This window comes from Delphinapterus leucas, chromosome 19 (genome assembly GCF_059928025.1).
Source record: "Delphinapterus leucas isolate spDelLeu-1000000601 "Yukka" chromosome 19, BTC_Dleu_Yukka2, whole genome shotgun sequence".
Classification (NCBI taxonomy): Eukaryota; Metazoa; Chordata; class Mammalia; order Artiodactyla; family Monodontidae; genus Delphinapterus; species Delphinapterus leucas.
The window spans coordinates 9475072-9547160 of record NC_143147.1 but is presented as its reverse complement, the minus strand read 5'-3'; the positions used below and the strand labels follow the sequence as shown (position 1 = coordinate 9547160).

General features: G+C 46.1%; 1 protein-coding gene across 1 annotated transcript; it reads right to left on the bottom strand.

Moving 5' to 3' along the window:
• Window positions 1-41223: 41223 nt before the first annotated feature.
• Window positions 41224-67955, bottom strand: PMP22 (peripheral myelin protein 22). The gene is made up of 5 exons (XM_022560894.3): window positions 67870-67955; window positions 66225-66336; window positions 64887-64986; window positions 51200-51340; window positions 41224-43273 (listed from the first exon to the last, which is right to left on the bottom strand). The coding sequence occupies exons 2-5, from the start codon at window positions 66300-66302 to the stop codon at window positions 43110-43112; spliced, it is 483 nt and encodes a 160-aa protein (XP_022416602.1). The 5' UTR covers window positions 66303-66336; window positions 67870-67955; the 3' UTR covers window positions 41224-43109.
• Window positions 67956-72089: the final 4134 nt, after the last annotated feature.

Here is a 72089-nt window from a genome sequence, read left to right as displayed (position 1 = left end):
TATATCAGATTCTTTTCTATAGTAGGCGGTCATTAAGCCTGAAATTCCTCATTAATAAAATTGTTATAATAATAGTGCTCACCATACAAGGTTGAGAGATAATGTAAATTTCTAAGTCCGGATCCTGGCTCAGAGTAAATACATCATATATGTTAACTATTATTATTACTCGTTACCATTCCTATCATTATTTTATTCCTGGCCATAAACTTCTTCCTTGGTTTCATTTTTCTTGTTTTTTGTCTTTGGCTGCATATCTTCATTATATACTGTTTTTAATTCTAATGGTAGTTAGCATTATATTTGGCAAAATTATGTTTAACTTCTTTTACTTCAACTACAAATTCAAAAATGAAATGGTGTTCTTGAGCCTTTCATATTTCAGAAGCACTTTTTAATAAATTTAGCCCTTTAAAAAGAATTCTACATCTCTCTATTGTCCAGTTCCTCTTCTTACTTGCTATATTGAGTTGGTTAAGTCTAGAATTTTAGGTCCATATTATTATAATTAAGTACTGTTTTTCTCTTAAATATCTTCTCCTTTAAGAATAATTCTTGATTATAATTTTAATTTTGTTTGGAAACCAGATTAAGCAATATATTCAAATTTTAATTCACCTTAACTTGATGTAAAAGTTGGTCACCACTCATTCTTTTCCATCAAGATTTTATACAATCTCAAGGCTTCTTTCTGTTTCTTCTCTCAGATGGCTGCCGTATATTATAAATATTCTTCTCAAGAAAGATACATACTATTGATAAGTCTCTTGCAGAGAATGTCTTGTTGTTCCCTTCATGTGAAAAAAAAAAAAAAAGAATAAAATTCTTGAATCGCAATAAGGAAGGAAAAAGCAGAAGATAAGATCAGAGAAATAATGCTGGAAAGGGGATGGGTCCTGATTTCCTAAGGGCCTCTAGAGCCTTTGCAAAGATTTGGGCCTTTACCGTGAATACCCAGGGGAGTGACGGAAGGGTTCTGAGCTGAGAAATGGAAGGTTCTAACTTCCATTATTAAATGACCATTCTGGCTACTGTGATTAAAATGGGCCAGAGACTATTATAATGATCCAGGCAAGGGATGAAGGTGCTGGCACCAGGGTGGTACCAGTAAAGTTCCAGATCTACTTTGATGGTAGAGGCAACAGAGTTTCCTAATGGATTTGATGTCACAGATGAGAGAGGAGATGAGATGTGGGGCCTGAACAACTAAAAGATGGACCTTCCATCAACTGAGGTGAGGAAGATGTTAAGTAGGGATGATTTTAGGGAAGGGGGGCATTAGGAGTTGGGTTTAGACATGATAAGTTTGAGATGTCTATTAGGTATTTAAGTGGAGACACTGAGTCGGGGGTTGGATATATAAGCCTTTCTCCCTGGAGTTTGGGAGAAAGACCTGCACTGGAGATACACATTGGGAGTCATCAACATCTAGATAGTATTTAAGACCATGAGGCTAGGTAGACTCCAACAGTGTTTTTTATAATAATACAAATTATAAAATGTGGAACTCTTATTTTCTTCTAATGTATATTTGAATAAGAACAGATTTCTTTTTTTCAAGATGCTGGGTGTATAAGGAGGAGTGACCTAGTTCAGAGTTCATTGACCTCTCTCTGATCTACCGCTGGAGGGCCGGCGTACCCACACAGCTCCGAGACCAATCTGGCAGGCGCACTCAACTCTCATAGTTCTAATTACCAAGATGGGAATTTGTCTCTCACAGCCCCTGCCGGGGACTCTGATATTTCCACATGACCAAGAGCTTAGCATCCACAATCCAGCACGCACTGCCGGGGGCCCTTCCTCTCACTTCACTTGGAAGATTGTCGCCTACCATGGCCAAGTCCTCCCAGCCTTCTTCTGTCCTGCTTGCTTCTGGAAATTATTTCTTCAAGAATTGCCAAAGACTAAACCTACAGAGTAACTGGATTCCTCCCCAGGCTCGGATTGTGGGGCGAAATATGAAATACATCCCTATCTCGGCTGCAGTGGTAATATTATTCATGAAGAGGTTAAGTCTGAGCAAACCAGGTGGGAGAACCCAGATGCTTTTCCTCCCCCAGGGCCTGTCTACCTTGCTCTATCTTCTGGCCTTGGGTTGTTCATCAGGCTGATTTTCAATCCCGCTCTCTCTTCAAAACTACTTGGGAGGGAAGCTGAAAGAAATTCATAAAGAGCTGCTAGTCAAGACACCATCTTAAGCCATTTCAACTACAAAATAAAGTCACTCGGCAAATAGATCATGTTAACATTCAGAAACGTAAATTTCTAAACTCTCATCACCAAGGCCAATGTGCCAAAGTCAACAGAGAAATGCCAAACAGTGGATACTAAGTTTCCTCTCTCAGATCCCTGAACATTTTATAAACTATCTCATTTATCTCTCCAACTACAAAAAAAAAAAACCCCAATGTTTTTTCCAGTCTCTTGCCATAGTCCTGGCATGGAGTAGGTACTGAATACTTGTTGAATGAAAACATGTTAGAGTCTGCAGGGATTATATAGATCATGTAGTCACATTCTGTTATCAAGGGGGGAGCTGGAACCCAGCGATGTTAAGCAAATGGTCCAAGAATTCAAAGGAAGTTAACGAGAAATGATCATTCCACCATGAGCTTTCTAAGTGGTAGGTCCTATCTAAGGGTTTCACAAGTGTAACAGGAGTGACTCTCAGTGTACAAGCGCTGACATGCAAGAAATACGCATTTCGCTGTTTTAAGTCCAATAAAATCTAAGTTGGAGCCCTGAGACTACTAGGCCGGTGGAAAATTCAGTCATTTGGGGATCCCTCTTCCAAGAATTGCAACAGAACCAAGAAGGTCTATGAAATATTGCAATGGTAGGAAGGGCTTCTGGTTCATTGTAGCCCTGCTGAAACCCTCACTCACTGTCTGAGTCTGTAGTGATTTATTAAGACTTGGAGGGCTTTCTGCTCTGTGCCGCCCGTGGGTGAAGCTTAGGAATTGGTGCCTGGGCTGGATGAAGCCTCCCTAAGCATCCTGAGAAGATTGCCCTTTGACCCCACTGTGTCTTGACACTTTAGGAGGAAGCCTGTGACTTTGTACTCTTACCCAATCCTGGCTTCTAACACTCTCCTTTTATTGTAGAAACAAACTGATAATCTCTCCCCCTCCCACTCCCTCTGTCTCCTGAGATCCCTCAAAGGAGATTCTTTGAATGGATTTCATCATTGCATCATTGCGTTCAGGATTTAGTAAAACAGAAGCTGGGAAGGGAAGAGGCTACCAGGCGACTCTGCTATCATTGAAATCCTTTTCCAAAGCAGAGACGCATGAAAGATCTGTTTCCTTTGGTGGAATGGATGTGGGGGGAAAACACCTGTATTTCTCAAAAAATATACGGCCAGACTCAGACTATTTCATTAAACCTCACAACAGGCTTGTGACGATGATTTTCAGATGAAAAAATGGAAAACTAAGAAGCCTTGAATAACTTCCCCGAGTTAAGGCAACTGGTAGGTGGCCAAGAAAAGAATCTGCCCAATCTCCAGCCTATGCACTTTCTTCTGCGCTGGCTTTGGAGAAGTGGAGAGAATGCAGCGAAGAGGTGTGGAACCATCAGGACCCGCTGGCGTGAGCCGGTGGGCCCGTCGTGAGATTGAATGGACAAGTTTGCTCACCTGGAGTCAAGCGTCTACAGTGGAATTTCCCTGGTGCCGAGCAAAAGGATGGTAGAAAGAAGTTTGTTTGAGGAGCAGAAACAACAACTCTGAATTATCAAGTGGGGACACTTAGAAAAGAAGGTGCCTCGGACCTGGTGCTCTGGGCCTTGGGCTCTCCATCCTGAGCCATTCCATGTGCTCCAAAAGACAAGACATGTTTTGCAGCATTATTTTGAGCTGGGATTTTTTTTAATGGATTCCAAATGAGAACCCTGTCCTCTTCGTGGGACAATCTCTTGTTTTAATGCCAAAGCTTTACTGTTTGATGGAGGAAATGTTGTCAAAGTATGGTTCCCATTGCTCAGTCATCAGAAAACACATGGGAGGGATATATAGACTTCCTGGACACACACAAACACACACACACACACACACGAATAGCTTTCTTAAATAATTTGATGATGACATTTGGAATTGATCTCATACATATTAAACCCTCTGCAAAGTCCTTGTCTATGAAGAGAGGCTTTAAATATTAAGCTTTCTTGCCTACAAAGATCAAATACACCCTCTTGTGGATAAATGTCATATTTTATTTCCAGATGATTTCTGTTAACAGAGCTCATGAGATGAGAGTTTGAAGAATAATGAGTATTTGAGAAGAAACAATGAAACTTACCATGCATTTTTAAAATATCAACGAGGGTTTCCCTAGTGGCACAGTGCTTAAGAATCTGTCTGCCAATGCAGGGGACACGGGTTCGAGCCCTGGTCCGGGAAGATCCCACATGCCGCGGAGCAACTAAGCCCGTGCGCCACTGAGCCTGCGCTCTAGAGCTGGCGAGCCACAGCTACTGAGCCCACGTGCCACAACTACTGAAGCCCGTGCGCCTAGAGTCCCTGCTCTGCAACAGGAGAAGCCACTGCAATGAGAAGCCCGCGCAACGCAATGAAGAGCAGCCCCCGCTCGCCGCAACTGGAGAAAGCCTGCGGACAGCAACGACGACCCAGCACAGCCTAAATAAATAAATAAATTTATTTATTTAAAAAATTATTTACAAAAAGAAACTTGGAAGCATTTTAAATTAGACAATAGTAGGATCTGATTTGTATTTTTTTTAAAGATGCTGAGTAGGAAGGGGAGAAGAGCAGAAGCCGAGAGAACAGTTAGGGGGCCCTTGTTGGGGCCAGGAAAGAGATGACCGTAGGTAAGAGCAACAGTAGAGCAGAATTTCGGAAAGTTACATTTAGGAGCTGTGATTGACAGGATTTCCTGATGGACTTAAATTCTCTGGTATGTATCATAGCTCAAAATTGAGATGTCTATCTTAATAAAAATGAATGTAACGCATCTGCAGTAAATATATTTATAGGAAGAGAGAGATGAGCCACTGAAACCTCAGCAGGAGCGAAAACAGGGGTCAGTGTCTGGGGAACTGCACTCCGAGTTAAGGAGACCCTGTCGTCAGAACTCTCCTGGTGGACATGTTGGAAGGAAGGACACTGCCCACCAGCCTCGCGTTTCCAGAGCAGAGGTTGAGGAAAGCTGGTCGACAGGTAGAGAGTCCCCACGGTTGGCAGCCTCTTTTTCTAGCCCAGGGGGACCCCAGGATCTGAACTGGCCAAGGAAATTTAAAACATAAATTCTCCCTTCCCTCTGCTCTGCTCCTGAGAGATTTCAAAAAGAATCACACTAATTCTTGCAGAATCTATGCAAAAATTTCAGTAAGGACATACACCTACTATAGGGGGTGAATGGTTCAAAAGGAGACCAGTATCAGGAATCCAAGCAAATTACTTCATTCAAAACAGACTCCGTGCAATTAGCAGAAGAAAACTTTTCCAAGAACTTTACATTCTCAAGGACATTTAATTTTTTTTAACATCTTTATTGGAGTATAATTGCTTTACAATGGTGTGTTAGTTTCTGCTGTATAACGAAGTGAATCAGCTATACGTATACATATATCCCCATATCTCTTCCCTCTTGCATCTCCCTCCCTCCCTCCCTATCCCACCCCTCTAGGTGGTCACAAAGCACCGAGCTGATCTCCCTGTGCTATGCGACTGCTTCCCACTAGCTATCTATTTTATATCTGGTAGTGTATATATGCCCATGCCACTCTCTCACTTCGTCCCAGCTTACCCTTCCTGCTCCCCGTGTCCTCAAGTCCATCCTCTACGTCTGCGTCTTTATTCCTGGATGTGACTCCATTTAAAAACAAAAACAGGTCATTGTAAAATAAAACAAGCATCCACTCGTGCCCTTCGTTACATAAAGTGTTATATATACATATAAACTTTGAACATTACACACACACATAAATGAGGAGTTTTCTATCTTTTCTACCGTCTGGAATCATTCAGATTAATATACACATTATCGGTTCCGCTATATTGATCTCGGCTGCAAGATCGTTGGAACGTCATCTCTTTTCAATGGTAGCTCTGTAATCACCATTTCTGTCTATTCTGTGATTGTTCCAGTTTTCTAACGCTTCTTGGGTCCCTTTCAGAACTTTATATTTTAAGAGGAGATTTTCTGTGTTCTCAAGATTTTATAATAAGTTGCCATTGCTGTACATAATCATTTCTAATATTTTTAATCTCTTCCACCTTTGCATCTCTTTTCTTGTTACTAACATGGTGTAATGTGGCCTTCTTTCTTTTCTTTGAATCAGAACCAGCAGGGAAATATCTATTCTATCAGTCTTTTCAGCTACCAACTTTTGGTTTCATTTATCTTTTAAACTCTTTCTCTGTTTTCTAGTGAATCCACATAAGCTTTTATCTTAATACCCACCTCCTGCTTTCATTTGATTTACTTTGTTTTTCTTTTTCTCATGTCTGAGGTATATACTTTGTTCATTTGGTTTTGGTCTTTTCTCAAGATTAAAGATAACATCGTATACAGCTATACAGTTTTCTAGAAACGTAAGTTGGATCCAGTAGGTTTTGGGACTGAAATATTTTCTTTGTTATTACATTTGAGAAAATTTGTTTTTTTTTTTTTTTTTTAGTTATGATTTCTTATTTGGTTAAGGGGTTACTTATAAGTGTTCCTGAATTTATTTAAAAAATCATTTTGGGTCCACTTTTCATTGTTGATTCTTAGTTTTATTGGATTATGATGAAAGAATGTGGTCTGTTAACTTTCTACTTTTGGTAAATTACTAAACTTTCTTTTGGTCAAGTATATCATTATAAGTTTTCCACAGATATTAAAAAAATCACATTTTCTCCTCAAAGATAGTCATGTTCTCCTTCTATCAATCTGTGTGTGTGTGTGTGTGTGTGTGTGTGTGCGCGCGCACATGCACGGGTGTGTGTGTGTATACCAAATAGCCAAGTTTTGATTGTACGTTAATTTATAGATTGTGTTATCAAATACCATGGATACCTGTTTATAGCTTGCTATTTGATTTGCCAAATTTTGAAATTTCCCACTATAATTGCATTTTTTTATAAATCTCTCCTTGTATCTTCAATTCTTCAGACATTATAATGTTTAATAAGTGGTGCTAACATGATCTGATCTCCACCTGGACAAAAACAAAGCCAGACTCATCCCAAATGTAGTCATTCACTGCACATGAATTAAACATTTAAATGTAAAAATTAAAAACCACTAGAAGAAAAGTCAGGAGAATATATAGCTCTAGAGAATATAGCTTTCCAAAGAAGGCTAAGAAGTCCAGAACCCATACAGACATTTTTGGCTACATAAAATGTCTAAACTTTTACATTAAAAACAAAACAAAACAACAACAACAAAAAACACTGTACACAAAGGGAAAAGGCAGATGAAGACTAATGTAATGGCAAAGGTTCCCAGGAAACTCCCCTTGGGCCCTGGGACCATCCTGCAGAACTCACACCACAGTATGGCTTTCCCTCTTTGGTTACTGAATTGTCTCAAATTAGTTGAAGCCTATAGGCCTTAACTATAGAACAGCATTGTGCATCTTGATTAGCAAGAGTTTAAATTTATGTATCCACACCGTGTTTGAAATTAAAGCAGGTGTTGACCTATACCAGAGTCATTTCAAGGAACTGGTGGGTTACCTGTGCCTGGGTGGTCCAGCCTCTGAACACCTAGTGGCCTCAACATAACCACATACCACTTACCCCACAGAGGTGAGGGTCCTGGGGCCCATTGTCAAGAACAGGCATAGACAATCCCATACACTGAGTTCCCACTTATGACTTTTGTACCCGCTGAGAACTCCTGGCAGAACCCATGAGGGAAAAAAACCCATTGCTTGGGATATGCAAAAGTCCGAGTCCTTCTCCTCTGCTGGCATGGTGAGAAGTCGGAAACTTTACTCCTGTTGAGTTAGGGATCGTCCACTTTCTGCCCCAGTGGGATGGGAAGAAATAAGACGTCACTGAAACCTGCTACTTTTGCGCTCATACTTCTGAGTCTAGTTTCTCTGTGTAAGAGTCACTCACAGGAAAGACAGGATCTGCTTTCAGACACTGGAACTAGACAGTGCATCTCCAATCAAACTAACAAACTAGTAAAACATGTTGACAACTCAAATGACAGACCAAGTGTTAATATCCCCAAGATCAAAAGAGCACCTATAAATCGAAAAGGAGGAGATAATCAAGTATATAGAAAGATGTGCAAAGACTATGACAAGCAAGCCACGGGGGAGGAAATGCAAATGGCCAGGAAGTATATAAAAGATGCTCAACTATTATATATAGAATGGGTAAACAATTCCTGCTGTACAGCACAGAAAACTCTATTCAATATCTAGTAATAAACCATAATGAAAAAGAATATATATGTGTGTATATATGTATGTATAACTGCATCACTTTTCTGTACAGCAGAAATTAACACAGCATTATAAATCAACAATACTTCAATAAAATAAATTAAAAAAAAATAAAAGATACTCCAGGTCGCTCATCATCAAGGAAATATAAACAAACCAACGATCTGATACCATTTTTCCCCTCAAAATTGACAAAGACTAAATAAATCATAGTATCCAGGGCTGGAGAAAATGTGAATAAATGGTGCTCTCATACACTGGTATGAGTGTAAGTGACTAGAATAGCTTTGCAAAATATTCTGGCAATACCTATGGAAAGTTAGGATACATAGACGTATGTCTCCACAAGATCACCTCGGGAAATGTAATCTATAAAATTAAAAGCACCAGTGAGATGAGAGGTACAATGTCATTCGTTGTAGCAGCATCTTCTATGAACATTCTGGAAACAACCTGTGTTATTAATTAGGGGAATGCTTAAATCAAACTTGATTCCATTGTATTGAGGAATATTATTCAGACATTGGAAAGAGGGAACCAGATCTGTACCCCACACGGTTTTCCAAGAATAGTTATTTAATAATACTAATTACGGAAAAAAAGAAACTACTCAAATACAAAAGAGAAAGAAAAAGCAAATCTATAACATTAAGAAAAAGAATATAAATATTGTTATATATTGCATATAACAATATACAAGAAGAAGAAATTTATGAGAATACTATATACACATATGTGTACACATACGTACAATAGTATATATACATACATACTCTTGGAAAAGCTGATTTCTACAAAAGCATAAATTACACAGATTCACTCTTTTCAGTGGAGGAAAACCTGAATAGACCATTATATATGCAAGTATCTTTTAAGAAGTTATTTGATACTATCCCAAAGAGTGCTGGGTCAGATGGAACAGAGGCAGAATTTTCACAGACTTTGAAGAACAGACTATATCTCTGCTATGTAAATTGTCGTGGAGCAGAGGGGAGAAATCTCGTTTGGGGAAGCTAGCATGACTGATACAAAAATCTGGCAAAAACACAAAATATGAGAACTAGGTAACCTGCCTGGATGCCGATAAGGCAAAATTATAAAAGCCTCACGGCTACAAAATTTGGTTAAGTAACATAAAATTAAAATATGCATAAATCATAACTTTGTGTATGAAGGGAATCCTGTAAATATTTTAATTCACAAATAACCTCACAAAGTTAATGTAATGCCAGTTAAAAAAAATCCAAGATTGTGGGGGGGGGTTGTTTGTTTGTTTATTTGGTGGTGGTTGATGTGTGGTTGCTTTTTTCACAGGGAAGGGGGAGAGAGGGAGGGATTGTCACTAAAATTCCGAAGTTCATCGAAGAATAAACATATAGAAGAGATACACATGAAAAAAAATTTAAAGAATAGTAGTGAAGGAGAATTACTTCACCAGAAAGCAAACTATATTTAAAATTATGGAGACCAATGTGGTATTGGTACAAAATAGACAGACAGATAAAGAAGAAAATCTAGAATAGCACAAGATGAACAAATTAAATGACACATGTAAGTTTTCTGTTCAGAATAGAAAAAAATAAATTTTTCAAAAATGCGATTTAAAAACTTGATTAACAATTTGGAAAAAGATTTTGTTCAACCCAGACCTCGAAGTTAATTCACTGGTAACCAAAGAGATGCAAAGAAAAACAAGGTATTATACTTTCTTTGCCAGTCAGATGAGGAAGGATACAGATATCGTGGTCCAAAGGATTCTCCCTCTGTTGGTGGGGTTAGAAATGGGCAAAATTTTCTGCTGTGCCCCTTCATCATACGTTTCAATGTTTAAAAACTGACACAGTAATCCCACTTTGACGAACTTATTAAGGAATAGATAAGTGTGTTCAACCTGTAACATCGTGTAAAAACTAGAGAAAATAGATTTTCCCACTGAAATAAAAACTTATGAAATGAACCCAAGAAGGCTGAGAAAACCAGAACAGGCCCTGTACCAGAGAACAAATTGGACCGGCCACCATGGAGTTACTACTGTAAGGAAGGAACTGGTTTCCGATCATTTACAGCTCAGTTTAATATATCCTTAAGGAACAGATAATGCCTGTGAATATTTGAACCATTCCAGACTAAAGAAAAGAGAGAAAGTCCCTCCATGAATCGGGTGGATGTTACCAAACTCAGGTTCTTGTGCCCAACGCACAGTGAGGCCAAAGAAACCAAGACATCTGCGTTTGGAGCAGAGGAAGGTTTATTGCAGGGGCCGCAAGGAGCACAGGTGCATCTGTTCAAAAACGCCGAACTCCCCAAAGGGTTTCAGCAAAGCATTTAATTGATTAGCTGCACGACTTGTGGGATCTTAGTTCCCCAACCAGGGATTGAACCCGGGCCCCCATCAGTGAAAGCCCAGAACCCTAACCACTGGACTGCCAGGGAATTCCTATCAGCAAAGCATTTTTGAAGGCCAGGTGAGGGAGGGGCATCACAGTGTATGGGATCAGCTCGTGCACAGTTCTCTGATTGGTTGATGGTGATCAATCCTTAGGCACCGGACGATCTGGGGGCTACGTGCTCATCATCAAGTAGTCAATTTGTTCCATTTGATGGAGGTTTTGTAGCATCTGAAAAGCTCAGGAAATCTGCATCCGATACTATTATCTGGGTACTTCAGAGAGGCCCTAAAGCAAAGGATATGAAGAGGGGTCTGTCCTGGGAAAGTCCAGAGGGTCCTGCTCGGTTTCATGGAGATGGGCAAGAGGAGAACTCCCACAATGGCAGCCTACGTGGATCTCTCTCTCCACCCCAGAGTGGGAGGCTCCCTCTGCCTTTCAATGCCTCCACCCACCCCAGGGCACGGGGCTTTGGGAACCCTTTGTTGCCTGTGGTTAATAAGGTTTCAAAGGAACTTCCACGCTCTTGGAGTAAAGTAGAGGCCACAGACCAAGAATGAAATGCAAATTATCTTGCCTTATTATCCTGCCATATTATGTATGCATAAATTTCTAAAGAATTTTTCAACAAATATTTTCAGAAGTAATCTCTAGTTTCTTGTGTTTTTGTTTTGTTTTTTACTAATTGTACCTTCTTCCTTATAGTGTTCCATACTGTTTGAAGGTCTGAACAAATAAACATGTTCTTTTATAATTAAAAAAACAGCTCTTTTCATGCCAAAAAACTATGGGAATTTATAGATAGGTCAATTGAGGGGGCAATTGACATCTTTACGGTATTAAGTCTTCCTGTGTAGGATGATGGGTAGGAATTAACTCTGTTTATTTGAAGCTCTGCTTAGGGTATTTCAGGTAAGTTTTGTAGTTTTTTCGTGTACTGACGGGTATTTCATATATTTTATTGATTTGGGGTGGTTTTTTGTTGTTGTTGTTCTTTGTTCTTTTTTTTTTTTTTTTGGCTGTACATTGCAGCATGTGGGATCTCAAGTTACCTGACCAGGGATTGAACCTATGCCCCCTGCATTGGAAGCATGGAGTCTTAACCACTGGACCAACAGGGAAGTCCCTGATTTTGTTAATTAGGTCTTTTTTTTCTATTTTAACTTCAAAGTAACTGTTGCCAGTATACAGGAAGGGATTGAGTTCAATGTATGTCTATGGACTGGCTGTCAGGAGGAAAGTTGACATCCCGGTTTTATAATCAACATTGGTGCAAATAAATGCCTTTGGTGTCTTGCCCTGAAGGGGTGTTTGTGGTTTATTTCAGAAAGCTGTTCTTTTTATTGGTTAGGAAGTATCCCGTAGTTGCCTTTTTACAGAGTTTTTTTTTCAGGAAACTTTCAAAAATATTTTAGTATATATAAGGATTTTCTTATGCTGGTTCCTCCCAAACTATTAATACAGTCATTATTATTAATCTATTTCTAAAACTGAATCATCCCTGGGTTTTGGGAGGGGAACAAAACAACCCCACCCTTCAAGGAACAGTATTCTTTTATCATCGTAATTCTATTGCTAATATTTTTCTTTGCTTTCATATATATTTATAAATGACACGAGTGTAGCTCTGTTTTCATATGCTACATTTCTCAGGCTTTCTTAGCTACACTCTGCTAACTTCATAGAACGAACTGGCAAGTTTCCCACTGTTTTCCGTGCTTTTAAGTGCTTACGTGGTATAGAAGCTGTTTCTAAAAGAGCTGATAGGGGTTAGGGATGAACAAGATTGGCCACGAGTTGGTAACTGTTGAAGCCAGATACTGCTCTGTCTACTTTTGTATATGTTTGAATTCTTCATAACAAACAGTTAAAATAATTTTTTTAAAAAAGAGCTGATAGGGCTTCCCTGGTGGCGCAGTGGTTGAGAGTCCGCCTGCCGATGCAGGGAACACGGGTTCGTGCCCCGGTCTGGGAAGATCCCACGTGAGCCATGGCCGCTGAGCCTGCGCGTCCGGAGCCTGTGCTCCGCCACGGGAGAGGCCACAACAGTGAGAGGCCCGCGTACCGCAAAAAAAATAAATAAAATAAAATAAAAAAGAGCTGATAGACCTTGTGTCTCAATATCGTCCAAACATTTTACAATGAACATTGTAGATTATTTTTATAATCTAATAGAATGAATACTTTATTATACAAAATATGTTGAAGAATACCTAGACAAGATGAAATGTAATGATAAACTAAATAAAAACTGGGTTGTAGAAATCGTCTGTGTGGAATAATCCCAAATCACTATAAACACAAGCATTGAAATAAGCTGGAAAGAAATATCACAAGGTTAACAGAGGTTATTTCTGGATGACAGAATGACCAGTGATATTTATTTTCTCCTTTGAGTTGTCCTGCATTTTGCCACTCTTTCCACCATTCACATGTAACATGTAACATGTCTGCAATTAGAAATAAATCGATGAGTGATTTGTTAAAGACGCTGTCCCCTTGAAAGTAAGAGCTGAGGGCATAATCGTGTTCATTGTCTCAGAAACCAGCATCTACTGCAGGATGATCAAGTTCTGTCCAGAAAGGCTCAACCATGCCTTTCCTCTCCGTCCATTAACAGTGTCCCACAGGAAACTGAAAAGAGGCAAGGAGTAAGGGGTAAAGGTATCACGAGCATTCTGGGCAGTCGTGGGAGGAGAAGGGTCAGCCCAGTTCCCCTGAGGATGGTCACCAGCCAGGGAAGGGTTCCAGCATCTATGATGAACTCATTTTGCAGACATTTCTAAGAAAAAGTCAACAATTTAAAAGATGGTGTCTCACTATTGCACTACAGCCGTACCATGATGTGCACTGTGTGGTGGTGGTCCCTAGATGCAGAAGTGAAATATGATTTTTCGAAGAGGCATTGAGAGCAGATTTCCTCAGGTCGGGACTTATTCTGGTCCAGCTACCCTCACACACATCAGTTTCATATCCAGTCCAGCCAAGAAGTCCCTCTGCTTTCTCTCTGTACAGAATCACGGGGCATCACAGCTCAGCTCCGTGATGGGAGGGATGCTTCCCATCCCTCCTACCCCGGCCGCCCCAGCAGAGACAGCAGCCCTCGGCTCCTGAGACAACGCAGAGGAGAGGAACTGCCCATCCATCTCTTTCAGGTTGTTTCTCCCTGATCTCCAAACATCATTAACCCGGCGAAAAATTCCATAAAACCAGCTGCGTGGCTTCATGTCAACACAAAAGTAAACTCATCGTCCTGAGAGCAGAGATGCCCTGGAGTGTTTGCACATTACACACACCCTCCCACTTGGCCCACCTCTGCTTTCGTGTAAATGGAACAATCTGGACAATGTGATGCCCAGGCGCTGAGCAACCTTAATGCAGGAACATGCAGATTAGACACACGGGTCTTCCCACAGCTGCCTGGCCACGGCAGCCTGCTGTGAGAGGAACAAATGTTCCCTTCCCATCATCTTTCTTTCTTTCTTTCTTTTTCTTTCTTTCTTTCTTTGTGGCAGTAGAGGTGTCTGACAAACTCCTAAGCTCAGTTCATGAGTCATTTCCTTTCCAAGGCTGCCCCTGATTCTGTCCCAGGTGTCCTACCGTTCTGTACCTATCTCCCCACTAGCAGTTTGTACCAACAGCCAATCATCCATTTGCCTCCCCAACTGATAGTAAGCTCTTGAAAGATTAATAATTACAACAAAGGGTAGCATTTATTGCACTAATTGCTGCACTAAGCACTTAATATTTATCACATTTATTACAATAGTTATATGAGTTATAACATTTACATCATTTATATCATCACATACCTTGGACTTAATATATCATCATATATACATTATACTTAAAATACGTATATCATTTCTCGAAATAATCTGCAGGTCGATTCTATCACTGTTCCCATTATACAGATGCATAAACTGAGGTTTAAAGAAATGAATTAACTTGCCCAAGGTCCCTAGCTACTGGGTGGTGAGCTGTAGACTGCACAGCCCAAGCACTGCCTATGGCTGTATGCTCACAGTAGCTGATACACAGAGTTACTCACCTCTACAGACCCAGGACCTCGCAGCCTACCTAAGACAGAGAAGATAACCAGGATACAGTCATTGACTGCATACCTGACACATTTAACAGCAGAGTCAACAAAGACCACCTGGATGAGGGAACAGAAAAGCTTTAGGAAACTTCAGGGTCAATGTTACGGCCTGGTTACTTCTCTGACCACCCTCTTTGATTTACAATGTTGTGTTAATTTCTATTGTACAGCAAAGAGGTTCGGGTATACATATATAAACATTCTTTTTTTTTTAATTTTTAAATTTTATTTGTTTTCTATACAGCAGGTTCTTATTAGTTATCTATTTTATACGTATTAGTGTATATATGTCAATCCCAATCTCCCAATTCATCCCACCACCACCACCTGCCCCCTGCCACTTTCCCCCCTTGGTGTCCATACGTTTGTTCTCTACATCTGTGTCTCAATTTCTGCCCTGCAAACCGGTTCATCTGTACCATTTTTCTGGGTTCCACATATACGCGTTAATATATGATTTTCTTTTTCTCTTTCTGACTTACTTCACTCTGTATGACAGTCTCTAGATCCATCCACGTCTCTACAAAAGACCCAATTTCATTCCTTTTTATGGCTGAGTAATATTCCATTGTATAGGTACCACATATTCTTTATCCATTCATCTGTCCATGGGCACTTAGGTTGCTTCCATGACCTGGCTATTGTAAATAGTGCTGCAATGAACATCGGGGTCCATGTGTCTTTTTGAATTATGTTTTTTCTGGGTATATGCCCAGTAGTGGGATTGCTGGGTCATATGGTAGTTCTATTTTTCGTTTTTTAAGGCACCTCCATACTGTTCTCCATAGTGGCTGTATCAATTTACATTCCCACCAACAGTGCAAGAGGGTTCCCTTTTCTCCACACCCTCTCCAGCATTTGCTGTTTGTAGATTTTCTGATGATGCCCATTCTAACTGGTGTGAGGTGATACCTCACTGTAGTTTTGATTTGCATTTCTCTAATGATTAGTGATGTTGAGCAGCTTTTCATGTGCTTCTTGGCCATCTGTATGTCTTCTTTGGAGAAATGTCTATTCAGGTCTTCTGCCCATTTTTTTATTCTGCATGAACTGTTTATATATTTTGGAAATTAATCCTTTGTCTGTTGATTCCTTTCCAAATATTTTCTCCCATTCTGAGGGTTGTCTTTTCATCTTGTTTATAGTTTCCTTTGCTTTGCAAAAGCTTTTAAGTTTCATTAGGTCCCATTTGTTTATTTTTGTTTTTATTTCCATTACTCTAGGAGGTGGATCAAAACAAATCTTGCTGTGATTTATGTCAAAGAGTGTTCCTCTAAGAGTTTTATAGTACCCGGTCTTACATTTAGGTCTCTAATCCACTTTGAGTTTATTTTTGTGTGTGGTGTTAGGGAGTGTTCTAATTTCATTCTTTTACATGTAGCGCTCCAGTTTTCCCAGCACCACTTATTGAAGAGACTATCTTTTCTCCAATGTATATCCTTACCTTCTTTGTCATAGATTAGTTGACCAAAGGTGCATGGGTTTATCTCTGGGCTTTCTATCCTGTTCCATTGATCTATATTTCTGTTTTTGTGCCAGTACCATATTGTCTTGACCACTATAGCTTTGTAGTATAGTCTGAAGTCAGGGAGTCTGATTCCTCCAGCTCCGTTTTTTTCCCTCAAGACTGTTTTGGCTTTTGTGTCTCCATACAAATTTTAAGATTTTTTGTTCTAGTTCTGTAAAAAATGCCATTGGTAGTTTGATAGGGATTGCATTGACTCTGTAGATTGCTTTGGGTAGTATAGTCATTTTCACTATATTGATTCTTCCAATCCAAGAACATGGTATATCTCTCCATCTGTTTGTGTCATCTTTGATTTCTTTCATCAGTGTCTTATAGTTTTCTGAGTACAGATCTTTTACCTCCTTAGGTAGGTTTATTCCTAGGTATTTTATTCTTTTTATTTTTATTTTATTTTATTTTATTATTTTTTTATTTTTTTGCGGTACACAGGCCTCTCACTGTTGTGGAGCACAGGCTCTGGACACACAGGCTCAGTGGCCATGGCTCACAGGCCCAGCCGCTCCGCGGCATGTGGGATCTTCCCGGATCGGGGCACGAACCCATGTCCCCTGCATAGGCAGGCGGACTCTCAACCACTGTGCCACCAGGGAAACCCTATTTTATTCTTTTTATTGCAATGGTGAACGGGATTACTTCCTTAATTTCTCTTTCTGAACTTTCGTTTTTAGTATATAGGAATGCAAGAGATTTCTGTGTGTTAATTTTGTATCCTGCAACTTTACCAAATTCATTGGTTAGCTCTAGTAGTTTTCTGGTAGCATTTTTAGGATTCTCTACATATAGTATCATGTCATCTACAAGCAGTGACAGTTTTACTTCTTCTTTTCCAATTGGTATTCCTTTTATTTTTTTTTCTTCTCTGATTGCCAAGGCTAGGACTTCCAAAACCATGTTGAATAATAGTGGCAAGAGTGGACATCTTTGTCTTGTTCCTGACTTTAGAGGAAATGCTTTCAGTTTTTCACCATTGAGAATGATGTTTGCTGTGGGTTTGTCATATATGGCCTTTATTATGTTGAGGTATGTTCCCTCTATGCACACTTTCTGGAGAGCTTTTACCGTAAATGGGTGTTGAATTTTGCCAAGCTTTTTCTGCATCTATTGAGATGATAATATGGTTTTTATTCTTCAATTTGTTGATATGGTGTATCACATTCATTGATTTACATATAATCCTTGCATCCCTGGGATAAATCCCACTTGATCATGGTGTATGGTCCTTTAAATGTGTTGTTGGATTCTGTTTGCTAGTATTTTGTTGAGGATTTTTGCATCTATATTCATCAGTGATATTGGTCTGTAATTTTCTGTTTTTGTAGTATCTTTGTCTGGTTTGGGTATCAGGGTGATTGTGGCCTAATAGAATGAGTTTGGGAGTGTTCCTTCCTCTGCAATTTTTTGGAAGAGTTTGAGAAGGATGGGTGTTAGCTCTTCTCTAAATGTTTGACAGAATTCTCCCGTGAAGCCATCTGGTCCTGGACTTTTGTTTGTTGGAAGATTTTTAATCACAGTTCCAATTTCGTTACTTGTGATTGGTCTGTTCATATTTTCTATTTCTTCCTCGTTCAGTCTTGGAAGGTTATACCTTTCTAAGAATTTGTCCATTTCTTCCAGGATGTCCATTTTATTGGCCTAGAGTTGCTTGTAGTAGTCTCTTATGATGCTTTGTATTTCTGTGGTGCCCGTTGTAACTTCTCCTTTTCCATTTCTAATTTTATTGATTTGAGTCCTCTCCCTCTTTTTCTTGATGAGTCTGGCTAAAGGTTTATCAATTTTGTTTATCTTCTCAAAGAACCAGCTTTTAGTTGTATTGATCTTTGCTATTGTTTTCTTTGTTTCTATTTCATTTATTTCTGCTCTGATCTTTATGATTTATTTCCTTTTACTAACTTTGGGTTTTGTTTGTTCTTCTTTCTCTAGTTCCTTTAGGTGTAAGGTTAGATTGTTTATTTGAGATTTTTCTTGTTTCTTGAGGTAGGCTTGTATTGCGATAAACTTCCGTCTTAGAACTGCTTTTGCCACATCCCATAGGTTTTGGATCATCGGGTTTTCATTGTAAGTTGTCTCTAGGTATTTTTTTATTTCCGCTTTGATTTTTTCAGTGATCTCTTGGTTATTCAGTAGTGTATTGTTTAATCTCCATGTGTTTGTGTTTTTTATGTTTTTTTCCCTGTAATTGAAATCTAATCTCATAGCGTTGTAGTCAGAAAAGATACTTGATATGATTTCAATTTTCTTAAATTTACCGAGGCTTGATTTGTGACCCAAGATGTGATCTATCCTGGAGAATGTTCCGTGCGCACTTGAGAAGAAAGTGTCATCTGCTGTTTTTGGATGGAATGTCCTATAAATATCAATTAAATCTATCTGGTGTATTGTGTCATTTAAAGCTTCTCTTTCCTTATTTATTTTCTTTTTGGATGATCTGTCCATTGGTGTAAGTGAGATGTTAAAGTCTCCCACTATTATTGTGTTACTGTCGATTTCCTTTTTTATAGCTGTTAGCAGGTGCCTTATGTATTGAGGTGCTCCTATGTTGGGTGCATATATATTTATAATTGTTATATCTTCTTCTGGGATTGATCCCTTGATCTTTATGTAGTGTCCTTCTTTGTCTCTTGTAACATTCTTTATTTTAAAGTCTCTTTTACCTGATATGAGTATTGCTACTCCAGCTTTCTTTTGATTTCCATTTACATGGAATATCTTTTTCCATCTCCCACTTTCAGTCTGTATGTGTCCCTAGGTCTGAAGTGGGTCTCTTGTAGACAGCATATATATGGGCCTTGTTTTTGTATCCATTCAGTGAGCCTGTGTCTTTTGGTCGGAGCATTTAATCCATTTTCATTTAAGGTAATTACCAATATGCGTATTCCTATTACCATTTTCTTAATTGTTATGGGTTTGTTTTTGTAGGTCCTTTCCTTCTCTTGTGTTTCCCACTTAGAGAAGTTCCTTTAGCATTTGTTGCAGAGCTGGTTTGGTGGTGCTGAATTCTCTTAGCTTTTGCTTGTCTGTAAAGCTTTTGATTTTGTTGAATCTGAATGAGATTCTTGCCGGGTAGAGTAATCTTGATTGTAGGTTCTTCCCTTTCATTACTTTAAATATATCATGCCACTCCTTTCTGACTTGTAGAGTTTCTGCTGAGAAATCAGCTGTTAACCTTATGGGAGTTCCCTTGTATGTTATTCGTCGTTTTTCCCTTGTTGCTTTCAATAATTTTTCTTTGTCTTTAATTTTTGTCAATTTGATTACTGTGTGTCTCAGCATGTTTCTCCTTGGGTTTATCCTGCCTGGGACTCTCTGTGCTTCCTGGACTTGGATGGCTATTTCCTTTCCCATGTTAGGGAAGTTTTTGACTGTACTCTCTTCAAATATTTTCTCGGGTCCTTTCTCTCTCTCTTCTCCTTCTGGGATCCCTATAATGCGAATGTTGTTGCATTTAATGTTGTCCCAGAGGTCTCTTAGGCTGTCTTCATTTCTTTTCATTGTTTTTTCTTTATTCTGTTCTGTGGCAGTGAATTCCACCATCCTGTCTTCCAGGTCACTTACCTGTTCTTCTGCCTCAGTTATTCTGCTATTGATTCCTTCTAGTGTACTTTTCATTTCAGTTATTGTATTGTTCATCTCTGCTTGTTTGTTCTTTAATTCTTCTAGGTCTTTGTTAAACATTTCTTTTTTTTTTTGTGGTACGCTGGCCTCTCACTGTTGTGGCCTCTCCCATTGCAGAGCACAGGCTCCAGACGTGCAGGCTCAGTGGCCATGGCTCACGAGCCTAGCCACTCCACGTCATGTGGGATCTTCCCGGATCGGGGCACGAACCCGTGTCCCCTGCATCAGCAGGCGGACTCCCAACCACTGCGCCACCAGGGAAGCCCTGTTAAACATTTCTTGCATCTTCTCAATCTTTGCCTCCATTCTTTTTCCAAGGTCCTGGATCATCTTCACTATCATTATTCTGAATTCCTTTTCTGAAAGGTTGCCTATCTCCACTTCATTTAGTTGTTTTTCTGGGGTTTTATCTTGTTCCTTCATCTGGTACAAAGTCCTCTGCTTTTTCATTTTGTCTGTCTTTCTGTGAATGTAGTTTTCCTTCCACAGGCTGCAGAATTGTAGTTCTTCTTGCATCTGCTGTCTGCCCTCTGGTGGATGAGGCTATCTAAGAGGCTTGTGCAAGTTTCCTGATGGGAGGGACTGGTGGTGGGTCGAGCTGGGTGTTGCTCTGGTAAAACTTTAATCCGCTTGTCTGATGATGGATGGGGCTGGGTTCCCTCCCTGTTGGTTGTTTGGCCTGAGGCGACCCAGCACTGGAGCCTACCAGGCTCTTTGGTGGGGCTAATGGCGGACTCTGGGAGGGCTCACGCCAAGGAGTACTTCCCAGAGCTTCTGCTGCCAGTGTCCTTGTCTCCGTGGTGAGCCACAGCCACCCCCACCTCTGCAGGAGACCCTCCAACACTAGTGGTAGGTCTGGCTCAGTCTCCTATGGGGTCACTGCTCCTTCCCCTGGGTCCCGATGCGCACCCCACTTTGTGTGTGCCCTCCAAGAGTGGAGTCTCTGTTTCCCCCAGTCCTGTTGAAGTCCTGCAGTCAAATCCTGCTAGGCTTAAAAGTCTCATTTTCTGGGAATTCCTCCTCCCATTGCCAGACCCCCAGGTTGGGAAGCCTGACGTGGGGCTCAGAACCAGTGGGTGGACTTCTGTGGTATAAGTGTTCTCCAGTTTGTGAGTCACCAACACAGCAGTTATGGGATTTGATTTTTTTGTGATTGCGCCCCTCCTACAGTCTCATTGTGGCTTCTCCTTTGTCTTTGGATGTGGGGTATCTTTTCTGGTGAGTTCCAGTGTCTTCCTGTCGATGATTGTTCAGCAGTTAGTTGTGATTCGGTGCTCTCGCAAGAGGGAGTGAGCGCATGTCCTTCTACTCCGCCATCTTGAACCAATCTCTAAACATTCTTTTTGATATTCTTTTCCGTTATAGTTTATCACAGGATATTGAATATAGTTCCCTGTGCTATACGGTAGGACCTTATTGTTTATCCATTCTATAGATAATAGTTTGCACCTGCTAATCCCAACCTCCCACTCCATCCTTCCCGCACCCCTCCTCCTTCTTGGCAACCACAAGTCTGTTGTCTATGTCTGTGAGTCTGTTTCTGTTTTGTAAATAAGTTCGTTTGTGTCATATTTTAGATCCCACATATAAGTGATGTCACATGGTATTTATCTTTCTCTGACTGACTTCACTTAGTATGATAATCTCTAGTTGTATCCATATTGCTGCAAATGGCGTTATTTCATTCTTTTTATGGCTGAGTAGTATTCCATTTATATACGTACCACATCTTCTTTATCCATGCATCTGTCGATGGACATTTAGGTTCTTGCCATGTCTTAGCTGTTGTGAATAGTGCTGCTGTGAACATTGGATCTGACCACCCTCTCCTTCGTGGCTTTCCTAGCAGCCCCTAGAGCGCTTACTGCACTGTGCGATCACATCTATCTGAGCGCTCATCTGTCCAGTTGCCTGTCTGCCCCTCTTGACTATAAAGTCCTCGAGGAGATCGGCACCCCTGGTGCCTGGTGTCCTCTCTCATTCAATAAAAAACGAGGGAATGAATGAATGAAATGCATCCACTTCCTTCCAAATGCAGCTCCTCCTCACTTCTCTGTATTTTTTTTTTTTTTTTTTTGCGGTACGCGGGCCTCTCACTGTTGTGGCCTCTCCCGTTGTGGAGCACAGGCTCCAGACGCGCAGGCTCAGCAGCCATGGCTCATGGGCCCAGCCGCTCCACGGCACGTGGGATCCTCCCGGACCGGGGCACGAACCCGTGTTCCCTGCATCGGCAGGCGGACTCTCAACCACTGTGCCACCAGGGAAGCCCTCTCTGTATTTTTTAAGCTAATGATGCCAAAAGCTTTCCCCATCACTCTGGCTGGACGGCATCGCCTCACCAAACACCATCAAAGCCTTTCCTCTTACTGTGTTGTGTCTCTCTCCTGCGGGGCAGTTCGACACCACCGTTGAGGAATGAACTCTGACTGCTTTTCGCAGGACGGGGGTCCTCCAGGAAAGAGGGAGCCTCCTTCAAATTCTCTCCTCCCGGGTACCTGGCCTCCTGGAGGTCTTGCTTGATTCAACTTTAGGAAAATAAAGAAATGTGACCCCGCATGTATGCTCCAATACCCGAAAGCAATCATCGTTTACAATTTTCTTGTCCTTTCCTTCCACCAGCATCCTGGTTTAGACCCTGGCCTCACGTTCAGACTGTGTAAACAACCTCCTTACCATACATCAGAGGATCTCGCATGGAAAGGGAGCTGGAAATCAGATCGATACCACACGCCCTCTCCTGGCTCCCTCCGAGTCCCCGAGCTGTAAAGTGACTTGGGCGATACCAGAGCCTCACGCAGACCCTGGGCTCCTGGGCTCTCAGAGCCCTTCGGGGGTCTTTTATTCTCAAACTCACCCTCTCATCTCTTAAGACCACTTTACAGCCTGTCTCTTTTCGATGTTAAGAAGCAGAACTAGGCTCGTTCAAGAACAGAGGAAATTGCACATTTTTAAAACATCAGATTGTGAACTGTGCTGAACTAAACGCTTCCATTTCCTATAAATCTGTTTCCACTCAGTCCAGCCAGGCCGGGCCTCCCGGGCGCAGTCGGTGGCCGCGCGTACCACCCAGTGGACACAGCCTGGTACTACACCTGTGGGGGAAAAAAGACCCTGGCCAACATCTGACTGCAATTTCCTTAAGGCTATTTTCACCGATGAATTTCGACCCACGTTCTTCTCTGTGTCAGTGAGCTGAGCAGATCAGCTAGACTTGAGCGGTGTTGCCACTGGGATATGATGGAATTTCAGGAGAAAATAGGGAAATCCTGCTAGCACTCATGACTGTTCATTTCCCTTTAAAATATGGAGCAGGGGAGGGTCTTTAGAAAAGGCAATTGAGAATTTGCTCATTATTAACCAATGGTACTTAGAACCTACTATGTAGTGACGATCTGCTTACACCTACCTCTAAGTCCCAGACTCCTAGACCTTCACGAACGGTTCACCATTTCTCCTAGCCAGATTTTTGTAATATAACCAGCATTCCTGATTCTCAGTTGGATAAACAGAGAAAAAAGAGTTCAAGAAGCCCCTCAGTGACTCACAGAATCTCAGAGGTTCACAATAATATACGCAGGCCTACCTGATGGTCTACAGTGGCTGTAGCACCTTCTAGAAATTCAAGAAATTTAATTTGTAGATGTTATGAAAATACAGAAAATGAAAATACACTTTAAATGACTGTCCTAACCCTTCTCAAGTTGTGAGCTAATAATTATAAAAAAATGAACCGTAAGTCAGACACAGGACACCTATGAATAAATTTAAAAGTCTCCTCCAAATCGTGCCAGTTAGCCTATATCTACCCATACTCTTCGTTGTGGGGATTATATCTACCCCACAACTACCAAGCTTGCACTCTAGTGCCCACGAGCCACAACTACTGAAGCCCGCACACCTAGAGCCCGTGTTCCACAACGAGAAGCCACTGCGATGAGAAACCCACGCACCGCAACAAAGAGTAGCCCCCACTCGCCGCAACTAGAGAAAGCCCGCGCGCAGCAACGAAGACCCAATGCAGCCAAAAATAAATAAATAAATAAAAATTATTTTAAAAAATCGATCATGGCAGAGCAAATTATCTTTAAAAAATAAAAGTTTTTTGTGTTAGTCAGAAATGGCCATTTGCTCACATAAGTGGCTGTAATAATCCATCAGCGAGGACACTTTCTTCCGAAAGTATGAAAAATGGCTGAAAAAACAAGATCATTTGTTATTTCAAACAACAGAACTTGAAGGCAAGACTTGTTCAAAGTAGGTTCAACTTGTCCTCAAAGACCAGGTCTTGTTATTTTTCTACCCCAGCTAGACTCATGGTCACAAAAAAGCACAGGCATCGCTTGTAGACACAAAATCCTACAGAAAGGGTGGGGCCTTTGCGCCTGCGTCTCTTTTAATACAAGAGACCCCCCCTCCCAGCAGCCTTCTCCCCTGGCCCCACCAGCCAGTCTTAGCTGCAGGGGAGGTGGGAAAAGACTCAGCGAGCTTCATGCTCAGCTCTATGCTGGGAGGGGGTCCTGCCGGGAGGAATAGGGGGATGGGTGGTTAAATGACCATTTGGTTCTCGTTCTGGTTTCTTCTTTCTTCTTTCATCCCCACGTGCTCAGCATTATACCATGAGCCCCTTCCCCATAGCGCACAAGGAGCATCTTACTCTCTATCCCACCCTACCCCCTCCCTCTCTACACAAACACAGACACACGCACATACACACACAGAGCTTCACTGCATTCATTCGGCCAACAAACGTAGGCTGTGTCTATGATGGGCCAGACACTTAGCTAGATGCTGGAGACACAGGTGAACAAGGTGGGCATGGTCTCTACCCTCTGGGAACGTCTGCTCCGGGCAGGGAGCTCCCCAGACCGTAAGGGAAGGGACCGGCAGGTACGATGGACGCTGAGGGACCAGCAGGGTGGCACCCAGAGGCTAGGTAGGCTCCCTGGGCCTCCCCCTCCACCGACCCTGGCCTGTGGCACCCCACCCTCACCCCAGGAGGCTATGAGCTCTGTGGCTCTGAGCACCCGGGCAGCCGGCCTGCCCAGGGCAGTGCAGACGAGGGCCAGGAACCTGTGGGTGACCTTCAGGGGAGCGGGACGGATGGCAGATCAACAGATAAACTTGGAGGGTGGAAGAGATGAGTGGGAAATGAGGCGTGGGGAGGGTGGGAGGGAGTACAGAGGGACGAGACTTTCTAAGAAGAACAGTGTTTCCAATCAGTGTTTCTATCAGGTTAACTTTAATTCTGTGTTGACACTGGGTTTTGGCCACAAGGAGGAGAGAAGGGCAGGAAGCAGCCCTGGGCTCTGATGGTGCGGCCTGCCCATCATCACCTGGACCCGAAGACAGAGGGCCTGGTCTTGGTCTCCCGTCCCTGCAGCCAGAGCTCTTTTCCCTTGGGATTTGCAGGAAAGAGGACCCACCTGTTGCCATGATGCCCCCTCAATCACAGACACCATACAGGGAGCACGTGAGATGTTCCAAGGACACCTGTGGCCCGGAAGGATGACTTTAGGAGTAATAAACAGGGAGGCCCTTGGCCCTAAGCACATCCTACCTCAACTTGCAGATGGAGTCACAGCGTTCATTACTTAACGAGAAGCAAGAACTAAAGACACCAGAGTCTGAACAAGATCCCACGGGAGAAGCTGGGGTGCTGGGCCTGGACACCTGGTCGGGGGAAGGGCCTAGGGCGGGGGATGGGTAGTCCCCAAGGGTGAGCTTTCGGGTACAGAAAAGTACAAACCTCAGCCATCAGTCAAAGTAACGCTGTCCTCAGCCAGTAAGGCTTTGCAGAGAGAGAGAGAGGGGTTCAGGTCTGTTCCAGGACCATAGGGCTGGAACTGGGAACCAAGGGGAGGAAGGAGGGCTTGAGTCGTATTTAAATGGGATGCTTGCAAGGCAGCGGAAATAGCCTTTTCCTCTAGGCTTTTTGGTTCTCGGCTGCGTCTCTGTAACAACAGACAGATTGACAAGAGAACAGGATCCACGTGCGTTTACCGTGAGCTGTATGGGACACAGGAACTTTCAGAAGTGAAGACCCCAGGGAGTGGTACAGCCTGAGCGTTTCTGTGCCAGTTCTGATAAAAAGTGGAGGGTCCCGGGAAGACGTGATGGGACCACGGGCATGAGCTACGAGGGATGAACTGGGGGGGTTGGCAAGGCTGTTCCTTCAGATTCCTCAGCTCCGTCCATCTTCGCAGACGAGGACCCTCCTCTCCTCCGGGTACCGGGAGGGCACCTCGCACAGGCTTCAGGGGAAGGTCGGAAAGCCCTTCCTGTACCTGCCGTTTCTCAAACGCCTTTGGTCAAAAATATTGCATACGCCCAGCGGCCATGTTTTGGGGTCGCATGTCCTGAACCTCGTCTTGTTTATCCACAGCGAGCTATTAGACACAGGTGCCAGGAACAATTCAGCATCCATTGCCCATGGCTGTCTTGGTTTCACCGAGGTTTTACCTTTGGGTAAATTATTTCACTTCTCTGCAGCTCATAGATAATCTACAAAGACCTACTGCAGAGCACAGGGAGCTCTACTCAATATTCTGCAATAACCTATACGGGAAAAGAACCTGAAAAAGAATGGATACATGTATATGTGTAAGTGAATCACTTTGCTGTACACCCGACACTAACACAACGTTGTAAATCCACTGTACTCTAATATAAAATAAAAATTAAATTAAAAATAAGTAAATAAAATAAAATAAAACGGGGCTACAGGTATTCACCTCGTGAGGTCGTGTACAAGCCCCCGCCTGGGTTACACGTGGCGCGTGCTTTGAAGGAACCCTTGCAGGCGTCGACTTTAAAAAAAATGCACAACGTGAGTGTTGTGAGTTCAGTTTTATTGGGGCAAAACGAGGACTGCAGCCCGGGAGACGGCACTTCAGAGAGCTCTGAGAAACTGCTCCAAAGAGGCAGCAGGGAAGGTCAGGATAGATGTGATTTGGGCAAAGGGGGGAGTACATGCAATCGAGCACATATTATTTTGCAGCAGGTCTCTGCCAGTCACGAGGAGCAGTCGTCACCATGAAGGATTTTAGTGTTTTTCTAGATACGAGGAGATACAAGAACTGGGCTCATAAAATCAGCTCCTGAAAATATTTAACTCTCTGAAGACCTGTTCTGCCAGTTTTTCCCAGAGCACAGAGCGCCTCATTCCTGATCTCCACCCTGAGCTCCTTTCAGGGGGTGTTGAAAGTCAGAAGCTGCAGAGCACATGGTTTAACCCTGGTAGAGGTGGATGGCAAGCGCCAATTGTAGTTGACACAGGTATGGAGGTTGGGGGCCAGTGGGATGTGATCACTGCTGCTCTGAGAGGTGTTGGGCTTTTTGCCTGAATATCCCCTTTTTTTGGCTTTTGTCTTCAGCTCTGGACCTTTCACAGGTTTCTCCTGGGTTTGAAGTCTCTCAGCTGGTTCTCTGCTAAGGATGTGACCCCAAGTGATTCTTTATGATTCCTTGTCATTAATGGCCTCACGCAGGTCAGCGTTCTCCACACCTCACTGAGCAGTTTCTCCTGTCTCTTCCTTAAGGAAGAAATAAGGTTTTCAAATTCACCTGAACATGTAAAGGGACAGATCGGACCTCTAGGGAATCCCCTAATTGGCAGCTCAGCCCAGGTCCCTCCCCTGTCACTCCCAAGGGACTGCAGCCCATCTGCCCCCGCATCCTCCAGAGGCTACTTCAGCAGCTGAGTTGGCGTCCGCACGCCCTGTACTGCTCTGAACGTACCTGTAGACAGAATGTCCATCTCAAAACGGAGATCATCAATGTTCCCCTCTGTGAGAGGCCTCCCAAACTTTCCTGATGAATGAATTCTATTGTGTGTGCATCTATATACTATACATGAACATAGAGGGCTCCCTAGTGTTTGACGAATGAATTATGCATTATATATTATAGCTTTATAAAATTGCATAATATACAAGTATATAATAGAAATGGTTAACAATGAACTATAGGTCTCCCCATAAGTTTGAGAGTTCCTTCAGGATAAAGGGTGTCTTTTCCATGTCTCTGTGCCTTATAACTAAGACTAAATAAATGCTAATTACAGGAATGAATCTATTACAAACTTGCTGTGGAAATAGACACCTATTGTTACAAACTTTTTTAATTTAAAAATATTTTTATAAAGTAGTAAAGCCATTTGTTGCCTATAATTAAGTCTTGGTTGGGTGACATGGGATTTAGCATAAGTGACTCCATTTTGGGCCTGTTGTCTTGTTTTGAACAGAATAGACAAAAATACAATCACTTATATAGGAAGAGGCGAAATATATAAATAATGTACAGTTAATATTTGCTTTGAAATTTAAAATTCATTGGTATGGAGGATGTGTCTCACTATGCAAATGACTGATGTAACTTTGCATTTGGGGACCAAAACATTGAGGCACTGGATCAACTTGGCTTTCGAGAGAGAGCTTTCAGCGACTGTGTCCTCGGAGCTCCTTTCTATCTGCCAGGTTGGATGGTGCCTGATTCGTGAACTGTTGAATAAAGTCAATGAGATCTTCAAAACTAACTCAGTTGAATTTTGTTTTTTAACATTTCCCTCCTCCTGGGTTTGAGGTGGTTAAGAAGGAAGATGGGGAAAGGGGTGAAGGACCTGACAACCAGAGTGGGCTTTTAAAGTGATCCTTCCTTTGCGCCATTTTCTGGCTGAAGCTGAATTGTGTGTCTAATGTCAATAGAAGTGAAACAGGAAAGAAAATGCACTGGAACCATTATTATTATTAGTGTTATTGTTGTTGTTATTTTTTTTTTTTTTTGGCGGTACGCGGGCCTCTCACTGTTGTGGCCTCTCCCGTTGCAGAGCGCAGGCTCCAGACGCGCAGGCTCAGCGGCCATGGCTCACGGGTGCAGCCGCTCCGCGGCACGTGGGATCTTCCTGGACCGGGGCACGAACCCGTGTCCCCTGCATCGGCAGGCGGACTCTCAACCACTGCGCCACCAGGGAAGCCCTGTTGTTATTATTATTATTACAATCTGATTTCTACTATCCTTCCAATAAGTAGGTATTGTGTAATCCCACTCGTGCTACCTACAGTGGCCATCCTCTTACGGACGTTACTGCTCACAGAATCTTCAGAGAGTGAGATAGCAGGATGCCCAGCTCCTTCTGTGTGAGCATGATGTACTGAATCGATATTTGAATTTTAAAAGTTGGCCGTTTTCGGGGCTCCGTGTTCAAGGCATCTGGTGAGAATGACTGTAAAATACACAAAAAGTCTATGACAATTTCCTCAAGTCTGATCTCGGCACCCAGACAAAATGCTCATGACAGGTCCACCTTATTTGGTAAAACGCTTGAAAACCAAGAGCTTATCGAGAACGATCCTTCAACCAGCAGTAGTTCTCTCGAGTTGTGAGCGTATCCACATTTGGGTCTTTGAAGGAGAAAAGACAGTAAGAAATGAGGTCAAGCTGGGATTTTCAAGCTAAGTTAGCAGCTCAGAATGCTTTTCTGTTGTGTGGAAAATCTGCCAGGGGCTAAACTCTGTTGTTAGATGGGCCTCAATAAGCAAGACAGGTTAGCTGGGGAGGGGAGGGAGGGAAAATGTGGCTTCCTGTGGTTTTCTGAGGGTCACATCAGTCTTAGGAATTAGGGATACTGGGGGCAGCTAAACATATGCAAATAAAATGCAACTTTTCGGAGGGAATTTATTGAGTTCCTTCATTAGCACTGAGGCCAAGGGCGGTCCAGAGCTAATGCAAAGTAGATCTGAGGGTTTCCTTTTGTTTGGTTCAAGGTCCTCCTGGCGGTGGAAGTAATGGGGTGAAAAGGAGGACAGCGCTGTCCTTGAAAGGAAGCAGGACCTGTGAGCAGTCTCAAGTCCTTTTGGCTTAAATACCAGCCTTTGTCTCCAAAGGACCATGGCTTGGGCTCCCCGAGAGTCCCGGTAATGAAGCAGTTCATTAAGACCTCATTAAAAGTTCATTGACATTCATCGCGACCCGAGCCATCACTGCAGCCCAGAGAGATGGAGCAAGAAAGGACTGGGACCAGCCAGAAGCTTAAACCCTGGGTCTGAATGCCCTCTCTGCCACCCCATGGCTCTGTGTTCTTGGGTAGACATTTTAATCTTCTGAGATGCCACTTTTCTCAGCTCCAAGTGACTCCGATTCAACGCTGCTGTGAGCAAGTACTTTGAAAGCTTTAATCGTTTTGCGCATCTGCGCTCTTACCATCACCCCTTTCCTGTCTTCATCTGGTCATGGGAGCCCCTTTAGGAACAGCCAAGACATTTATTTCTTGCATCACAGCACTGTGAAGCTTCCTGAGGCAGGAAGACCTCTGAGAAATACAGTCAGGTTATCAGAAAACAAGAGTCTCTGGTCTCTGTCAGGTGCTGACACAATCCACTCGGTCCCCAGGAAGGAGAAAGTGCAGGCAGCTTAAAGCTTCTCTGCCCAAAGGTGTCAGGTGTGCTCTTTTGCCCAAATTCAAGCTCCTGGACTCAGATCCAGGAACTAACTAAGCACAACCGCAAATCGCAAAGTGTGTTCTAGGGACCACTTGTTCTAACAGATGTCTGGCCTTCCACCAGGGGGCTGGGGCAGGGAATTCTGCCTGCTTTCCCCAAAAGAGCCCAGGAATCGGCAAGGCCACCTTCTTTTTTTTATTTTTAGTGAAATATAGTTGATTTACAATGTTGTGTTAGTTTCAGGTGAACAGCAAAGTGATTCACTTATACATATATATAAATATATATATATTCTTTTTTCACATTCTCTTCCACTATAGATTATTACAAGATATTGGGTATAGTTCCCTGTTCTATACGGTATGTCCTTGTTGGTTATCTATTTTATATATAGTAGTGTGTATCTGTTCATTCCAAACTTTTAATCTATCCCTCCCCCTACCCCAAGGCCACCTCCTAGACCGTATGGCTCCATGTCAACTTCAACCACTGGACTCAACACGGACATGTTTTGTTGTGTTTTGTTTGGACTTAGACCTGTTAAAAAATAAAATTTAACTGAGTAAAATTTAAAGATCTTATTGGCTTTACTCAATGATTCATAAATTGGTCATGATCCAATCCAGCAGAGAGAAAGGAGCTCCGAGGAACTGTACAAAGTTAAAGACTTTCACAGGCAGAAGGAGCGGGAACAGGAAGTTGTACTCGGCAAAAAGCAGGTTGGTTACTGCAAGGTCACTCACTTCCCTTTAGGGGATGCAGGGGTCCACCCGGCAGGTGACCTCACTGGCGCTGATCAGGGGATTCCCGATTCCCTGGTTTAAGATTCCATTTCTGGGAGAGGCTGAAACTGTAATTAAATCTTGGTTTCCTGACATGGGGCTCAGCATCAGTGACTCCGCTTTGGGGCGGAAATGGCCTCTTCTGCTCTGGGACCCTCCTTCAGCTCCTCTGATGATACTGTAAAAATTTCCATCCCTGACCATCACCTCCAACCTCGAGTACCCTCTCACTCTTCCTTTCTTGCCGATGGTTGAGATCTCTCCTTGTCCTGGCAGGGGAGAGAGTCTTACTTCAGCTCCAATTCTTCTCATGCTCCGAGAGACGATATATATACTTCACGTCTGATTCTTCCGCTTAGAGCCAAGTTTCTGAAAAATCAAAGCTTTATTCTCTCTACTCACAGAAGAGCAGTGGCTTTTAATTCTCTATTTGGGCTACAGATTTCTGAAGGTCTGCTTCAGAGCTCAAAAGGCAATGAATTTTTTTTTGTTGCTCTCTCTGATTCTTCCCTGCCCAGAGGGCGATTTATAGTGAGTCCCACTGGCTCTACGACTGCTTGGTGGTGATGACAGAGCAGTGTCTACAGAAAGGATTAGAGGTAAATGGTGTTGGCATTTTTTTTTTTTTTTACTTTTTTTTTTACTTTTGTAACTGAGTTATAATCGACACATAGCATTGTGTAAGTCTGATGCATTTACATTTTGCCACATGAGTACTACAGCAACATTAGCTAACACCCTTATCGTGTCATATAACTACCATTTCTTTTCTGTGTTGAGAACAATTCAGATCTAATCTCTTGGCAACTTTGAAGTTTATAATGCAGTATTTTTTACTATCATCCCTATGTTGTGCATTAAATCTCCAAAACTTATTTCTCTACCAGTTGCAATTTGTACCCTTAAATAACGTCTCCCCAAATCCTCCACCCCCAGCCCCTGGGGACCAGCAATCCAGTCTCTTGTTACAAGTTCAGTTTTTTTTTTTAAGTTTCCACATATAAGTGAGATCATATAGTATTTGCTTAAAGACTCATCTCACTGAGCATAATGCCTTCAAGGTCCATCCACGTTGTTGCAAACGGCAGGATTTCCTTCTTTCTCGTGGCTGAATACTATTCCATTTCATATATGCAGACCACGTCTTATATACGCATTCATCAGTTGACAGGCACTTAGCTTGTTTCCGTGTCTTCACTGTTTTGACTGATGCTGCAACGAACGTGGGTCTGCAGATATCTCTTCAAGATAATGATTTCGTTTCCTTGAGATATACACTCAGAAGTGGGAATGCTGGATCATATGGTAGTTCAATTTTTAATTTTTTAAGGAACTTCCATACTGTTTTCTATCATGGCTGCATGAACTTCCATTCCCGTCAACAGTGTAGGAGGGTTCCCTTTTCTCCACACCCTTGATGTTAGCACTTTTTAAAGGCCACTAAATTAACACTGTTCATTCTCCTCCAAAGTGCAGAATGAATAAAAAGATAGAGGAATCAGATGGAGATAAATGTTAGCTTGATTACTGATAAAAACTGGATTGGATGACACGGTCTAGATGCATGGCTAAATGGTCTTGCTAATTTTTTGCCCTTGAATTCAGTAAATTTCCCCCCTGGTCACTGGCCCAGCTTAAAGCCCAGAGGTCTTCCCTGTAATGCTACTCCATGGAGAAGCAGAGGAGGCTTACATTCCATGGAGAAACTCATTCCAAAAGAGACCCATCAGGCCCCGTGTCCTCTTCAACACTCATCAATTAAGTAAGTCATTTCTCCTCCCTTGGGAAGGAGAGAATAAGGAAGGAAAGAGTGGGGATTTTCCTTGAAACATGAAGAATCAAAAACAAAGTGTTCTAAAAATACACATATATGAAATTAGAATAACAGCCAACCCAACTCTAAAGCATTATTTGCTAATAATATCATTATAAAGTTCTGAATTCAATTTGCTTGTATTTCATTTCAATATTTTTGCATCTCTGTTTAGAGGCTAGGTTGTTCTCCACTTGTGTTCTTTGTGCAATGCTTCTCAGGTTGCCCTCAAGGTATTGCAGTACCATGGTGTGTGACAGGACTTCCGTTGGCCCCTCTAGGGCCACCTCCACCTTCCTCCACCTGCTGTCTGCCCTAGGAGGCTGACCAACAGGGACCACATCAATGGACTCCATTGACCTATGGCTTCCAGTTGGGTTTGGCCAATGAGGAACCAGGAAGGAAATCGGAGGGTGGGAGAAGAAGGGGGTGAGGGCATCTATTCTCCCAGGCCTTCCCTGCAAGTTCACAGGAGGCTGACTGGGTCCAAGGAGCAAAGATCACAACTGCTGCTAGGCCCTCCTAGGAGGTTCCGATAAGACCCTCTCCCCGCCCCTTCAAGCCAAGGGTGGTGAACAGGACTGCACTACCATCTGGCACTTCTGCATCCTTCCCACACCTTAACTGAGCTCTCTTCAAATTAGTCAATGTGAGTGTGAGATCTGTTTCCTGCTGGGAAGCTGATTGATACGTGTGGTTAGGCTAACTTAGTAAAACGAACTGGAAAACCTTCTATTTTTATCTATGCTCTGGAACACATTAAATAGTGCAAGAATTTTCTAGCCTTTGAAGGTCAAAAAGCTGCTTTTTAGTGCCCTCTTGGCCTCGTATTTTTGGGATGGGATAGTCCTTTAACAAATGTTTAAAAATTTTCTCACGGTGATTGCTTTATTTAGGTCTCTTCCTTGTGTCAAGTTTTGAATTTCCTAGAAAAGCACCCATTTCCGTAACAATTTGAAATGTATTCACATGGAATTGTTTCCAGAATCATCTTTTTATTGTTTTAATCCACTTAGAATCTGTGGTCACCTTCCCCGTCTCACTTCTACTGTGGTGTATTTGTTTTCCCTTATTTGGGTTACGTTTATCTGGTTGTGTGTGTGTGTGTGATTTGCCCCAGGTCACACTGGGCATCAAAAGCAGGATCCATGTTTTCTGGTATCAAGCCAAAATATTTTGCCTGCAAATGACAGTTTTTCCTGAGCCTCTGCCTGCCAGTCGTCCGGGCAAAGAATCAAAAGGAGTCCCAGGTCAACCAGGGTCAATCCCAAAGTGAAAATTTCAGGAATCGAAGGGAGAAGCAAGTGAGTTCTTTCACAGCTCTGCGTCCTTAAAGCCAATTCATACCTTGATAGAGCCTGTGCCGTAGGTGTTGACTCTCAGCCAGATCAGCAGGCACATAAGAGAGAGGGCAGGAGAACTCCCCACTCTGATCTTCTGGGTGATAATACTTTTAATTTTCATCAGCGCAAGACACTGTCCCAAACCAGAAGGGGTTTGCCTAATTCATCATGGTCCCTGGCCACACAATGGGACCCCTGACAAGCAGAACATTGGAGAGTGAGAGAAATGGACATCACGAACGCTCATGAATTGCAAATGTTTCTTCATTAGAGGATGCTCTCCTACTTGGGACCATCTGCTTGATGTAACGGGGCCCAGGTCCTCAGGCTAGAAACATCTGTCACTTTAATCATTTTACCTCTTAATTAAAGCGCAACCAAAAGGAGGCCAAACATCGCTATGACCCTGAACATGTCAGACCTTAGCCATACAGAGTGGAGAACACATCTGCCTGGATAAAGCATGAATGAGAGCACATAGGTGTGCGGTTCACCCGATGTATGTGCTCCCCTCTGAGATCAAACAAATTTGGGCAAATGAATCCCCTTTCCCCATTAACTTTGTGTTTCAAAGACATTCTGTCTTCAAATTTAATTGATCTTCCACCGGTAAGGCCACCTGACCAGTTGTCTGTGAGCTGCTCTGCCCTGCGGCATCTCTGTCAAGTAGTTAATGATCTATAAATAAACACGTTAATACGCAGGGGAGATGCTATTTAAAGGAACCCCATGCTAATACTTTTGCACCGCAAAGAATTCTTTTATAATGCAAATAGTCACCCTTTAATTGAGCTATCTTGTAAGTTCAGATTTTCATATGCATTTTCCATGCGTCATCAAAGAAACAATTCGTGGAAACACTCCAGTTCATGCCCAGTAAAGCACTTAATAAGTGGTAGGTGACACCATTATTTCTCACTTTGGGATATACCCATATTGTTTTGAGCTTAGGTCAAATTGTAAGCACGCCACCGAGATTCTGGGTATACATCTGTCTAACCCGCCTCACTAGGCTGTAGTCTCTCTAAGATTCTAGACGTTTATATCTCTTTTATTTTGTTTCTCATAGAGCTGTCTTGTGCTGAGTTCTGTACTAGTGAAATGTTGATATCAGTTGATACCAGCAAAAAAGTCATATATGCATCTTTTAATACTAAAAATCCTTTCAAAATGCTAAAAAAAAACCCCTATATATATAGTTTGGGGATTATATACTCAAAAACACTGGAAACAACCTAAGTATCCATCATTGGATGAATGGATAAAGAAGATGTGGCACATATATACAATGGAATAGTACTCAGCCATAAAAAGAAACGAAATTGAGTTATTTGTAGTGAGGTGGATGTACCTAGAGTCTGTCATACAGAGTGAAGTAAGTGAGAAAGAGAAAGATAAATACCGTATGCTAGCACATATATATGGAATCTAAGAAAAAAAAATGTCATGAAGAACCTAGGGGTAAGACGGGAATAAAGACACAGGCCTCCTGGAGAACGGACTTGAGGATATGGGGAGGGGGAAGGGTAAGCTGTGACAAAGGGAGAGAGAGGCATGGACATATATACACTACCAAACGTAAAATAGATAGCTAGTGGGAAGCAGCCGCATAGCACAGGGAGATCAGCTCGGTGCTTTGTGACCACCTAGACGGGTGGGATAGGGACGGTGGGAGGGAGGGAGATGCAAGAGGGAAGAGATATGGGAACATATGTACATGTATAACTGATTCACTTTGTTATAAAGCAGAAACTAACACACCATTGTAAAGCAATTATACTCCAATAGAGATGTTAAAAAAAAAAAAAAAAGAGAGACATGTACCACCATGTTCATTGCAGCACTACTTACAATGGCCAGGGCATGGAAGTAAGTGTCCATTGACAGGTGAATGGATAAAGAAGATGTGGCACATATATGCAATGGGATAGTACTCAGACGTAATAGAAACAGTCCTTTGGTTCATCTCTGCCAAAACAATTCTTGTGATTAGTACAGACAGAGCTGGAGTGGTGTGGAAGTATAGCCCAGGGGTAGAGCGTTTGACTGCAAATAGAGCTGCAGTGGTGTGGAAGTATAGCCCAGGGGTAGAGCGTTTGACTGCAAATAGAGCTGCAGTGGTGTGGAAGTATAGCCCAGGGGTAGAGCGTTTGACTGCAAATAGAGCTGCAGTGGTGTGGAAGTATAGCCCAGGGGTAGAGCGTTTGACTGCAAATAGAGCTGGAGTGGTGTGGAAGTATAGCCCAGGGGTAGAGCGTTTGACTGCAAATAGAGCTGCAGTGGTGTGGAAGTATAGCCCAGGGGTAGAGCGTTTGACTGCAAATAGAGCTGCAGTGGTGTGGAAGTATAGCCCAGGGGTAGAGCGTTTGACTGCAAATAGAGCTGCAGTGGTGTGGAAGTATAGCCCAGGGGTAGAGCGTTTGACTGCAAATAGAGCTGGAGTGGTGTGGAAGTATAGCCCAGGGGTAGAGCGTTTGACTGCAAATAGAGCTGCAGTGGTGTGGAAGTATAGCCCAGGGGTAGAGCGTTTGACTGCAAATAGAGCTGCAGTGGTGTGGAAGTATAGCCCAGGGGTAGAGCGTTTGACTGCAAATAGAGCTGGAGGTGGAAAAATTATGCAAATGAATTCTATTCAAAATCTTTAGTTTCTTAGTTTTAACGGAGGTAAAAGGAACATTCTATTACCCAAGCAGGGGCTCCCTCTGTGGAAATCTACTTTGGAACCCATACATTGTAACTGACTCCTTGAATTACCTACTTGGGAGTGGCATGAGAAAAGCACCCATAATTTAAACTTTCAAGACTGACATCCCCTGTCTACCTGGGTAATGAAAGCCTTTCCAGTACTTTTGAAGCTGAGTCACTGATTTCGTAACGTAAAAGAATATTCATCTCCTTTAGGCTGAATAGTGCGAATATAGTGCTCTTAGAGAATAGTTTTCTTGTTGTTCTTTTTAATTTGGCAAAGCAATAAAATTATCCTGGGAAATACCTAATGGAAACCAAAGGAGCACAAAGAGTAAAGGGAATGCTTTTTCACTCAATTAGGAAATGTTTCTTGTCTGCAATCCTTCAGAGATGTGGACTCACCGTATATTTCTCAGAGATTTAGGTCCTGATAAACAGTGTAGGAGCCTCAAGGTGGTCCCATACCTCTCCAAATCTTAAACCTCCGTGCCTGCCGCATATGGATCGGCCCATTGAAGATTTTATATTCTAAATCCGAGTGCAGTAATAAAGCTTGGGCATTTTTAAATCTTATTTTTACCTTCTTCTTGGCTCCAGCTGGAATTCCAAAAAGAAAAGGATCAATATCAATCCCAGAGACGATCCACTGGAAATTCTCAATGTGTAGAGTTAAGTTTTAGAGTCCACTGATTAGATTGTGAAGAGTCTAAACATCACGATCAATTATGTCAAATCAATAGGTCAATCGATTGTGAATTGTCTTACAATTCCCAACAGTCATTGCACAGAAGTGCACGTGACTTGAAAACTGCCAAATGTGTAGAAAATGAGTGTCCCACACAGTCCCCCAGCAAAACACACTGATGTTTTCTGTGTACTGATACGGATGGAGTTCATCCCACACTTCCATCCTCAACACACACACACAGTCCTCAAAATCAATCTCATATAAACACCAAAAATGCCTTAATAAAATACTAGCAAAAATAACCCAACAGTATGTCAAAAGAATGCTGCTTTCCAAAAAGTGGACTTTACTCCATTAACAAAATCAATGAGTCAATATTAAGAAAACTAGTGATAGGATTCACCTTTCTTTTTTAAAGGTATAAAAAAATAAAGTCTTCTTGATAAAGATTGAAAAGAATTGGTAACATTTAATATAAATTCTTGGTTAAAATTCTTATTAAGTTGAGAATCAGAATTATGTACTTACTGAAATAAATTATTGTTAAATAATTATAAGCACTAGCGTTCCTATTAAATTCAGAAAAAAATGGAATGATGTCTACTCTCACAGCTATTATTTGGCATGTTCTAGAAGTTTTAGAAAATTAATAAAATTTTAAGAACTAAGAACTGTAAATACGGAAAAGGAAGAAAAGGCACATTATCTCTCTTTTTTTCTGTTCTTGCTATGCTGTGATTATCTATGTGAAAAGCCAAGATAATTAACTAGAGAAATATTGAAAATAATGAGGCAATTCAGTAAAAGAAACAAGTATAAAACTTGAGAAAAATCAATGTTTCCAACATGCCCACAATAACTAGCAATAAAACACCATAGAATAAAAGAAATTCACAAAAGCCATAAAGCATGTAAATGCCTAGAAACAGAGTTAACGTAAAAGTATAGGACCTACATAATGAAAACAAAAAATGTTACTAAAGTGTAAACAAAGAGTGGAATCATTAGAGTTTATCCAGACTGTGTGCCTGCCCAGGACGTTATCAATGTTCCCCCCAACTGACACTTATACATTTAAATGAACTCTTTCAAAATAAATACTGAATTTTTGCTTTCAAAATAAAAGGGTCTTCTTGTAGAATAGCTCATAGCAGCTTATAGAATAGATAACTTCTTCTGGCCAAGAACTACTAGAAAATCTGGATTCTAGTTTTTTCATCTGTTTGACAGCGTCAAGAGATACCAAGACCTCCAGGACTCAGGCGGCAGATGTGAGAAGAAAACCCCAATGTCCTTTCCCAAATTTCTGTTTAAAAAATTTGCCAATTAATAAGCCACAGACCAAGCGATTGAAAAGCTGTCCTGAAAGCAGTTGCAAAGGGCAGGAAGGCTAACAGCGATCTTAGCACCTCGAAAAGTTGGGGAGACAAAATTGAAGTTCAGAGTCGCTAAGACATAAAGGGTTCAAGGTCCTGGAGAGAAGATAATTGCAAAGAAGCCAGCCTGACACCTCCCTGCATTTGCCATTTCATAAGCGGTACCCTCCTGAGTGCAAAACACAAAGCAGCTGCGAGGAGGGCAGTTTCGAACCAAAACTCCATTGCTACAAATTCCTAAGATTGCAGTATTTCTCAGAAGAGCTCAAGGACGGAAAATAAATGTCATCAAAACAACCCTCTGGGAAAACCGAAGAGTCTGTGAGTGAAGAGCTATGTTAACCGTTCATCTCTAATATCCTGTTTTGCTTTATATCGCTCAGAAGGAATAAGAATCTCATCTGAAAGCACAAAAAATAAAAGGTGACTACTTTCCAAACAGAAAGAACAGATCTAATGAGAAAATTAGCAAGGGCTAGAGCAAACAGCTGTCCCTTTTCTTTTCTTTTTTAGGAGCTTTATTGAGATATAATTCTCCTACTATCCAACTGACCCATTTAAAATATACAATTCATTGGTTTTTAGTATATTCGCCTCTGTGAAAAGAGGTGCAACCATCACCCCCATGTTAGAGCATTTCATCACTCGAAAGGAAACATCATACTTTTTAGCTATTACAGCCCTACATTCTCATCCGCCCTTTCCCAGCTCTAAACAAATCTGTCTCTATCCATTGCCCAGTTCTGGACTTTCATAGAAATTCAATCGTGTAATATGCAGTCTTTTATGACCGGATTCTTTCACTTAGCATAAGATTTCCTAGGTTCATCCATGTTGTCGCATGTAGCAGTACCTCACTACCTTTTATGGAGAAAGCATGTGGATAGGCTACATTTTGTTAATTCATTCAGCTGATGAACTTTGGGGCTGTTTCCATCTTTTGACTGTTATAAATAATGCTGCCATGAACATCCACGTACAAGTTCCTGCTCAGACACATTTGTTCATGTCTCTTGCATAAATACCTAGAAGAGGAATTGCTGGGTCATAGGGTCATAGGGTTGCTATGCTTAACCCTTTGAGGAACTGACAATATTCTCCAAAGCTGTTGCACCATTTCCATTCCCACCAGCAGTGTATCTGGGTTCCAACTTCTCCACCTCCTCTTTAACCTGTGTTATTATCAGACTTTTTGATTTGAGCTTACCTAGTGGGTATGAACTAGTATCTCACTGTGGTTTGTGTTTGCATTTCCCTGATGACCAAAGATGTTGAACATTTTTTTCAGTTGCTTGCTGGCCATTTGCATATATACCTTGGACAAAAATCTATTCATGGGCTTCCCTGGTGGCACAGTGGTTGAGAGTCCGCCTGCCGATGCAGGGGACACGGGTTCGTGCCCCGGTCCGGGAAGATCCCACATGCCGCGGAGTGGCTAGGCCCGTGAGCCATGGATGCTGAGCCTGCGCGTCCGGAGCCTGTGCTCCGCAGCGGGAGAGGCCACAACAGTGAGAGGCCCGCATACCGCAAAAAAAAAAAAAAAATCTATTCACGTCCTTTGCCCACATCTTAATTGGATTATTTGTCTTTTTAATATTGAGTGTTAGAGTTCTTTATGTATGTTCTGAATACAAGTCCTTTTCCAGATATATGATCTGCAAGTATTTTCACACTTAGAATAAACTACGGCAGACGGGTTCCCAGATCAGAAAGACTGGCCCGTGGACGGGAGATCCATCACAACCATTTGCAAAGGAACTGGTAGCAAGTACCTGTTTCTACTCAAGATTTTTTAGTTTAACATGCCTCTGTTTGGGGCAGCCCCCACGAGTTATGTGTAGAAAAAGAGCACCCTGTCAGAGTTGGTCCAATTTTTCTGGAGGCAAAGTTGGCCATACCTATTATACTTTTTAAAAATATGCATGCCCTTTATCTTGGTAATATCCTTACCAGGAATTTAGCACTTGGATGTACTCTTAAGATGCACCAATATTCATGTGTAAGAATGTTCACTGAAACATTTTGGGTAATAATAAAAACCAGGACACAATCAAAGTGTTTATCATTGAGGGACTGGTAAATAAATGTGCAGCTACACAGTGAAATGCTATGCAGATTTGGAAAGACTGAAACAGAGCTCACTAAAAATAGAATAAGGTATATGTTCCTATAGAAAGATCTCCAATTTATATCCTTAGGTGAGAAGAACAGCATGGTGCAGAATAACGTGAGTATTTTTCTCCATTTTGTGTAAATTTTACAAATACTTGAATGGATGTATCTGTGTGGGCACTGCATTTTTTCCTAGCAGAAATCATAAACTATGTCTTCTGGTTACCTTTGGCGAGAGACTATGGAAAAGAGGGGGAAAAGAGGCTTTCGCAGGTCATGATCCTGGATGTATATTACTTTTTTTAATGCCAAAAGTGTTACCTAAATGGTGAGATTTGGGCTATTTCTGTTCTTCTTTGTTCTTAATTATTAATTTTTAATTTTTAGTTAAATGCTATAAAAGAAACCTTATGAAATAAACATGTGTATTTTCAAAGTTCAAGCACGTAAAGTGAAATTCCCAGTTTTTTCAATCACCTTGTGGCCATCTGTGCCACTTTACCCAATCTATCCGAGTCAAAACAGAGAAAGCGGGTCTCTGCTGGAAACCTTGGAAGGGAGAAGCCCTTCCATCACGGATGTCCAAAGATGCCAGAGCAACCCAGATCACCTGCCCAACAGCGGCTCCGTGACCCTCTTCCCTCTGCTCCGACACGCACCTCGCACCCTCACCCACAAAAACCCACAAGAGCTCAGTGAGTTACTCTGATGTTTATTTTAATGCATCTTAGTCCACACAGTTGGTATAAAATCAGAAAAAGCTAAGCAAAAAATATATAAAAAAAAAAAAGGTCTGGAGTCTTAGCATCAGAAGGGCACCGTATATACATCTACAGTTGGTGGCCAGTACGAGTCATTGCCAGACAGTCCTTGGAGTCAGAGGACAGTCTAGACCATGCTGCATCCCAGGAACCACTGTCCCAGGGGGTCTAGAAGCTTGTCCTGATGCTCCGACCATAAGGAAAACGTGGGAGTGATAAAGGCGGTGGTTTGTTATTTATTATAGTAATAACAGCAGCCTAGCTAGGTACAAATGTGGTTATAAACCATTTATCTTACACAGAATTATTCAGGTCTCCATTCGACTTCATGCTGTAAAATTGTTAATTGAATTTCCAGTGAGGCGTTTAGATGATTAGTGATCACAAGGAATGGTAAATACATAGCACCACTTCGTAGGTTTGTTGTCACCAATTTCTCACCTAGATGCGTGACCGGGATACCCCCCTTCAAGGGCAAGTATTCCAAAGCCACAAGCCGTGATTCTCCGAGGGCTCCAGTTTGGGGGTTCTGTCCGAGTGCAGGTAAGGCTGCACACAGAGGCGTGGGCAGTGCGTGTCTGTGTGTGACGCACTGGGTCACCCACAGTAAAAGGGCTTTGGGCCATTTGGGGTTTCTATCCACACTTTGGTTTTCTAAATGAGGTGGAGTGGGAGGGAGGTATCTTCTTTCAGACAAAAGGGAAGGGGCAAGATGGACTTATTTTATTTCTGGGCAAAACAAACAAAAACAAACAAACAAAAAAACTGAGTTTGATTATACGGTTAGGATGTCAAGTTCCTTAGCTACTTTAAGGTTCAACCCAAGGCTGATGGTCAACACATAAAGCAAACAATACTATGTACATATATGTAAAAAGTGTTATAAATAGGTTTTATAAACCGTCGATATTATATACATCTTCAATCAACACTAACCACCCCCCGCACCTGCTTTCTGTTTGGTTTGGTTTGAGTTTGGGTTTTTTGGCTAGCTCCTTTTTTTTCCTGGCTTCTGGTTTACTTCCTCCCTCCCTGCGTGCGCTCAGACCCTCGGACGTCCTGTCCCGGTGCCTCATTCACGTTTCCGCAAGATCACATAGATGACGCCGCTGAGGAGGGCCAGTGGGAAGGCCACCCAAGCCAGGATGTAGGCAAAGCCGTAGGAGTTCTCCGAGTTGAGATGCCATTCCGGGTGCCTGACCGTGTAGATGGATGCCGCGCTCATCACACACAGACCTGGGAAGGAGAGGGACCAGCTGGGGGCAGGAGGGGTCATGGAGCGGGGACCCTGCACCACCCCCAAACCAGACTCCATGGGACCCGGAGCACCTGCCCCACCCACCCTGCTCTCCTCCCAGACTCGACCCCACCTCACACAAACACACACACACACACACACCAGGGCACACTTCTCTCTTTCTTAGGGAGAAGGATATGGGCTGCAGGAAGAGAGGGCACATCCATCTCAGGCAGGAATCTGCCACCAGATCCAGAACTGACAGGAGGGGCTCAAAGGTACAGGAACCCAGGAAACGATCTGCTCCCTGTGTCCAATCTATGTGACCCAGACCATGGCTTCCAAGGTCTCCCCTCCTCTTTCCTCCTCATTTCCTTTAACCGTCACCCATTGCCAGTTGACACGAGGGGCCCAGCGAGAATTGGGGTGGCAAGAGAAGCCCACCTATATCTTTGCAAGGATGGCTGGGTGTGGAAGCCCCTGGAAGTCTGTAAACCACTCCACAGATGGGGGGTGGCATTCTCTGAAATCAGGGGAAGTGACACCTCACCGTTATCTGAGTGGCACTCACGCCGAGCACAGGGGCGGAACTCCATGCTGACCTCCTTAGCAGGATCGCTACATCAGAGACCAAGCAAGCAGTGCCCATGGGCACCACTAGGCAGACAGCAGAACACGTGGAAAGGAAAGGAGGGAAGACACAGGGAGCAAGGACGCTGCAGAGAGGGGAGGTGGTCACGGGCAAGCTGCGTGGTGCCTGGAGCCTTTCAACTGTTCTTGTTCCCCCAAGGTTGGTCTAAAGCCCAAACAAAGGTGAAAGGGTATCAGATCCGCAGGCAGGTCAGGCAACCCCCTCCTTGTCTGCCACAGAGCCTTGGTAGAGGGACAAGAAAATCTTCCACCTGAGCCCCACAAAGCAGGCAAGTTCAAGCGTGACGGTCCATGCCCACGGTGACGGTCAGCATCCCTGCAGGGAGGAGTCCAGTGACGTGAGCACCCCAGCCCAGAGCAGCACAAAGCCTGCTCTGTCCGCTCCTGAACACAGGGGCTTTGACAGGCTCTGACTGACTCTATTATAAGTCCAGAACGCATGTGGGATGCCTGTGGGTCCAGAGCCCTCCAAGGCCCAGACCACCTACATCTAACCTCACTGCTATTTGGGTTATTTAACTGGACACTGCGACTCTGTTTGAACAAAGTGCAGAAGTGGGACTGTGTAACATTCACTGCCCCGATAAGATTGTCCTTCTGCAAGTCAGAGAGAGAAAACACCCACTCCATTGGCCCCCGTCGAGAGAGCCACACAACAGTCTTGGGACCACAGGGGCATCAGCTCCAGGACCTGCCACCTACAGATAGCCCGGGGGACGGGAAGACATCTGTTTCCGCGGGGAAGTCATAGCTGTCCAATGGTCACGGGAGGGAAACTGCGGTTTCGATCTGCTGGACCTCAAGGTCTATAGCTCACCTCTCCAAAGTGCTAATTCTTGCCTGTCTCTTAGGCTATATCTGACCTACCTAATGATGGCAGAGCCTCAAAGGCGAGGCAAGAGCAAGGGAGAGAGTGAGATGTAAGCAGAGCATCTGAAGGGCAAGACAGTGCCCATCATCTTCCAAATGGGGTGTGTGTCTGGCCAGCAACAGCATGAGAAATGTAGTGATAGCTGTGTGGACCAGCTGTGTCCAGATTTCCCCAGCAAAGAGAAAATAGCAAAGAAAAAACACTTTGTCTATGACCTGGAGGGAGCGAGAGAGACAGGACACACAAGTGCAGTGACTAACTCAGTGGCTTAATTATATGACATTCGCCCTGGGAGAATCTCAGAAGTAAAGGAATTTATGCTTCTCTTCAAGCCATATGCTTGTACACTTGCAAAGTCAACAAGAGGATACACACTTTATAATTATTGTTGTCGGGAGACTGATGCTTTAGGGAATATATCATTACAAGGCTGTCTGTATGCAAAGCAACAGATGTGCCCCGGAATACAGAGCAGGTAGTGCCATACAAGAGTCCCGAAAAGTCAAACACTTCTCCCAATAAAGGGACTGTGATTCGCATTCTTGGCCACCAGTAGGTGGAGATGCGTTTTTGAAGGTCTCCATGGAGAAGGTAAGTGAGGCCACCAACTACACACAGGTGTGCTGCCCTCCCCAGAGATGAGCAGGGAGGGGCCTGCGTCTGGGAGCAAAGGTCAGCTGTACGTGGAAAGGCACTGACCCTGTCCAGACAACACAGAAATGCTGGCCACTCAAGACTTCCCAAGAGTTCCCCCCTGCCTCAGCATGGCTGGGTCTGCATCACTAGAAATGCTCCCCGAAGACCAGGCCTCGAGCTCCCTTTAATGGTGACAGCAACCACAGGTGAACAATCAGAGCCTGGCATCTTTAGAAGGGAGCCACCAAGAGACCAAAGGCAGAGGAAGGAAGGGAGGGGGTTCTCTAGGCTTCCTCATCTCCATTCTGTTCGGTTCAGTCAACATGGAATGAGCACCGGGCATGTGCAGGTACCATTCTGGACACTGAGTGCACCGAGATCCACAAGACGTGGTCCCCACCTTCAAGGTGAGTGTCATCCAGAAACAGGCACGTCAGTAGAGACTTCCAGTAGAGTAGGATGTGATTCCAAGGAAAGGAGAGAGAAACACACCGGATGCCCTGAGAGCACAGATCAATCAGGGGCCTGGGGAATCCTGAAAGGGGACACGGGGCTTGACCGGGGTCTAAAGGATGTGGAAGAGGTGGCCAGATGCTGAAAGGTGTGAAGGAAATCCCAGATAGAAGGGAGACCACGAGCGCGGCAAGGAGGACGGAGGGCCCCGTAGACACCACCAGCGGGTCCCACTCAGAGTCTCTGTGATGGAGGCTGGAAGAGAGGGCCACCAGGGCACTTGACGAGGTCGTGGAGGGAAGCACAGCTTTTGTGGAGGAGAAACAGGATCAGAGGTGTGTCCAGAAAGACCGCCCCAGATTTAGAGGTGGGGACGAGATCGGGGGCAGGAAGGTTCATGAGTTGGCTTTTGCCCAGCAATGGTGCTTGCAAGTAAAAGAAAAGAAATGAGCACAATATCTAGGTGTGATGCCACACAACGGAGGAGCCGATGGTGGACTGGGGTGGGGGTGGGCGGCTCTGGCATGACTGCCTGGTGGGTTAACTTAGGGAACTTGGGGAAATGGTCTTGCAAGCTGAGGAAGTACAGCTTCAAGGAGAGAGATGGCAACAGTATGGAAAGCAGGGGAGGGAGTCAGCAAATGGCCATCAGTGTACATCCGTGACCTCTGCCAATGCAGCTCAGTTAGAGCCTGGAGCGAAGCCAGGAGCCTGGGTGGGGTTGGCTAGGGAGTGAGCATTGGGGGAGACCACCGAGATAGGCAGTGGGAGTGCCTCCCTGGAGCTCGTTTCATGAGCGACGCCCCTGTCTCTCCCCACCTCACCCTTCAGGCCACAAGGTAGAGAAGGAAGAGGCTGGAAGGTCCATTACCCGGAAAGCACTGGGCTCTCTGTCCCACCCACACCGAGCCTCCTCTGTGCCGCCAGCCCCCTTTCCATTCTCAGCCTCCGTGTGATTCCTGCAGCCTTGCAAATCGCCCACAGCATTACTAGATGCCCATCTGGGCCCAGCCAGGGCAACATCTGGGATGATTCGCCCAGAACTGGTGTTTCTTAACGTGGTCTCCGACTTAAGCTGTCTTGGAACCACTCAGAACAGGGAGGGCACTGGGCTTTTATTCCTCCCCCAGATTTTCATTCTAAGTGCTCTCTACCCACCTCAATGTGTATGAAAGAAAAGGAACAAAACAAACAGAAAAAGTAAAAGTCACTTTTAAAAGGAGTTTCCTACCATCCTTGCTGTTCCTCGTAATCACAATAAACACAAATCACAGAAACTACACAGGTGGCCTGAGCTTAATTCTGCCAAGGGAACACATGACCCAGTCACCCAACAAGTGGGACATTCAGGGCGTTCTAGGAGGTGTGCGTGGAGCTCGCCGCTGGGTGTGACTCGTGAAATAAATCAAAACATAGTCTGTATCTCCGTGAATTTCTTGATGCTTTCGCATCCTGTGCCACTCAACCCAACAGAGCCGGGGCCAGGGTAAGCACTGTCTGGGAACAGATGGCTGCAGGCCCTGAAAATAAGAATGACTCCAAAATCCAGATACAGGATCAGGACGGTCCTTCTCTAAGAAGAGGGTTTAGAAGATTTGATGGCTCGTGGATAGGATGAGCTCTGTAAATCATCCTAGAAGAACTTACAGTGGGATTAGGGCAGGTTAATGGCTGCAACAGTGGTGCCCAACTCTGGATGGACATCAGAGTCACCAGGGAGCAGCCCTGCCCAAGAACTTTTTTTTTTTTTGCGGTACGCGGGCCTCTCACTGTTGCGGCCTCTCCCGTTGCGGAGCACAGGCTCCAGACGCGCAGGCTCAGCGGCCATGGCTCACAGGCCCAGCCGCTCCGCGGCATGTGGAATCTTCCCGGACCGGGGCACGAACCCGTGTCCCCTGCATCGGCAGGCGGACTCCCAACCACTGCGCCACCAGGGACGCCCCCAAGAACTCTTAAATGAGACTCTCTGGGGATGAAGCCTGAGCACCAGCGTTTTTTAAAGGCACCCCCTTTCTCACAAAAGGTGATTCTGGTCTGCAGCTGAGATTGAGAAGCACCCAACTAGATGACGGAGCCTCTCAAAACGTCTTCAAGAAGCAGCCAACCTGGGCTTCCCTGGTGGCGCAGTGGTTGAGAGTCCGCCTGCTGATGCAGGGGACGCGGGTTCGTGCCCCGGTCCGGGAAGATCCCACATGCCGCGGAGCGGCTGGGCCCGTGAGCCACAACTACTGAGCCTGCGCGTCCGGAGCCTGTGCTCCGCAACGGGAGAGGCCCACGTACCGCAAAAAAAAAAAAAGAGAAGCAGCCAACCTAAGAAGTATGTAATCAAGGAAAGACAGTTCTTAAAGGTGAGACTCGCGGCTTATTATAAGTGGAGAAGAGATGATGCAGTGAGACAGGCAGCCCCACAAGCACAGGCAAGTCAGTCATCTAGAGCCAGGCAGAGACGGCTCCCAAGTCTGCAATCAGCCAAAGAGCCCCACACGCCTTTCACCTGCCCTTACTGCATGCTCACGCGTGTGTTTAAAAAGTCCACAGCTGGGCCCTCCAGAAGGAAGCTACGCAGAGACAATCAGGCCCTGACAGCCCCTGGGACACTCAGCATAGTTTGGAGGCTTCCACACAACAGGCTTCAGTGTTTGAAGAAGCATCTGCCCTGCGTGGATCCCAGCTACAGTGGCCACAACCCACTTGTAGATTGCACATCCCATGATGGAAGGGCTCCTCCCTTCCTTCCTTCCTTCCTTCTTTCCTCCCTCCCTCCCTCCCTCCTTTCTACTCTCCTTTTTGTTTTCTGATTGTTTTTGCTTTTCTGATTTGTTCCTTGATATTAAGGGGTAATGTCTCATCCCCAACAACCCTTCCCTAACTGTCTCTCTAGTAACTGAATCTTTCGTAGGCCGTGAGATAGGAAACACACATGAGCAGGGTTGTCACACACTGAAGTCTGGAAATCTCTAAGGGAAGTCCCCACTCTCTTAAATCCCAAGTTTAGTGGGAAGGCCCTACAGCAAGTTCAAACACAACATTCTAGAGAGCTGAGGCTTCTAGAAGACCAGCTCTCTCAGGTCCTTTTGACCGGACGGAACAAGCACAGAACATTCTTAGGACGTACAAAGTACCACCGCTACTCTGGATCAACACTTCAACCTCCAGACAACTTCCTATTCACAGATGGACCGCTAAACTGACAAACCGATAACCGAAAACTAGGTCTCGTGAGAGATAAGAAGCTAGATTTGAAGGGGAAAACGCAAGAACAAACCATGTGCTTCTATATTCGGAGGCTTTCATGGCAGAGTTCTAGAAGGCTTGGGCTGAGTTTGGAGAAGAATCCAAACAGTGAAACGAGGAGGAATGAGTAAACAAACTTTGGAAGATTAGCAAAATCTCAGTACCTAAGAGTGTTTGGGTTGAACGAAGTACTTATCTCTGGACTTTGGTTTTTGACCGAAAATGACCTTGCTAAAAAGACAATGTTAGAGAATTTTAAGCTAAAATATCTCAGTTGGAAAAATGAAGATGAGGCACTCCCTGCCCTGAGATGTCCCTTCAAAAGTAAGTTCGCTGTGTCCAATGTTTCCAGTCTGACTAGTCCTGATGGTGTAGACTCATTCATCACAGATGTTTCGGAACTTGAGAATCATAAATGGGTTAGATTTGAACTCATCTTCCACGGTCAATCAGGTTCAATGAAAGATCATATCAAAAGCAGAGTTTCTGCCTTGGATGTTGCGTTCCTTGAAAACTCGGGTGGATTCTGAATCTCTAAATATATTCAGTCCACGTGGGATGGGAAGAAATGGGGGCACCCAGTGTCCTTGCATGAGCTGCGTGTTCATTTAGCCTCTCCCAGTCTCAGTTTCTTTATCAGTAAAATAACGAGTGCGTATAGATCAAATATAAGTATTTTATATCACTTTTTCTTGAGGATATAATCATTGATACCATGGACAGGATCACCATTGATATCAAACTGCAAACAGGGAGCCTAAAAGGAAATCCCAGAATATATTCTAGTTTTCTGTGCTACTTCTGGAAATGGGGTGAATAATGATCATGGCTCCTAATGTACCCAGAAATGATATCTCACTGAAGAATTAGTAATTTAGCAAAGCTGGCAACACTCCCAGAAGCTTGGCTGATATAATAAAACCTTGATAAAATCAAGTAGCAAAGCACTGTTTGGTTTTGAAATTCCAAACTGTGCACATTGACATGTTGTATTTAGGAATTTGATGCGACATGGTTCTCTAGTTTACTTACTTTTTCCAGTAAAGCATAAGTCTCTGGCTTCTAGAAAAGGGTCATCAACAGTCAACGTCAGGTTGTGTCTTGCCATACAAACCTATGTAAGCCATGAGCTCTGCCTGCCCATCCATCCACCCGTCTATCCATCCATCCATCCAGGACTTGTGCGCTGTTTTCAACCCTCCAATGACTGCTCATGAGTCATGGTGGTGATTCAGCAACTAAACAAGAGATGCTACACCCCTGCCCACTCAGGGGCCAGAACTGAGAACATTTCACAGTCACCAGATGTACTCTGGCACATACAGATTTTATGAGTTATTAGCCTGGACTGTAGAATCCACCACATCTGCTTCCTATGTCTCTCCAGTGCTCTGCTGACTCAGTCAACTGGCCATCAGTGGACAGAAGGATAAAAGGAAACAAAGTGAGACAATGGCCGGAATCCAGAGACAAGAGCTGGAAGGCGTCACGTCTAGGACTCTGCACACGGTGCGTGTCGATAACCTGGAACCGATGGTGTGTTACACATGCCGAAAGGAAGACACCAGTAAGTCGGAGGCTGGTGGACTCCAGGGGCCAGAGTAAAGGAGAGTAAGAATTTGTCAGGTGGCTCCATCACTGCTTAGAGGTAGGCGACAGGTACCTGAGAGCAACCTCGGCAGCAGATCGGGGCCATTTCCATGCTGAAGCAGGGATGGTCCCGGGGCATAACGTGAGCTACAGAAATCCACCCTCAAGACTGTCCTGTGCTCTACTGACATCCTCAACATTTACCTCTGATGATATGTCCAAACTGTAGCTCCGCCCCAGGTTAGGGGCCCTCCTTCCAGAACCCCTAGCCCTGTTTCCTATGCACCCCGTTCCATGGAGAAGTGGAGAGTTCCCAGATTCACACACACACACACACACACACACACACACACACACCTGTGCTATATGAAATCCATCCACGGGGAGGGCTCCTGCACGCCAGTCATTCTGGAGCCACGCCCTTCTGACTGATCGTGCTGCAGTCTGGGGGTGCCCAGCCCCCTCATGGACTCAGTCATCTCCGACTTACCAGCAAGGATCTGGAAGACTCCGGTGATGTAAAACCGGCCCCCCTTGGTGAGGGTGAAGAGCTGGCAGAAGAACAGGAACAGGGACAGAACGCTGAAGACGATGGACAGGATCATGGTGGCCTGGACAGACTGCAGCCATTCTGAGGGAGGAGACACTGGGTTAGGAAAAGCCCGGGCGCGGGGCGCGGGGAGGCGGGGCTCTGCCGCGGGGGGCGGGGCCCGGGGCACCAGGACAGCTGAAAGCCACTCCCCACCCCACCCGCACCCCCCGCACCCCGCCCCGCAGCCGCATCCCTCCTGTGAACAGAAGTCGGACTATTCACCTTCCCACTCTTAAAAATCATTCTTTATTTCCTGCTTTCTTTTGGAGGGAAAAAAAAGGTATTAAAACGTGTTTAATTGTAGACGTTTTAAGAAAAGTCTCTAAGACACTACCTAGTCCCACCGCAAGGAGTTAAACTCCAGTTAAAATACATTGAATACCCTTCCAGTCTTTTAGCCAAATGTGTTACTTACACAGATGTGCGTGTGTTCAAGGGGCTCTGAGGCCCGCCCTCTGCCTCCTCCCTCCCTGCCCTCGGGGGTTCGAAGGGCTTCCTGGAGCCCCTGGATTCTGAGAATAGTTCCAAACCACTCTTCAAAATATTAGCATCCCCCAAGGAGACAGAGAGACCGTGGGGATGGCTGGGAAGACGAAAGTGCTATTGGAGCCAAGACTAATTCTGTAGAAAGTCGCAAGAAAACGCTGATGGGAAGAGCATGCTTTATTTAGCCATGAACGCCTCTGCTCTCCCTCAGCCACGCTGATCTCAGAGCAGTGGGTGCTCAGTCCGACCATCAGATAGCACCACGGATGACCCTTCCTCATCTTTGCTGAACCCCCAGCCTTAGATCAAATCTCCAGGCACCCAACTGAAATTCAGGCAAGGAAGGGAACTCTGTAGTTCACCATCTACTGCAAATGAAGGTCATTTCAGGAAGGGACGGACAAGAGGCAACAACCTGGGCTTAACACCAGAGAGGGGAACTTGCAGTGTGCCCCCAGGAGACCTTCAGGGGCCCTGCCAACCTGTCGCCTGCATCCTTCCTTCCAAGCACCTGAGAATCGCTGGGGTGGGCGCTGCTCTCAACAAGAAAGATCAATTAATTAGAGAAGACCCAGGTTTGATCCTCTCCACTCAGTAACGGATTAATGGGCCTTGGCTTAGAAAAACACCAGTGCTTCACACAGTAGAAAAAGCTGTGAAATCTCGATGGTTTATCATCAATAACTCGCGAAGATGTTCCCTTTTTTTTTTCTTTTTGGCCACACCACGCAGCATGCGGGACCTTAGCTCCCCATTCAGGGATGGAACCCAGGCCCCTGCAGTGGAAGCAAAGAGTCTTAACCACTGGGCTGCCAGGGAAGTCCAATAACTCACAGAGGTGAACCTGGTTTGAGCTGCGAGTGGCTCAAGGCAGAATTTTAAGGGTACTGGTTAGGGTAACTGTGACTCGAGTTTCACAGACACAGACATTTTTCCAGACTGAGACCAGAAGCATTTTAGAGTTGGAGGAAGGCTGAGGGATCAACTAACCCACCCCTTTGTACTGACCGAGATTTCCAGAGATGTCTGGAGGAGCCCCACTGGCACAGCCAAAGCTGGGAGGCCCCTGATTCTAGTCTAGTGTTTGTTCTTTCCACCGTGATGGACTATACGCTTCTTTTATCTTTGCAATTTCTTTGACAATTAAGGTTCGAAAAGGATGTCTAATGCGTTGTGAGCCATCCCAGCTTCATTTTTATGTCTCCAATTGAACCACTATGCCCAGCGTAGCACTTCTTCTGGAGGGGTGGTCTGCAACAAAGCCAACGCTGCCATAATATCATTTTTTTGTAATAAAGCAATCATCCAGCACTTTGGTAGGTGAAGCTGGAAACAAAGAAGTCTGAGCCCCAAATCTAGAATTAAAACAGTGATTCTATTTTGCTGCGGAGTGGCCTTCAAGGCACACCCTCAGAAGGGGCACAGCTGGTGCAGGTGACATCCTAGATTTCCTTCTCTGATTCCGAGACCTTTTCCTAAAGTCCTTACCTATCATCAACACCAGGAACTTCCGCCAGACCTCATATTTAGAGAAAACTCAAAGTCATACATGTTAAGTCTACATCAATAGGAGAAGTCCCTTAGATTTAATAACGTAATGAAATTCTTCTCGAAACTCTTTCACCAGGAACTTGAATTTTCGTGCCAAGCTCATTACAATTGAGTTAGCTTTCCGTAAGCTGTTCCTCAAATCAGATCCCAATCAGGAAGTCAAGGAAGTTTTTATTCAATGGGTCTTGGCTGAACACCTACTGTTTTGAGCCAAGCTCTCTGGTTTGTTCTGGGGATACAGAGTTGAAGAAGCAAGTTTTCAACCTTAAGCAAAATAAGTAACACACATACACGATGAGAGCAAGTCCAACTATATCAATCACAGCATGTGTGAATGGGTTCAGGTCACTCATTATAAGATGTGGAACTCCATCTTGAATTACGTCATTTGTATCTGTAGTCTGATACAAGAGATATACCTAAAACCAACCACAGTTGAAAATCAAAAGATTTTGAAAAGAGACACCAGGCAAATATTAACAAAAACGTACAGTAATAATAGCATCAGGCGGACGGGATTCAAATTGAAAAAGAGGAAAATGGCCAGTGAGGAAAGATCCAGTTTACCATGAAGAAATAAAAGTCATAAATTTCTATGCATATAATAGCATGGCCTGGAAAAAAAATAAAGCAAAAAATAACTGAAATTTGAGAAGAAATTGATAAAGCTAACAATCATAGTGGAAGATTTAAGCATAGCTCTCTCAGAATAGATAAATCAAGTAGATCAAAATACGGTAAGATATAGATTATTTGTATTACAGCGTTAACCAATTCAGTTTAATAGCTATGTAGATCATGTATGTCCCTTTAACAAAGACTACAAATTATTTTCAAACACACATGGGACAGTCTTGCAAACTGCAGTAGGCAACAACCAAAAAATCTCAGAAAAAAGCAGACATGATGTAAACACAACTAAAGGCAAACAGAAAGTAGAAACTCAAAACAAACCAGCCAACATAAATTGGGACATTTTAAAATAGTATCCCAGATAATCCCTTGGATAAAGAAATCAAGATGAGAAGTAAAGATTTCTTCAGCAAGGAATGATATTGACGTACGTGTGTTAAACCCACAGGCTGTGGTCCCAGCCGTGCTCAGGCCACGCCCTCCATCAGAACAGTCCTGGGTACCCCCGGCTTAACTGGCTACTTGCATATTTTTGCCCCCGAATCCCTCTCCTGTAACAAGTGGGATTAACTATCTCAGAGGACTGTTGTAACGATCAAATAAAAGTGTTGATATAAAAGCTCTGTACAATACAAATAACCCCATGAAAAGGCTGAGCTGAGGGGCAGGGTAAATGAGCACCTACAGACTGTTCCAGGATGGTACCTGGGGCATCTCCATCTGGGCCGCACCAAGTACATGTATAACGGGGACAACCGTGTCCACATAAGCCATATTATTATAAGGTGCCAACAGGAACACCAAGAAGTATTTTGATACAACTCTGCTATCATTTCATACGGGATCTTCAGCACAGAGGTTGGCAAATTATCTGTGACGAGTCAGATTGTAAATAGTTTAGGCTTCGCAGGCCATGTGGTCTCCATGGCAACTACTCAAGTTTGCCACCTTAGCAGAAAATCAGCCTTAGTCGATATGTAAATGAATGGGTGTGGCCTGTTCACCTAATAAAATCTTATTTACAGAATCAGGCCGTGGACCCGACTGGACCTGCAGGCTATCGTTTGCCAGCCTCTGCTACAGACAAGCACATCCGACGTACAGAAAACAATTGTTAGAGTGGAGAGACCGGGACGGAAGGGAAAGCCCTGTCCACTGCAGTCCTGTTTCATACAGATCAACCTTAATGTAAGACCACCGTGCCAAGTGGTGAGTCCGAACTTCTACCCAAGCCCCAAGGCAGTGATACTCTTTTCTCCCAAACCACAAGTTCAGGGTCGTTAGCAGAGCCCATGATCAGTGCCCGAGAACTATTCGTGGAATCCCCGGGGGCAGCGTTGTAACCTCCAACGTTGGTGCCAAGCACAGGAATTAAAAGCCTTTCGCAGACCTGCTGTTCTGCTCTCTGACGTGGGCCAGGCCGTGGCTGCCAGCACACCCACTCCCCCCGCAGAAGGGAAAGCTGGAGATGCCCAAGGACCAAAGGTCAGATTCCTGCCCCAGCGGCAGCTAAGCAATGAAGGAAATATATCTGCCCCCTCAGCTGTATTCTTAGCCCAGGGCCAACGATCTGGTGAGCTAAGAGCTCAAAAGGGATGCAGCCCTCTTCAGTGCACCAGCCCCTCTGCGTTCCTGTGCATCTTTCACTCCCAGCCTGGAGCCACGCCCCTGGCAGCCCCTCCCCACCTTGCATTCCACTCAGGCAGTTCATAAAAGCTCTCTGACTCCATAGAGAGAACAGGTTTTCCGGAAAGTGAACGGAAGGACAGTGGCAGTTGAGTCAGAGGATAAACTGGGGGAAGCCAAGCCAGGAGGAAAGAGGCCATGGGGGTGAGTCACCACTGCAGGAGTAAGTGCCACCCATTTGCATAAAGCTGTGCTGCTTCCCAAAGCACACGACCCACCAAGCCCTCGATCCCCACCGATCCCCACCCTCAAACCTCGCTCCCCTACCCACTGCCATCCCACAAACCACCACTCTCCTTCCTCCTCGAGATGAATGTCATCCCAGAGACGGCTGACTTGCCCAGCGGCCTGCCTCCTATCCAGGTGGCCTTGGCTGTTAAGCTTCGCTCACCGGTGGGAGCCTATACAGGGCCCCGCGTGGTCCTCGCCCAGGGCTCCAGCTTCTTCCCATCCAGTCCAGCTGGGAGCTTTGAAATCGGGCCCAGGGCTCAGGCTAACTTTGCCCGTGACCCACGCAGGATGCTTGCCAGAGGGGAAAGCTACACAGGGGCTTTCAGCTCCCTCTGGCCAGGAGCTCACGCGGAAGAGGAAGGCCACGGGGGAGGCTCTTTCAACTCACAATCACGAGGGCATTTCGACTCCAGCAGAAGCACTGGCTGATGACTAGTGAACAGAAGTTCAAGGCGCTCTGGCTGCACCTGACACCATCACTCAGTTAACTGCCCTCCTAACCAAGAGGCTTCCTGATGGGCACAGGAGCTAGTTTTCCAGAGTCTAATTTATATGTGTGGTTTGATACCACAAGTCTTATTCTCACTAGTCTTTAGACTTGAACAGGGAATATAATACAGCCATTGAGGTTCTGAGGTTACTGAAAATATTCAGCTATTTCAGGCTTCCTCTATTCCCTGGTTGGAAAACTCTAGTAACAGGAGGGTCAGGTTAGGCTGTGTTTCCCGAACACTTGTTGCTGATTAAACAGAAAAACAGAGGGAGTGGCTTCCATGGTCAAGTATATTAACCTCCCTCCTCGGACACTGCAATGTACAACGACATACTCAAGGCTCTGAGAAGTCTTACCATTAAAAAAATAGCCTGGGTAACTTTTAAATGGTGTTTTCCAAATTGACTTATTGGAGAACCTTTTTTGTTGGTGTTGTTAAGAACAGGCCACCTGGACATGCGGGTTTTGGCCACAGACAATGACAGTGGAAAGGAGAAAGGCATTTTAACTGCCCGATCACAAGCTGTGCTGATGGAAATGTACAGGGAAGGAGGGTATGCCTGGGGGGAGGGCGCTCACGATCTTTGGCTTTAAAAGGCATTCTCCATATAAAAATAATCAGAGGTCCCCTCTCCTTTTTAATCCTAAAATATAAAAAGGGAGCCAAGCATCATGGAAATTAAGAGCCCCCAGCCCACCAGTCATAGTAAAGCACCCACTCTTCTCTCCTCCCCATGCCTACTGAAGTTCTACCCAATTTCCAAGGCCCGGCTCAAAGGTTCCCCTCCCCGCACCCGCTGTCACAATTATATCCTGAACAGGAAGAGGCTCCAGGACATATGGGATGCGATGGGTGCCTACTCAAGGTCCCACCTCCACGCTCACCCTATTAGGCCACCGGGCACCTGCCCCAGGTAACCAGCTCGTAAGAGGCAGACCCAGTGCAGAAAAGCAGGGACTCCAGGTACCCATCCACTGGGGTGCTGAGGAGTTGAAAAGCATGTTTGAAATCTAACAAATTAAAGGATCCTGCTGCCCTTCTTTAGGTTTGGCATCCACAGAACATAGGGAGGAAGGAGGAAGAATGGGACAGCAAAGGGAGAGAGTTCCCCCTTCTCTGCTCATCCACCTGCCAAGCCAAACCACGAGCCATCTGCAGAGAAGCGGCAAGAGACGGATGCTTGCCATCCAGAGGCAACACGTTAGCCAGCTGGGACAGCCAAGGACTGTCACCAGCACCAGAAAAGCCACTGCAAGAAGAAGGCATCACAGAGAAAGGAAGACCCTGGGGAGATAAAGCCGCAGCCTCCAAATATTTGAAGTCAGTCTGGGGACACGATGGGCGTTTAAACTCCTTGAGGACAAGCTTGCAACCTATAAAACCCAGGTCCAGACCCCCAGGCATGAATGAAGACATCCAGAAACGACTGGAAATTCAGAGGACAGTCGTGGCCTCAGCTGTGTAATTTGTTAATGACAGCATCCCAGGGCATTTCCCCCGCATCACCGGCCCCTCCTCCCCAACCTCTCTGCCAACTCCCTCCTGTGCCCATCAGCTGCCAGAGTGTCATAGGACTCACTCTGGACGCCTCTGCTCCTCTGCCTCTCCTCTCATCAACTCCCCGGCACCAGGACGTCAAATACCCTCCGTAGACACGGACGACTCCAAATCTGAATTTCCAGCCCAGACCTCTGCCCTGAGCCACAGATTCCCAAATCCAAGTGCTTTGCTGACATTCTACATTCTCAGTGTTAACGGCCAGGATGAACTTTCAAAACACAAGTCAGGTCATGCCACTCTTCTGCTCCAAACCCTTCAGTGTGGCTGGGCTGTCCTTCTCAGCATCATGGCCCGAGCCGTCGGCCCGTCCTCTCCTGCCTGTAGCACACTCAGACACGCCAGCCTGGCACTGGTGAACACACCAAACTCTTCCTGCCTCAGGGTCCTGGCCCTTCCATCACCTTCTGGAATTCTCTTCCTGCAGTTCTTCACACAGCTGGTCTCTCCCATCTTTTAAGCCTCCATCCACGGGACTCTGGCAGGAAGAGGCCTGCCATGACCAGCTGCTTCCTCCCCAGTGGTGACTTGCTATTCCATCGCTCTCTCTGTCTCCTACAGAGCGCTGCCCGCTGCCCACAATGACTCATTCATTGTCTATCCTCCGTCTCCCCTGCGTAACTGTGAGCTCCATCCGCCGGGGCAGGGACTGGTCTTTCTTGTTGAGCTCTGTCTGCCCAGCACCTAGGATGCGCTCCTTATATTTGAAGAATGGATGAATGGACCACGCTGGCAGCTCTGAAAATGAAAGACGTTCTCTTGAAAGGTAGTGAGTTCCCCATCACTGGTAGGATGTGCACATGGTGGGCACATTGCAGACAGTCCGAAGCTAGTGGGATGGGAAGGGGGATGAATCTGATGACCTCCCAGGTCCCCGCCAAGGTCAGAGTCTACGTGTGTGCTGATGACCACATACTCAGAAGCCTTCATGCCAGACTTCCTCTTCTCAGGCACCAAAGACCAAATCCACACCCTCAGGCCACCCCATGGCCAATCCCTGCTCCTGAACTACAAGGGATGCTTTCTTGACTCTGGTAAAACCCTGGGAATGCAATTTAAATTTTTTTTTTTTTTTTTTTTTTTTTGCAGCACGCAGGCCTCTCACTGTTGTGGCCTCTCCCGTTGCAGAGCACAGGCTCTGGATGCACAGGCTCAGCGGCCATGGCTCATGGGCCCAGCCGCTCCGCGGCATGTGGGATCTTCCCAGACCGGGGCACGAACCTGCGTCCCCTGCATCGGCAGGCGGACTCCCAACCACTGCGCCACCAGGGAAGCCCAATTTAAATTTTTTAGAAAGCAAAGCCTGAGCTTCAAGGGCCATATGGTACAGACACAGGTCTGAACAAGCGTTCTGAATTAACTCATGGATGCTGGCATCTGATGAGAGACTCCAAGGGTTGAAACATCATCATTATGACACCACGTCCCACTCCCTGCACCTCCCTCGCCTGCCAGTACCTCCTCATCCCACAGGGGCCTGTAAAATCAAGAGTCATTGCTGGGTCAGAGCTTGCGGGTTGGCCCAGGGAGCCACAGAGATTTTAAATTGCAAAACATGAACCCATAAGTGCAGAGGGCCTCCTGTGTTTTCTAAATTCTGACCAAAAGCTGAGCCACAGATGAGGAAATGGTATGATGTCCTTGCAGAAATGACAATGCCACCAAATGGGCAAACGAGATAAATCTGGGATCACAGAAGACACAGATACAGGAGACCACCGAGGGCTCAAGTCGGGGGCTCCCGAGACTGGCAAGACTTATTTTTTTCTAATTTTCAATCCGAAGCATTGGTTTAATGCTGCCCGCAACCTAACGGCCACGAGGTCGCTGCTGCTGGAAATAGATAGGTGCATTTCTACTTTGTAAAATTTCTGATGTATTCTGCCTTATAAACGCACAAGACTGTTAGTCCATCTTGGAATAAAACAGGTGAGAAACACATATAAGACAGAGCAGGTCTAAATGAAATCATAAACATTAGAAACCCATCCATCTGCACCAAACTCCTTTCTGGGGTCTAGAAGGCTCTACAGGCTGGCCGGCTGCTCCATCTCCTGTGCTCTCTGTTCCTCAACTCTGCCAGGCTCCTTCCCGCCCCGGAGATCTTGTCCTCGGGAGGTCCCGCTGTCTAGAACCTGCCCCAGATGTCCCTGTGGCTGACTCCTTCCTGGTCATCCTCAAGCGGTCATTTCTCCAAGAGGACACCCTTCCTCACCCAAGTCCCTCATTACACATCACCCTGCTTTATTCTCTTTGTCTTTCCTACCACTGCCCCTGACTATCCACGTCGTTTATTGACTGTTCCGCCCAGTAAAACGGAAGCTCTTGTCCACTCTTGCAGCCTTGGTGTCTGCGGTGGAATCTTCTACGGGGCAGGTGTTCAGTGAATAGTCCTGCATGAAAGAACAGAGGGAGGGGGGAAAGGAGGGCAGGGGGAGTCCTGAGGTGGGAAGTTCAGGGTCAAGGAGGTGAGAGAAGGCTGAAATTCCAAGATGAAGGGGAGGAGAGATGGGAGGTGAGGCTTAATGGGAAACAGGAACAGATCATTCAGGTATGGACCTTAGCAAAGATGCTCATCTGAAGATGCAGACCAGTAAAGGACCTCTGAGAGGTTTTAAACTGACAGTAATATGATGAGGTTTGTATTTTTAAACATCATCCTTGATTCAATATGCAAAACGAGTTACAAGGAAGGAAGAAAGGTCAGGAGTTAGGAGGCTGCAGAACGGCCCTGACAGTAACTGCAGGCATGGTGACGGGCGTGGAGATGAAGAGCAACCAGTGGGACCTAGGATGCTTCTGAGAAGGGAGAGAAGGAAACACATCCAGGCAGACTCTGAGCATGAAGCTCACTGGATGGTGAAGCGGCATCCACTAAAACACTAGAGACCAACAAAGAGGGAGATTGGGTGGAGGGGGGCAAAGTCTGGCTGGTTTGGAGATGCCTCTGGACATCCCAGCCAAACTGTCAGGTAGGTAGGTGTATATGCTCATCTGGAGGTGAGAAGAGAGGTCTGGACAGGAAGGAAACAAGGATTCAAGAGACATCATGAAACAGTAAGACTTGTTAATGACTTGGGAGGTGGAAAGAAAGAGAGGCAAGTCGAAGGAATCTCCAGTTTCCAATATGGGTCAGTGTCTTGCTGATGGCGCCCAGGACACAGCAGAGATGGGCTATTTGGAGAATCCTAAAGTAATTGGGCTCTGCTCTGAAACTGCATAGGACACAGCAGAGCTCTCGTAAAAGAGTATGATTGGTATGGAGGGGGGTAGTCAAAGCCCTGAAGGGAAGAGTCTCAAGCCAGGCTTACTGGGAGGTGCTCGCTATTAAATTTCTATGAATCGAAAAGCCATGCTTCCCATGAAGCCAAATGACTCCATTCTCAGCCTCCCTTGTCACTAGGTGTGGTTCTGTGATGAACTTCCAGGAAAAGATAAAAGCAGAAGTGTGTGGTCTATCCGGGGACATTTCATTAAAAGGGAGGGGGACACATTCTTCTCCTCCTCCTTTCTCTACCCTTGCTTGAAGGGTAGAGAAATGGCTGGTGCTCTAGCAGCCTTTTGGTCCATGAGGATGAGGACCAAATCTGAGAGATGGCAAAGAAATAAGCTAGAAAGTGCCTGGGGCTCTGACAATTTCATGGAACAACCATACCTATCTCAGGCTGCCTACTTCCACACTTTTTTTTTTTTTTCCCACACTTCTTTTGAAAGAGAGAGAAATAAGCTATCTTATTTAGGCCACTACCATTTAAAGATGTCTGTTTTATGCAGTCAGTCTTAATCCCAATCGGAACGCTAGCCAACTGGTCTGATGTGTCCTTCCATTGCCTTCCCCTTGCTTTAGGTCATCATTGCCTCAGTAGGGAATTGCCTCCTCCTTGCCTGCATTTATTTAAATCCTGCCCATCCTTTGGAGGATGGATCAAATCCCCCCTCCCACATGAGACCTGCCTTCCACTTCCTCCCCTGAAGTCTGGTGCTGCCCGCCTGTCCCCACTCTTTGGGTATCTGGCCTATGCTACCTGCACAGTGATTCATCCCCCTGCACAGAGCTCAGGACTGTCAAGGCCAACGTGCACATTCTCCAAGTTCTTATAGCCCTCAGGCCGAAAGGCATTCAAAACAAAGTCATGATAAATATTCCCCCAATAGGTCTCCTTCACCTCTACCTGCAGACAGGATCAGGATGGGGCCAGAGGGTGTGTAAATACATTTAGAAAATGGAAAAGCAGACAGAGTTGAGGGCATTTAGTGAGGAATCTAAAACTACTCTAATATCAAGAAAGAGTTTGAGGGAAATAAATCTAATCTCTTTCCTTCCAACCGTATAACATAGACGTTTGACTGCCGTGCAGTTAATGTGGCAACAAGCACCTTCCATATAAGAAAAAAAAGTGAATGACGCCCTGCAGAGGTGCACTGCCCCAGCCCCGCACAGGCAAAAACAAGCCCCTTCAGCAAAAATAGCAAGTCTTGTAAACCAACGCGTTTTCACATAACATGCTTGCAACATATTCTTCACAAATTGGTATCTGTAACGAATTGCTTTCAGTTACTAAAATAAAAAGTATGTTTGAAACATTCTAAGAGCAAATACGGACCAAGGTGACTGGTTTACAACTAGCAGAGTTCATCTGTAGAGGCAGTCTAATTTTTTTTAATTCTGTATTTTTTTCACCTCTTGTTTGGCACAGAAATGGTTAAACCCAATCGAAAAGGCAAAGGAGTCCCAGAGGCTTCACCCCCATCAGAGCTGAGGTTGTAACACAAGCTGACCCGTCAGAAGATAAGAACAGAGATAGCGACCACTGGGGAAGCTTAAATGGAAAGTTCTGACTTAGAATCAGCCCAAGTGCGAACAAACCCAGCTTGTCCAGAGTTCCTCAGAACGCCCTTACTGGGAGAGCCGAGAAGGCAGATGCGGAGGAGAAGCACGATCTGGGACCCCCCCCCAGGGAAGCAACCACGCGGATTTGGATAAAGACCCGCGATGCACACCCCAAAGTCACTGTCAACGAACCCAGGAAGGTGAGCTCGTACACAAAGAGACAGCTGAGCGATAGGAATAACGCTGGTGCCTCTTTGAGAGCCGCTGCGAGGGCAGAACAGCAGCCACTCCCGACCGCAGAAGAGGCAGGTCCGCAGCAGGCAAACATCACGGTCCAGCAGGTCGGACAATTTAGATCACTGCGCCTCTGCCGACTCATCCCTCTTGAAACCCAGCCGGGTTGGAGTATGCCTGCCAAAACTGCTCCTTCCGGGACTGAGTCGAGAATCCCCTGCCAACCCCACGTGGCCAAATGCCAGCTGGGCAATGTCCAGGTGGACACCTCGGGGGGTCTCAGGGAAAGCCGGCCCTTGTGGGCGGAGTCACCAGTCGTGGCCACCAGGTGTCAGTAGCGAGCAGGGAGCCTCCCAGCCTGAGCTTCAAGGAACTCCAGCCTAAACCCTGCCCCGGAGACCGGATGCTGTGGCTTTGGGGCCAAGCAGTGCTGTGGCCACATGCGCAGACGCTCCCAAGTGTTTCAGTTATTTGATTGCCAACTCACAATGCAACCTCTAGGGTGGTTTGAATTCAATATCCTTCACAGACTCCGAGAAAAGTTTAAGGACTGCTCCCTTCAACAAAGACTGGTGTCTTTTCTTCCCCCAGGAAAGTGGAAACATAAAGCAGGGTCTTCTAGTCCTTGCCTATCCTCCCCATATAAACTACAGTAGTTCGAGCAGTTTCTCTTTATACTGAGGTTGGAGATATTTCGTTGGTGATGCTTCAGAGACAGCTTGAGTACTGCTGGGTGCAGAGCCCTGAGGGGAAAAGTCCCACAAAGAAACTGGACCGTGCACATACAGAACGAAGGGCCACTGCCCTTCCTGCTTTGTTGAGCTGCGTCTGAACTGGTTTCTCTCACTGAGCGTAACATCTTCAACAGAAATACTTGATCTAGGGGCAGCTGCAGTCTCATCAAAACGTGTACTTTGCTGGTCTTTAAACCCAAGATGTCAGGAAAGTTCTGTCACATCTATAGGTACTTCCCTCTCCAGGCTAAGGACATGTCCTTTGGAACATGACACCATGCAGAGCCTGGCCCACCGTGTCCTCAATGCCAGGCACTGTGGCCCCTGCCAGGGTGCACGCTGCCACCAGACACCTCCCAGTCACCAAAAAGAATGCATCCTGTTTATCTCTGCCTCTCCACATCCAAAGACACCAGGTCCCCGCTGAGCCCTCCTTCCCTCTGGGTGCTGGAAGTAGCTGCTGTGTGCTTCCATGGCCAATTAACCCCTTAACCTGAACCCAAGAAAGCCTGGTTTCCAACATCTCACAGAAAAGATGCTAAGGACGGAGCAGAAATACTCCCGGGCTCAGCTTGGGGTTGTGCAAATAGCGTCAATGCCCCATCTTGCAACGAGGAATCGCTCAACAGCTATGATGCTAAATGGCACCCCTGAGGCCCAAGATGCAGAGAGGAAATCCTATAACTGGAGACCAAAAGCTGGCCCGTCTATCCTCAGGACAGCCCCTCCATCACTGCACCAGGAAGACACAGGACATTCCTGGATACCCTACCACCGAACCAAAGACGCTAATTGGATTGAAACTCCCAGTGAGGTCTGCCTAAGGTTTTGCATCATCACTGCTGATGTGTGTCCACATTTCTTGGTTCACAAGAAGCCTTACACAAGTGATGGGAAGCAGGGGGTGTGGTGCTCTAGGGCTTCTCTGTAGGTAGAGAGAATGCACAAAGACTCCCCAGGATCTCAGTGTAGCCAGTGAAGCGACCGCCCCTCCCCTTTTGTCTTGGGACGTCTTGGCCATGTCCCACCCCACCCTGGCAACAACTCTCTAGCTTGTGTCTTCCAAGAACAAGTGCTTCCAGGTCTGGACAGAGAAACGTGCCGAGGACAGATCAGGACGAACCTGTGAAGCAAAAAACCATTCTCACCGTTTGCTGACGATGTGAAACAGTGCTGGACGCTGCCCAGTGAAGAGGTGCTACAGTTTTGCCAGAGGTCGGTCGCGTGTCCATTGCCCACCATCCATTGCTGGAGAGAACCAGACGTGGTAAATCAGGGGAGCCCGTGAGGAGTGACGGAAAGGGGGAGGGAGAAGACCAAGGGTAGGCAAAGAGCAACCTCATCAACCTGTCTGCGGGGCCTGCCCCTGCCCTGCCCCGGGGCTGCCTAGCCAGAGTCCAGGGTCGTGCTTGAGAAAGGGGAGATGTGGTGGTCAGGCCCAGACAGCCAGAGGGGAGGGCCGGGGCTTTGCTAGTGAAAAGCACTCTGTAAGTGTCAAAGTACCACACACACACATAAGTTGCTCTGTGCCGAGATGTGTGCCGTAGTAGAGGGAGCCGTGGACTCAACCCAGGACACCTGCATCCAAGCTCCCCCCACCCCCCATCTCCCGGGTATCATTCCCAAAGCCGCAGCCACTCTGAGCCCATTTCCTTACTTACAATTCCTATCAACCTGACAAGATCGCCTTAAGGCACACTTAAGATGTTGGCAGGATGCTGGTAAACGATGGACCAACTCACCAATCCCCAACATAATTATTTGTCAACCTTTGAACCAGGCCAGAACATCACGCCTGGGACTTGCTGTATATACAGAAGTTAAGGCCACGGTCGCATAACTGCCCGAGTCTGGGCTTAGCTTCAAGAAAATAAGTTTAAAAGCTAATGAGCTTGATGTCTGATGGTTTTGCAACACAAGTTATCCCAGTGACCTGTTTGTACTGGAGGAGGCTTTTCTAAGAAGGTGCCATGTCCACAGCGCAAAGCAGACCTGGGGCTGTGAACTCTTAGGGAAAAGCCAATTTGAACTTTCCAATTTCGAGTCCTAAAAGCTGTTTTATGAAATAAACCGCCCATCTGATGGATGCCATTTGGAGAAAAAACAAACCTTCCTAAATACTCCACTTCCTTCCTCAACGACCCTGCATTAAGGAAAATGCTACACAAGCTTATCAAATGAAGGGCCGGGGGTGGGGGAACCCCTGGATCTGTACCTAAATTCTCTGGCTTAAAGAGAGGCCTGCGTGGCTTCACCTAGTCCCGCGCTCGCTTCCTTCCTCCCGCTGAATCTGCTCTGGTTTTCGCAAAACTACTTTTGAAAAGGCGCGGATTGCCAGAAACTGCAAAGGGCCCTGGGATGTCTGAGATGCTTTGTCTGCAAACTGGAGGGGGCACAGTTGGAACCGCCATCCGGAGGCCGAGCTCGGGGTGAGCCCCGGGCGCCCCTCCCGCCCGCCGCCCGCCCGCTGCCCGCCGGAGACTCACGCTGACGATCGTGGAGACGAACAGCAGCACAAGCACCGCGACGTGGAGGACGATGATACCCAGCAGTAGGAGAAGCATTCTGGTGGCGAGTTCTGCTCAGCGGAGTCTCTGCCTGGCCGGAGAGAGGGCCGAACTGGACGTGAGGCCGAGCGAACCGGCCTGACCGAGCGAGCGAGGGAGGAAAGGAAGGAGGGAGGAAAGAAGGGAGGGAGGGACGCGGAGGGAGGGTCCTGCGCTCGGAAGGCCCGGGCCTGGCGCCGCGCCCGCCCGCCCACCCCGCCCGGCGACCGCCGAGAGAGGGCAGCAGCCGACCGCGGCATCCCCGCCCCACAGTCCGTCGAGCCCGCCTGCGACCGAACATCTGCTTTTGGAACAAAACAAGTGGTACGCACGACGCACGTCGAAGTCACCCCGGGAGGCGAGGTTTTTCCAGAGTGCCAAGCAGAGGCCGCAGAGCGCCTCCACCCACCTGGGGGTTCCGGGGCAGCCCAACGAGGAGAAGGGGGGCGGAGGGCGAGAGGTCGCGTTCCCCCGTGGGGTGGAGCTGTGGGTGAGCGGAAGGGGCCCAGATTTCTGCGAGAGGCCCGGGGACACCAGCGGCGAGCTGGGAGGGAGAGCGCGCGGCGGGAAGCCGGGTTCCCAGACCCCAGGGCGCTCCGCATTCCGCTAGGCTCCCAAGTTTCCACCCAGTTCCTCCCGCGCAGGGGAGCCGTCCCGGCCCCAGCACAGCTTGGCATCGACACCAGCGGCCCCGGAGAGAAGGCGCAGAGCTGGGTAGAGCGGAGAAGAAAGAACGGCCGGAGAGAACTGCTGGGGCCGGCGCCTCCTGCCCACCGCGCGCTCTTCCCCCGGCAGCCCTGCGGGCCGGGCCGTTGCGCTCCCGGGACAGGGGCCCAGGAGCCTGGATGGAGGGGAGCCAGTGTCCGGTGGGAAGGAGAGGCGGAGGGAATGGGTTGGGTCCCAGGAGAAGCGCAGCCGGACGGAGCCGGCAGGACATCTTCTCTCCGCCACGGCGTGGTCCTAGCCCCACATTTTGCAGACCTTAGGGACAGAGACCCGCCGACCTGTGGGAGGATTTGCACGTCTGCGAAGATGAGCTGCGTTTGGGGGGCTACTTCAGGACAGAATCTTGGTCCAGAGACATCGTTTCAATAACTCGGTTTTTAAAATACCCAATCGCAAACCTCTCCGTTCCTTCCCTTAAGCAACACGTTCAGTGAAACTCGGGAATGTGCAGGAGGAAATAAGCACGATTTTCTGATGTCTCCCAGAAGGTTTAAATTAAATCCAGTGACTCCTAATGCCGAGGGCAGGGGTGGGGGTGGGGGGCACGGGGGTCCTGTACCCCGGAGATGTCCACCGCAGGGACCGCTTTGCCAGTGAGTCCAGCGAGGCGGAAAGTGCTCCGCCCCTGCCCCATACCCGGACACCAGCACCCGCGTCCCCGGCGGTTTATAGACCACCAGGCACCCCGCAATGGGTCCCTACAAGCCCCGTAGGAAGGACGCGAGACAGGCGGTGGTCTACCCGCGATCGGGGACCGCGCCGGCCCGAGGCCCCCTGCTCCGCGCGTTCTGTCACCGTCTACGAAAGATGCCCACGTTCCTCTTCCATCTCCTCCACTTTCCCTGCCAAAAGCACTTACAGCCCAAAGGGATAGCTGTCCCCGATCCTCGGAGATCCTCAGAGTGGCCTCGGGCACAAACCGCGTGCGTCCGCTCGGCGGCTGGCGTCCGGAAAGACAGCTGCTCTGCGGGGCTGCGTGCGCCGAGCTAGGGGCCGGAGGGAGGCTCCCGGCGTTCCCCTTTAACGGGAACAACGCCCTGTCTGCGTCGCTGCAGTAGGGTGTGTCCCCGGGTCAGCGTGTGCAGGGGGGCGGGACCCGGGGAGGGGAGAGGGCAGTGAGGAGGGAGGCAGGGCAGGAGCCAGTTCCTCGGCCTTCACTGCGCCCCAGGAGAAAGTTGATGACTCCAAAAGAGCGGTGGCTTGTCCTCGAAACTAGGAGGCAGCGAGCTTTCTCACCTCCGCTTCCCTGGCTCCGCGGAGGTCACGGAGACCAAGAGTTGACCGATATACTGGCCCTTCTGCCCACGTGGGAAAGCCCGCCAGAGGTCGCCTCCGTGGGTGACCAGCGCGGGGCTCTGGGGCGCACGCAGTCGGACCGTGCCCGCGGGGAGAGCCAGCCTGGATGCCCCTGCCACGGGTAGGGGGAGATGGCACGTAAACGCTGGCAGACCTCCCTTCTCTCGGGTCCTGGCGTCCCTGGCCTGCCCTACAGTCCTACCGGGGCGCACCCGCGCCAAGCCCGCCTGCGCGATCAGCGCCGGGTGCCTCGGATTCCCGGGACCGATCTAGCGGGTCTGCTCGGGTGAGGGTTGGGGGAGGAGGGAGAGGCCTGCCCACTGCAGGACAGCGCGCCCTGGGGTCGCTGGGGAAATCCAGACCACAACCCGGAACGCTCCAGGCGACTTTGCCTGGCTTGGCGCCCGGCCTCGGCTCGCGTCCCCGGCCACAGGGTGGGGAGTTGGCCATTTGAGGTGGGGGAAGCGCAGCCAGGGAAATCAGCTGATTCACAGCCGCCTGAACGGGGTCCGCCCAGCGTCACGGGGAGAGAGGATAGCCCTTCCGGGCGCACGATAGGCGCGCCCCAATAAGACGCTCTGGGGGTCCAGCCTTGAGGCAGGAACCCGGAGCCGGAAGGTGGGTATTGAACGTCTGCCGGCTAATGCAGCAGGTCATACACAGCCAGCCAGCGTTTGTGTCACAACACATCATCGCTCTGAGCGAGTCACATACTCCCATGCTACTTATTTTACTACATGAAAGTAACTGCTTATTGCAGCTAATCGTACATTCTTCGGGTAAAAATAACTTGAAAAAAATCTTCCAACAATGGGCTTTCAAAAACCCTTAGATGAAAAAGAAGACTCCTTGTAAATTTTTCGCTCAGTGCCCATGACACCTCTGTGAGAGGTGGTGTGGTCCAATGGTTAGGCACGTTGCCACTGGGCTTAGACGGACCCGATTACCCTGCTTACTCAGGGTTGTGGATTTGGGCAGTTAGCTGAAGTTTGGGGTGCTTCGGTTTTCTCATCTGGAAACAGGACTGAGAATGGCCATTTTAAAGGGTTATGGTGTTGATTAAAAGAGTGTGTGAAGCAATTAGCATAGCGTCTGGAAAAGAATAAAGGATCAGTACCCAGTAAATTGTCACTATTATTATTATTAATTATTATTTCACATTTAATCCTCACAACAACCTTTTAAGGAAAGCCTGACCCCCTAAACGATAATTGCTTATCAATCCCATAGATTGAAAGCACATATGTAGGTAGAAGGACTACCTTCTACCTACCAATGGGAGTGACCTCTCGCCTCCTGGGTCATGGTCTAGGCCGAGTTTGCCCTGGGAATTATTGCCCCTCTTCATATGCCATTCAGACATTTTTATTTATCTAACCAATGTTCACATGATCACCATGTACCCGGGACTATTCTAAGCACTTTATAAATATTAGCATATTTAACTCAGGAGTTTCTTTCCCTTCCTTTCTTTTGTTCCAACTAAACTTTTAAATGAAGTATATACATTTAGAAAAGTGCACACGTGGTCAGATATAGCTCATCTCTTCCTTTCTTTTGAACCCAATGTTTTTATCAATAACCAGGTCACACCACACTGCAGGACACCTGAACCCACCCGTCTCTGGCGGTCACCTCACTGCCCCTCGCCTGCGTCCTGCCTACTCAGCCCCGAGGGGTGGAAGACAGGATACCACCCAGTGTGGCTGGTGTCACCAGCTCGGCCACACCCAGAGCCCAGCCAGGGCTCCGCTACAGGTGGAGCAGAGGTTAGGTTTCTCCCTAACCTGCTTACCAATCCAAGGCCACCTGCCAGCTGTGTGTGCAGAGCTGTTTCCCATCAGGGAAGGCGCATCTGGTCCCCTTTCTCCCTTCCACTCTGGGTACACTGAGGTTTCTAGATGCTCCCAGAGGGTCCTTCTCGCCTCCCCAGCCAGAGTATATATCCAGCTCTTAACCAAGGATTTTAGAAATCCTCTGACTCTCCGGTGAATTCCAACACACACGTGCCATCTCCCCTGCAATGCTTTCCATTTGTGGTTGGCAGGGCGTGGGGCTGGGCAGCTCTCTGTAAAGCATAAGCACACACCATCCAGAGGCATAGTTTGCCAAGACAACTCACCAGGCCAAACAGTGTAACCCCTTCCTCCCCGCGGCTTTCTTTGCAGTCAAACGTGACGGATGCCCAGGCAAGGCCCCCCTGGAACAGGGCAGTGGAGAGACCGGCAGCTAGCAGATCTAGCCCCGCTGCTTCCAGCCAGGCTTCTCGAGATGTGCCCTGGTGGTGCTCCCTGTAACTGAAGCCAGACCGGGCGTCCACCCAGTTTATTCAGGGGCTGGTCCAATGCTGGGATATGTCATGGTGGCCTGAGAGCCTCTCAGCCTCTACTATTTAAAGAGACAGCGCCCAGCTTTGCGTATTTGAGAGTAAACACAATGATCCCAAGAGGCCCTGGGGGGTGTGGAGAGCCTGGACTCGGCCAGGAGAGGAGCTCTGGGTGTGCCCGTTCTCACCGCAAGTGGCAGCCTGTGTGAGAACAAAGAGGTCCCCCAGTCCTCGGTCCCATCCCCCTCCCCTCCCAGTGGAGTCTGCAAAGATGAAATACACTGTGCGTATAACACGTGTGTGCAGGTAGGTTCCATCCTTTATCAACAACATAATTTTAAGGGGCTCAGACATTGCACAGGTCATCTCTTCACAGCATCTCTGCAGGGAACCAGATCACGTCCACGGTCCCAGCCCCCAACGGCAGAAGGGCCCTGCTACCTGCCCTGTCTGTCTAGACCCCTCTGTGCTCTACCACATGGGCGGGTACTGGAACACAGCTCCAAGAAATGGGTTCTTTCAGCTCTGTCTTCCATGGGCCTTTAATCGAGTCGTCATTAAATGCTGACCTTCATGAGATACTAAGCAGAGCTCTGTTGAGAACATTCTAACCTGTGGGGCAGGACAGGCTGGAAGGACAATTGAAGAGCTGTTGCGGAGAGGTAGACAAATGAAAGCAGGTGTTCCTCGGGCTCTTTGCCACTTGTCCCCCTTCGAGCTCGGAAATCTCCTCCATCTCTAGCAAGTCCTCCTGGGTGGAAGCTTCAAGGCAAGGGGACTTGGTTTCACTGAATGAGTTTCCTGGATTTCTGTCAGTTTCTCCCCACCTTATGTCGAGGGTCCCCTATCTGGAGCACCCATGCATGCGGGGACGTCCCTCTCTGCCACAGACGCTTTGCGTTCTGTTGGCCTCCGCAGTCAGGAGGTGGCCTGCTGGCCTTCCCCCGTCCTACCCCCAGCCAGCATCTTTCCAGGCCCAGTGAAACCATTTAGCCTCTTTTCATATCTCAGATCTCACCCTCAGCTGTTCGTCAGAATCACCCGAGAGCCTGGGAATATCCTTGCCCGGGCCCAGAGCCGTGGACACGGTGGCCTGGGAGGGGGCTCAGGTGTGGGTCATTTCTAATGATCCCGGATGTTCCAGCATTCAGCCAGATTGTCATACGGTGTCAGGCGGTCTCTGGCTTCCTTCCAGCTGCCTTCTCTTGTGGAACCCAAATCGAGGTAAGTCCTAGTGTGGGCTGCAGTGTTACGCAAGCTGTGTTCGGAGTCTTGCCAGGCAAAGCAGGGGCGTGTGTGTATATTTGGGGTGTGCGTGTGTGTGTGTGCGTGTGCATGCGTGTGAGACAGACAGACAGAGGAGATTCCCACAATCCTCCGCTGACACGGTGGTGATGAGGACCGATGAGCATGATTTCCTGGCCTCCCCAGTCAGCCCCCTTCCTGGGTGCCCCCAT

Excerpts from the sequence above, each read along its gene's own strand:
- PMP22 (XM_022560894.3), bottom strand. The coding sequence starts at position 66,302 with ATGCTTCTCCTACTGCTGGGTATCATCGTCCTCCACGTCGCGGTGCTT. Across the intron at positions 51,341-64,886 it reads TTTCACATCGTCAGCAAACG|AATGGCTGCAGTCTGTCCAG; the intron begins GTGAGAATGGTT and ends CTCCTCCCTCAG. Across the intron at positions 43,274-51,199 it reads AGTCTTCCAGATCCTTGCTG|GTCTGTGTGTGATGAGCGCG; the intron begins GTAAGTCGGAGA and ends TCTCCTTCCCAG.